This window comes from Enoplosus armatus, chromosome 1 (genome assembly GCF_043641665.1).
Source record: "Enoplosus armatus isolate fEnoArm2 chromosome 1, fEnoArm2.hap1, whole genome shotgun sequence".
Classification (NCBI taxonomy): domain Eukaryota; kingdom Metazoa; phylum Chordata; class Actinopteri; order Centrarchiformes; family Enoplosidae; genus Enoplosus; species Enoplosus armatus.
This window is the reverse complement of record NC_092180.1, coordinates 5473379-5545467: the sequence shown is the minus strand read 5'-3', so window position 1 is coordinate 5545467 and position 72089 is coordinate 5473379. Positions and strand designations below refer to the sequence as shown.

The window sequence follows — 72089 nt, the reverse complement described above, 5'->3', positions numbered from 1 at the left end:
GTTGGCCTGCGACTGTCGCTTGCTCTGGGTCTTCCGCCGGCGGTGGAGGCTCAACTTTAACAGACAACAGCCCACGTGTGCTTCACCTGAGGTTGTGCAAGGAAAAGAGTTCAAGGACTTCCCAGACATCCTCCCTTCTGACTATTTCATCTGCCAGAAATCAAAGATCATGGATTATAAGGTTCAAGAAAGCCATGTAGATGAAGGAACTACGGTTCATTTTGCTTGCCAAGCTGAGGGTGATCCAGTCCCTGTGATAATGTGGCTATCTCCTAAGAAGGAATACATCACTACCAAAACTGTGGGTTCAAGACTTTCTGTGTCTAATGAGGGCACATTGGAGGTGCGTTACTCCCAAATCCAGGATAACGGCACCTACTTGTGCATTGCAAGCAATGCAGCTGGCAATGACACCAAAGCTGCTCACCTTTTTGTGCATAGCTACTCCCCCAATTGGCCCCACCAGCCAAACAAGACATTTGCCTTCATTTCCAACCAGCCCAGCGATGAAGGTGCTAATGTGACCCGGGCCACAGTTCCATTTCCATTCGATGTAAAGACACTTATCATTGCAACCACCATGGGATTTATCTCTTTCCTCGGAGTTGTCCTCTTCTGTCTTGTAATATTATTCCTCTGGAGTAGAGGGAAAGACAATACTAAGTCAAGTATAGAGGTTGAATATGTGCCACGTAAAGAGGAAACAGAAGAGGCCAGTCCAACTGAGGCACCCATACAATTCAACATGAAAATCATGTGAACTTCAAATGGAGGCCATGTAAGCTTACAAACTGCAGTCGGGATGCATACTATCCTCGCTTCAAATATGTACTCAGTTCATGAGCGATAGAAATTGCACAGCAGCAAACGCATCTTGACACTATACCCTAAACTTTTTTTTTACTTCAGGGACTGAATCTTTAAAAGCAAATGTTGAATTTCAAATTTCTGTAAATTTGTATTGGCAATTCTCAATCAGTATGTTAACATGCACTAAACAACTGGATTACTGCGTTTACCCAAATTAAGGTGATGGTTGGAATAAAGCACATGGACCACAGTAGACGGATTTCCCCAATAAACTGAGTTTACATGACAGGTGGGTTACTGTCTGGAAGGATGTGGAGATTAGCCTGCAAGTATCATCTTTCTATCAGCACAAAATAAGAGAAAGATGGATGTACAAAGCACAATAACCCACTATTTGAACCCAAGTTCTGTTACTTGAAATGCTAAGTTGAAAGCAGTTTCTCTGTCCCATCCAAGCAATTGACAAGTACGACATGAGTATTGGGGAGATTTTTAGTTACATTTTTAGTCATATTTTGACAGAATACAGATGTACTTTCAAAAAAGAAGCCGTACAATTACAAAAATAAAGATATATTTTGAGGGGAACAAAATCACAGTATTACAAGATTAAAATGCAAATTTTGAGAACAAGGTCATAATATTCAGAGAAAGAAGTTATAATATTTTGAGAGTTGTAATATTACCAAAAATTCTCGGAAATCAAAATTTTAGTATTAAGAATCAGTTGGTGGGTCAGGAGTCACGTGTCAGTGAGCAGTCGCCTTTAACTATTTTCCAGCACCATTAAATTGTGTTTGGATGTTTTCTCTGGCGCTGCTGAGGAAACCATGTCCAAAATTTCAAACAGTAGCTTTTATCTCCATTACTTACATCACAATTAATTTTGTCAATTGGTCTTCAATTTTACTGTGTCCATCAGTTATAATAACTGGAGTCATTTCCTTAATCTGGTAACAGTCAAATTAGAAGTGGGTATGTTAACACACTGAATAAGAAAAAATAAGCCAGTCCTACAGTATGTGCTCCTTTCTGCCAACAAAGGAAGTTTGTCATTAAATGTATTGACATGTTCAGCTATACATATTTTTTCTGTATTTTATTCTTTCCCTGTACATTATGCTATGGCACAATAGTAATGCTTTTAATGACTGTGGGTTTTGAACATATTACAATCTAAAGAGCAGATTAAATATTCAGTAAACATGTTTTTGATTTAACTGAACAAAAGAGAGTGCATAAGAGTAGCCTTGGAAATAACAAGATTAACAATTTATCATCAAGTGTAACAAAGTTTACCCATTTGGCAGCTCAATAAATGCAAGCACTCCGTCCAAGTCCTGAGGTTATATTGTCACCAGTGCATCTAAAAAATGGTGACATTATTAATTTGCTGCCTTAAGTAACCCATTTTCCAGCTTTCAGCTGAGCAATACCCAATATTCATGTGTAAAATGGAGTTTTATGCCTCATAAGGATTTTATGTTGTCTAATTAATTTCACAGTCAAGGTCTGCTCTGAAGATAATATGTTCATTAACTCTTAAAATACTTGTTTAAAAAGGGATGGGCAGATGGAAATTCTATTAAAATAAATAACATTTTTTATACTACGGGGTGCTTATTTTATGCTAATCTACTGTAAAAAAGTGAAGACACATTTTTCATCTGTAAGAGAGGTGATCTTCTGTGCTGCAAGTAATGTTCACAGAGCTTATTGCTTTACTTAGGGGGCACACAGTGAAGCACACTTTTAGAATAGCCCTTAAATACTCATCTCACTGCAGTCTTTTAATGTTGGTACTTGCCAATGTAGTCATAAAATCATATAGTGCATTCAGACCTGGCGGTAATCTTATAACATACATATGTCCAAATTCCCAGGGTCCTATGCATTTGTGTTCTGTAAACCATATTGTAAGCCTCAGTTGTCATTTGAGCTTAATGCTAATATTAGCATGCTAGCATGATTACGGCGCACAATTTAAAAGTATACACAATGAGTCACTGAGGCTAATGTGTATCTATAGGTCACAAGGAGCACTGGAGGAAAACAAAGTGGCACTGATTTTAACAAGGAACCGCAAAACAACACTTCTGAATACTGAGCACGGTAAGTGTGTTAGCTGTGGTAATTCTCTAATTATAATTAATTCAGCAAATACTCATGTTAGCAGCCATGATAGCGACTAAATGGTTGGTTATAGTGACAACAGAAGCTGAAAACAGAAACAACTGTCACTGACACCGGGAACACAACATTACACTTACAGCCTGAGGGCATGAAGACGCCTGGTCACGTTTTAAAGCAGAAACCGTCCGTCTGATCTAAATCACAAGGACATCAAAGAACATTTTCTTTGCTTTTGGACAGGCTTGCAAAAACATTTCAGTTTTTGTTATGTAAAATAAACATGACATGATGTGACATTGCATGACAGATTTATAGAATCAATGTGCGGGTTTCAATGCTTTCCAAAAAAAAGGAAGAAAAAGTGACTATACATCTTTTCGCTGTGTCCATAGAGCTAAGATAACATTTCTGAGAATAAGCCTTCTGACATGCTCCAGAGAACTCGCCAGGACCTGTTGCATCTGGGTTATACACTTAGATGGATAGAGCAATAAAAAGGTAGCAATAACTACAACACTCATAAAAGCAAGAAAGCATGAAGACAAAAGGAAAATGAGTTTCAAAAAGGCAAAAAGCATCCTAACATAAAATAGTTTTGTTGCTGTGTCTTTCTGTTGTCAATAGAAACAAATCCCTTTTTCCTCTATTTTGGAATTTTTCCTGTATGACTGTTGGACACTGGTTTAAAGCACTATGGTTGCATAGTTTCCGTTAGTTCTGGACTATCCATAACTGGACGGCTACTATGATTGATGAAAATGTATTCCACTCCCACACTCCATTGCAGCTGCACTAGAAGCATGACAGTTACTGGAGGCTCTATAGTACAGTAGCAGGTTTGTAAGAGTGTTTATAGGATAGAATTTTATTTATACCTCAATTTCAAGCAAGAGAAACTTGCATGCCAGACCTATTACAGAATTACAGCTGCACTCTCTGCTTATAAAGAAACAAGCTGAGCCAAGTTATAACCGAAACCTTAAAATCGATTGTGTAATGAAACCAGTGCAGAGAAGCTGAGAAGTACAGGCTGATATGGGTGAATGAAGCGTGTTTATTCTTTATCAATAATAAGCAACTCATTGGCAGCAGAATTACGCACAAGCTGGAGCTGTGCCACAGCTCGTTGAGGACAAACAGCAAATTATTGTAGGAAAGAAAAAAAACTGAAAAGCCTGTATTCTTAAAAAGAAAAAAGAAAAAAAAACGTCTGCTCCATCTATTCAATATTCCAAGTTTGATTAAGTAATGCCCTAGTTTAAAATTGGAGTCATGGCGTCCTGAATTCATTTGGACCAACTTGACCAATTTGTCTACAGATGTATTCTGGCCATCACGAAGGGCTACAGTTGTAAAAAAAAAAGTTGGAATGTTTTCTCCATAGCTTGTAGGAGAGGAGATTAAGATTAATAACACAGAAATAACCTAAGGCTAGAAAACTAAAGGCACTTCACGAATAAATAATGAAGCAGGAGAAATATACACGCCCAACGACTTAACATTTTCTCTTTGACAGGTAAGATGAGAGCTACATCTGCATTATTATGAGCTGTCAACAAACACCCTTAATTTAAAATCAATTCGAAAGAGTTCATTGGTAATATAGACTGCTAAAATAGACCAAGCATCCAAATCTTACTCTTTTGATTAATCCTTTGATCTATTTGATATTTAATTGTATAACTAACTAACTCACTCACTCCGCTCCACACAGATCATTGAATGGTTGCACTGCTCAGGAGTGAGATAAATGCCACATACAACAGCACCTAACTGTCTGTATAACCATAAGCGTTGAAAAGGCTGCGGACACTCTCCCGGTTTGCATATAGATACATAATTTCAGTGTTTACATAATTGCAGTGTCACTATCACTTGCCATTTTTACAAGGCCATGGCCCTAGAAGTGGCTCCTTCCATACACAATTTACTGATGTAGTTACAACTGTGGGAAGGAAAGACTGGAGAGACATCAGACTAGAATGACTCTCAAACCACCTCAGACAGAAATCCATCTCTAATTGTTCTTGGTTGCAGTTATACTGGGCGACACTCAAAAGCAATCAAGGTCCGTCTCAAAAAACGTGACATGACGTGTACATGAGGACTAAAGAAATATTTCATTATTAATTAATTAATTTAATTAATTATAATTTTTCCTATTTTGTACAGGCAAGTAGTACACATAATATACACGACACTATGATGACATAACAAAGACAAAATGAAATTGATTAATAGGATCCCGTCAGTGATTCACATAGTATCCGTACATTAGAAACTTAAAGGAAACTTAGACTTAAATGACAGGTACGATGTAGTTTATATAGTCCCACTCTTCACTGGAGCAAATTTTCATTTATCTTTTTCATACATACTCAGAAATAAAACAGAGTTCGTCATCTATAAGGAAAAGTAGAAGCTTTTTCAACCACTTTTAACATTGCTGTCATTACTATCTATAACCGTCTATGGTGGAATGCTTGTGACAGAATTAGGTCATACAACAAAGTAAAATGATGGCAGTAATTGAAAGTTTCTCTGAGACACAAAAGCACTCATGGAGAGGCATGGAGAAAGCATCACGGTGATAAGTGGAATGTCGAAAAAATTTACCTACAACAAGAGTCTCAACAACATCTCAGTCTCAGATTTTTGCGTCTGAGAGAACACAATGACCTTAACCATTTTTTGTCTTGTTAAAATTTCTAAAAGGAAGAGTGGAGTGACACTTCATTACACTCAACAAGGGTTCTGTTGCATCCACAAGGAGACACCTGCTATTTCACCTGACAGAGTAAGTGGATGTGTAGCTAATGTAAATGGACCTCGCTGTGCGGCAGAGTTTCCTGCTTACAGCTGCCTATAGCTTATCGGCATGCTCATGGAAGACACATTTTTGTATCAGACTACTAATCAGAGTGAATTAGATTACTGGCTTCCCCGAATGGATAATGTTGAGAGAGGCAGTGCAAACTTTGTGTGTTTGTGTGTGTGTGTGTGTGTCTTCCAACATGTGTGGCCATCTGGACTAGTGGGAGTTAGACTGTCCAGCCAGCTCCACACGGGGGTGTGTGCGTGGCAGGCCAACATATTCATTTATCTCATCATTTCGTGATGTTTGTATTCAATAAACGGACTGTGCTGGGCATAAGTCGTTACCTGGATTTTCTATGATGCAAATTCGTTTTATAAAAAGTAGGTCTTGGCAAAACAAACACATGTTGGAAAAATAAATTGATGACAAACAAACTGACCTTGGCAGATTTACTCAAGATAAGGAGAGGCTGGTGTTACCTCTACAGGGAGTACAAGGTGATCTGAGGAGAGTTTACAGGCATCATACAGGGTTAACTTGACAGTACCCTCATTGGTCGGCACTGTATACAGTGGTTAACTGTACAGCTGTAACAGCATGCACCCTGGTCAGCACCATGGGCAGCACTCATAACACACGTCCACCAGCTTAAGCTGTTAGTAACTCCTGAGTTTTCTTAATAACAGACACTGTGCGTACATGAGGAGATAGTCTGCTTTCTGGATATCCTACCCAAAATGTCTCAAATCCATCCATCCGATTATGACTCAACTGCAGAATTGCTGCTAATGCTATGTTTTTAAGTTGTTACTGTCTACAGTCTTCATTCGGGTCTATAAAAATGGAAAAATGCAATGTTTAGCAGAACATTCAGACATATTTCTACCATGTAGAAAATCACAAAGGTGTGCAGGTGTAACTCATCACCTCTGAACACTTACTAAGGCTCAAAGTGTAGTTATGTTGTTTGTAATCATCAGTCAACTCACTTTATTACACAACATTATGTTCTCCACTGAAGTTTGTCTTTACTTATCCTCATCTAAGCACCTTGTGGGTTTAAAATGGAGTTGACATTAGAGTATAGATAATATCATTTGGGACTTTGCCATCAGCTTGTGAATGCAGTGTAATAGTTCTGGCTGTCCTCCAATTTCAGCCAAATGTGATTCCTTTTAATACAGAAGTGAGAAATGTAACACTCTTCTTTGTTGGTGAAGGAAACAAAAGCCATCCCAAAACTGCTTTAACCAGGTCAAATTATTGGCTTTCAGGAAGTCTATTTTTTAGGTTCAGCTTTTGCCACCACATCTTCATGTTTGCTTAAAAGCTAAGAACTCCCAAAGCACAAATCCTCTGGATATAAGAAACCAGGGAATAAAAATTAGATCTGAGAGAAGCAGAGTGTGTGTGGGTGTTTGAGGGGGTTGGGCTGTGTGAGGACTAATCTGTTATGACATGAGAATGGCCGTCTCTGGTTACTTTCCTACACTTCTCTGTGGTCAAAGCATAATATTTTGACATAAGAGTAAAATTTGTTGATGCTTATTGCTGAGATGTTCATCTATTTGCTCACATAAGTGTGGGTAACACTGTTTAAGTTAATTGCTACATGAACAAAAAATGACTAATTTGACAGGACCAATCTTGTACTTGAGTGCAGCACTACTTGCGAGACACTTTCTCCTCATTAACTGACTGTCCTCTTGATGCTCAGACAAAGAATGTGGCATTTGTAGCCATTTGCTAGAAGGGGAAGTTGCCCCCCATTTATTCATTTTTAAGAAACGGTTTAAGTGTTTCCCTTTTTATTTAGCCTAACATCAACATGATGTTTTTTTCGTGCGATCGTGCAGGTTGCAACATGTTGTTCCAAACACAAAGTATAGGAATGAATAAATGGGCATTAGAAAACATGTCAGATAACATTTCAACCAGAAGACTGTAAAAGTTACGGGGAAAAAATCGGAGGAAATAAATTCGACAAATTTGGGTTTGAAAAATAGATCAGTGATGGGCCTTTTCTGTTTGCATGCACGAGTATTTCAGGATTTCCAAGGACAAAACACAAAACACATGCAGATCATCAACTAATTAGCATTCAACTGCAGTGCGATGGTGGCCTTATAACCGTGTCTGACATTTCTGTAGGGCACTGATATTTTACAGTTTTTCAGATTTCCAAACACAGTTTTAAATCACTCGGTGGTTGCTCAATGAGACTGCACTAATCGTGTGTTGCTATCTGTTTAACAAACATATTTACAGCACCGTTTACTTTTTCTTCATCAAATAGTGAAAGCAGTGGCAAATCAGTAAGGCACCATGCTGAAACTGTTCAGCCTTCTTAACATGATGCATCTTCTATGTGACAATACTTGAATGAACAATCAGTTGTTGGCCAATTGTAAGGTACTTTGGATCAAAGTGATCACAATGATATATTGTGTGTTACCCATTACCTGCTGAGTTTGTTAGACAGTGGTGACAGATAGTGGACACACTTTGTACTCAAGATTCAAGACGCTCGTTGTGTTCATTGAGAGTCGACAGTTGCAGTTACTGGCACTAATAATTACATTGAACTTGACTTTGGCCTACTTAATCTGCCATTATGGAGCTATCCAAAGGTCCTCCTATGTATCAACAAGTGCATAGTGAAGCAGATTAAGAGGTGAAGATGGATTGTTATCCACCTGTGTGGGGATTACATGATAGAGTCACAATTTTGCCTTAAAACAACAGTCAGGTGCCCATATAACATTGAAACAGGTTCTGCTTGCAGCAACGATTCATCCTGCTAACACTAAATAATTTCTTCCTAATGAGCTTTCAATGTAAGAGATAGGGAGAAAAATCCACAGTCCTTGTTCTGTGCAAATATGTATTCCATAGTTTTTCTGAAGTTAATATGAGGCTTCAGCAGTCTGAGTTACTCAGATCTGGGTATCTACCAAAATTACTGTCTTTTTAGTATGAAACTCCCTCTGTTTCCCCAGACAGTGCTCTAGTGCTGAGCTACAGAACAGTGGAGGGATAGTTTCAGAACTGGGGAATATGGTACTAAAAGACTAAATTTGGAAGATCCCCACTTGATTTGGATAAGTCAGACTGCCGAAGCCTCATATTACCTTCAAATAAACTTTGGAATACATTTTTGCACAGAACAAGGACTGTGGCTTTTGTGCCCATCTCTTACATTGGAGGTGCACTGTGAGGCGCACTTAATGGCTCGTCTGAACAGGAGGAATGATTATAGCAAGTAAAATATGTTTCAGTGCTCAAATCTTTAAAATCCAACTTAGTATTCCCTGATAGTGCAAATGAACAGAAAAAAAATAAAATACAATTTTAATTCACAACCAGCGTATAGTTATATAACCAAAGCACTGATGCTAAATTTTCAAGAGAATGTGAGATGCACACAGCTCCAGTTTATTTTTATCCCTGTAACGTCGATGAGTGTTCTTCTTCAACATTCAGTATATTTTTTTGCTTTGTAATTTCTTCCTGCATGGAACCTTGAGCATATTTTAAGATGCTTCTGCATCGAGAGGCTGAGGCTGACAGACAGACAGCTTCTGTCTGTGTGACCGTAGTCCCAGAATGACAGTGATAGAATTCATTAATCATTAGCAGCCTGCAGGCATCTGACCCACACCCAATATGCCTGCTGTGAAGCCTGTTAAACTGAGCCAGTCAGCTAGTGCCTTCACACATGGATACCGAGATTATTGGGTTATACAAATATAGATCTGCCAAAAGCAATAAAATGGTGTTATTGGGTTTTTCAGGTTTGCTCATCTCTAACATTTCTCCTCTCTGTCAGACCCACCTATGCTATATCAACATGTCATCCTTCACTTGCCCTTGGCACATGGTAATATGTAGCACGATTCGTACTGTGAGTGGCCAATTTCGGAGCAGCAGAGCGGGGTCCAAGAGGGAGCAAAGGATTTAAAATGGAACTAACTTGCCCTCAAGCAGGCCTCATAATTGAGAATGATAAGAAATGATAAAACTCACACATTAAAGTGAGAAATAATGAATTTCAAATGGGGTATTTTATAAATAAGTGCAAATCCTGTGAGTGCAGCTCACACTTAGATACTAGACTTGACTCTCTGTTGTGTCCTGTGTAAAGGAAACAATAAGTGTTTACAAAGCATTCTGGGTAAGATGCACTGTAGCATGGCAACAAAAAAGGGAGGGGGCCCTTTTTTGTTGCCATGCTACAGTACCTCGGCCATTGAAGAGACGATCTCACAAGAGGTCCCTTGAGTTTTCAGAGTTACAGAAGAGCATTTAAGATGGCAGTAAAGATTCCCAAGAGGAATGCGTGAAATACAATGTTGGTATTTGAAACAACTACAGGTACACAGCGCTAGACTGAGGATTTAAGAAAAATAAATAAATACACTGTTGAGGTACTGTGCAATTTTGGTCTTATGACTATTATAGAGCTGTAGGGGCATGATTGGGTTGTTGATCAATACCAGTGACTCAAAAATTGCTTCACCAGGAATCTGAGGTGCTGAGATTTCTGGCTGAAATAAAAATAAAAATCACTTCTGTCTTGGTGCACTGACCCTTAATCACCAACAAATATCTTAACTTGATCTGAAAATAATTATTTAAACACGAATACCGAGCTGCATTACAAGTAGTTAATAAAAGTAAATAAATATTTATTTTTATCTATTTTTAATGTAAATATTCAAGGTCACAGGGGAGCTTGAGCTACATTTATTTGGACTATGGGAAGAAACTGGAGCAACTGCAGGAAACCCACACAGAGACAAGATCACATAAAAGAAGGGACCACGGCAGAGCCCAAGAAGTTAATGCTGCGAGGTACCAGTGATAAGCGACCATTTAACTTGGGCTGGGCGTCGTTTGACCATTGTTGATAACTAGTGCCGGCCCAATACCTGAGTTTCAGTACAGTGCAAAAAAAAATATTTTTCAATATCTTACTTTTAGAGGTATAAACGTGTTATTCTACAAAACCCTCATACAACAAAAGAAGCTTAACACAACTGGCTGTTCAAGACCATTGCCTTAAAAATGACTTTTGAATTAGCAACTATCCAATAAAAAATTAACTAAACAAGAGTATGAATCTGACTGAATAGAAATACTGCATTACGGGTTTTCCCATTCTCTTCAATGTGATATGTATTGTTTTGGAGCCCAAGATAAGTGGGCATTAGAGGAACAAATCAGATTGAATGGCACTTCTGCTGTGCCATTAGATACTACATTGATTCACATTCAATCATGACATCAACATCTACTATGTCACTGCAGCTTGGTAGGTGGAGTTTCATGGAGCACTCGTCCTTCTCATACAGTTTTTTACACGAGTAAAACCATAAAATACTAACTTCCTCTCAAACAAATCTGTCTTCTTTTCCATTAAAAATACTCCTCTTTATGTCAGGCTGCCAGTCAGTGTTTTCAAGGCTGAGGTTAAGTGCTCTGTTTTTCACCTTCTCCCCACCACAGAAACACACGAGACAAGAAGTAATACAAGGCAGTGAATCCACAGGGGATGTGATGCTTTCTATATAGTCAGTTTGCATAGCCAGGTACTCGAGCTGGGTCAAGGTTTGTAGTAAGATAGGATGCACCAAGAATTGAACCACCCACCTTTTTTCCAGATGTATCCGAGTTCAAGAGCAGATGGTATTGAATACGGAATCACCTTGACATAACAGCTCTTTTTGAGTGAGAACATCTGTCAAACTGCCCCGACGCTGATCCTCCTCTAAATGAGACAACCTCGGCAGCAGCCCACCATGCTGCTGTAAAAAATAACAAATCCTGCTTTTAAAAACAGGGCAAGGCTGCATCAGAAAGTTATTTGCAACCTCTGACTATAAGTCCCTAGGTATTTCATTAAGGGTTTGGCATGAGGCTGTAGGCTAATTAAGCAAATTCATTGAATTAATGGTTTATCCCCAACCTCCAGATTTCTAGACGGTGCCTGGCCGCTTTAGAAAGCTGTAACTGCCAGCAAGAAATACCGCTGAGCGCAAAGAGTCAACATGATAAATCTGCACTCATGCTTCTAAATTCTTACTTGCAGACAATGTGTGCAAAGGATTTATTCAGCAGTATAGCCATTATAACTTCAACAAGACTGCAGTATAGAAATTAATGATGACTGACAGAGTTTTTCTGAGTAACAACTCCGACTCATATATCAGTTTCTATTTTCATGGAAATAGACCCTGTGTGTATTGTTAGCACCAAGGGTGCAGGATGAAAGAATATTCCTCTCCAAACATTTTTCTTCCACACAAACATGCACAAGCTCTGCAAACTTGACTATTGTTTGGCAAAGATTTAATGTCCCCATTGCTTTAATGAATGATAGCCAGCTTTCCACTTTCACAAGAGTTTTTCCAGAAGCTAAAAAACTCAAAGCATTCGAATGTGCTCTCATGCCCACAGAATATCCTCCCAATCACACAGGATCTCTCCACAGTTAGCCCTGAACTTACAGGAAAATATAGTTGTCTTGGTCCAGCTTTCATACTTTTGGACATCATTCTTACAAGTACCGATGAAATTGTATTCATCTAATCATTGTTAAAGTCTGCTTAAAAAAAAAAAAACAACTGCATCTGAAAAACCAACACGACTGGGCAAACCACAGAGTCCTTGTATCTCAGCAATTTATTTATTATGAGCATAAAATGTTATAACCATTATGAATTATGGGCAAACTATGAAAATAAGACACAAGAAAAAGACTCAAAGGGGGGCTGTAACTCAGACGAGCATCCCAATCCCTCTTAATGGAGACTGAATAGGCTAGTCCCTTTTTTAATTTAAAAAGGTTGAGGGGGGCACGGCTTTATTTGATAGATAGTAGAGATCTGGACAGGAAATGTTGGGAGAGAGAAAGAGGGAGGGACAAAAGCCCCCAGCCAGAGTCGAATTGGGGACGTTGTGGCTACGTGGTATGTGTCCCAACACTCAGCTACCGGACGCCGAGATTGGTCACTGTTTTTTTTTTTTGTACTATTAAGGCAAAGTCCTCACGGCCCTTTGCTGAATCTCATCCTGTCTCTCTGTCCCTCTGTCTCACTCTGCAGCTGTCTCTGTCCAATAAAGGCAAAAAATAAGAACATGTTGGTGGTGGACAGAAAGGATGAATTAAGAATTAATAGCCAAATGCAAAACTTGTGCTTAAAGTACTGCGAGTGCGTACTTCATCAAGACTACTGACAGTGGAACACTGTGTTTTGTTTTCTCAAAGCAGCTCAAATACACTGACATGATCACTTGCTGTCTGGGCCATAAAGTACTTCAACTTTCAAAATTCAACTAAATGGTATTCTTTTTCAACCAATTTTCTGCATGTCTTTAAATATTTACTTTGAGTTTCTTTTGAATCTTTTCTTTAAAGTCTTACATACAGCTATCTGAATTGCCTTGTTGTTGAAAGGTGCTTTGCCACTAACCTTGAACTTGGTAGGAAAGAGTTGTTTATTTACACCTGCAGTTACAGAGCCACATTGTCATCCATTTGGTGTCGTGTTTTTGTGTTTCTGGCCGCCTGACGAATGTTAAGTACAATATTCACTCTCTGTTAGCTCTGTTTTTGGTCCCTACCAACTCCTGAGGGAAATATCTGGCTCTTTAGCTGCTAAATGCTTCACTTTCTTGACCAGCTATTCGTTAACTGTGTCTTTCTGCTGCTTGATGCTGAGCAGGTTGAGTACAGTTTTTTGAGCCTTTTCACTGAAAACAGCCGCCTGGTGTGGTCAACAACGATGCTTTGAGAGCGGTGAGAGGAACCAAAACAGTAAAGTTGTGGGTCAGACAGCTAAACAATAGGCTAAAACTCGCTATAAAGCTTCGTAAAGCCGAGGGTTCATCACTATGGGCGGTCTCAAAGCAGTGAGCAGAGCTCTGGTCAAGAGGATGCATCAGATGTATGGATCAGTGGCATGGCTGTGCAAGTTGTGATGAATCTCTGAGCTCAAGAGCACATGGAAGGTGTGACATGCATTAGGTCACTGAATACATTTAAAATGACTACTGAATAAAGCACACATTATACAGTTGCTGAGCTGCATTGAAATGACCAATGCAATGAAATGTCTTGGCCAGTCTGTAGTAAAAATTGTACATTAGGCTGTGCCATTTTATTGTTAAGAGCGTCTCAACAGTAGAGCGCTCAAGCAAGGGTTATCTTCCCTCTGCTGAATGTAATGAGTACCTCACTGCTCATTATTCTCGTTGGGAAATCAAATATTTTATCGAGCAGGGCACTGTTAATGTTCTGTGTGTATGATAATGCACTTACAATAACTACATCTAATGAGGAATAATGAGGTTCTTTGCTTTCACACCCTCTTAAGGTGTAATATTTAATGCATCGTGTGAACTTCTGTTCAAGGTCACCGTTAAGACACACAGATACTAAAATGTTTTTAGTATCTTGAGTAAGTTTTTCAAGCAAAATGCTAAATATTCACTTGTTCCAACTTCTCAACTGTTAAGTTTTGCTGCTTTTCTTTGTCTTATGTGATAATAAACTTAATGTTTCTGGGTTTTGTACTGTTGGCCAGACAAACGAAGCAAAAGATGTCAACTCTGGCTTTAGGAAACTGTGATGAGTATTTTTCACTAAGACAAAATGATTACTTGAAAAAATAATCAGAAGATTAATTGATAATGAAAATAATCGTTATTTGTAGCCCTACTTAGATGCTTTTTGCTTAGCCAACATGTCTTTGCTGTGTGCTGGTGGTGCTAACAGTGGCCCTGTGATGAGTTTCTGCTCAGGGTGCTTCTGCAGTCCCTCAAAAAATGTCACATACATGTCAGGTTCACCTTTAAGCACAAAGTCTCCAATTATCCTGAGCTCTGAAACCCTTACTGCCTTCACCAAATGTGCAGAGGCAGGTCTGACTCCTTTCAGATCACACGCACACCCACACACATTCCTTTTTCCCTTTTCCTTTGGATCAATTAAGAGATGCATATGAAGATGAATATACACCGTGGTGTCCTGATAAGCCATACCACTACTTTAAACAGTAAATCACTGAATCCAATCCAATGTGTTATTTTTGGTGCCAGATGTAGGCTACTGATTTCAGCCCCTGTACAGCCACTTCGCTGTCTAGTTTTTACAGAGAATGGGACAGTACACAAACATACGCTGTCAATGGGCACCTTTGTTAACTTGTCAATGAAAAACTACAATGACGAATGGCCAGACAATTTCAAGTTGGACACACGAAGGCCACAAGAACACAAATTACACATCTCATTACAACAATTGTGGGCAGAAGGGCATCTTTGAATGCACAACTCATTGAACCTTGAAGCAGAGGGGCTACAGCAGAGGACCATGTTGGGTTCCACTCCCGGCAGGCAAGAGCAAGAAGATACAGTGGCCATGTGGTTGCAAAAAAGTGGTGACTTTTTTGACTGATATGGCAAATCTCCATTTCAGATGCAAAGTTAACCTCATAAATCCACGGATCCTGTCTAGCAGTGAGTCTCCAAACACAACAGAGCAACTTTCAGACGAGACGGGAAAATATTTGCATCTTGAATCAGGCAAACAAATCTGCAGGAACTCTGTGATGCTGTCAAGTCAGCAGGGTCCAACATTTCCTGTGTTGTATCCCTGAATTCAGGCAGTCATGAAGGCAACATCGCACCCAGCCCTAGACAGGTGTCCCCAATCAAGTGGAAACTTGACAAGAGTGTCTGCTTAAGAAGTCCTTGAGACAAAAACATTTTGAAATCTCCTTCATAGATTGGTACAAATTGGTAACAGATTGCTCGGAGAGTGCTGCTAGATTTTTAAGATGTTTCTTATTAATGCACAAATTAAGACACAAGACAGAATAATGAAAGGAGGACAAAAAGCCCCACATACCAAAGACAGACAATTCGAAGAAAGAATTGGGCAACATGAGAGGAAATGGTCAAAGTGTCAGTTTTACATTAAACTTATCTTCATCAAGGATAAATAAATTAGATGAAGAGATTTACTTTAGCTTATAATGAAATTCTCAACAATATACTGTATTCAAACCAACAAGCAGAGAAATGTCTAACTTAACATTAAAATGCTGCTGTAATGGGTCAGTCTAGCACCATTAACATACATGGAGTGAGGTGGACAAAATATTAGAAACAACTATCAGTATAACACAGCATAATTCAGTAGCCACAACCTTCAGGCTCAACAATGACCGTAAAGTTGAATCAACACTTCTCTTAAACATTGTAACCTTCATCAAGGTTGGATTTATTGCAGGGTTGCACCATATTAGACTGCATTAGTTTAAGCTAGATGTACCTAATAACAACTGATTGTATATTCATTACCATAACAAAATATGATAAGACAATTAAAAAAACTGACGTGTGATTCTTGCTACATGGCTGTCCACCTTGTTACCACTGTTTTGAGTTTGACATTAAATATATTTTACACATTCGCAAAGGAATAAGTCTATCCAATTTGATCTTTCCTTTAACACCATTGTCAAGATGAGACAACTCTGAAAGTGTTTGCGAGATTGACCATAAACACACATTTACTCGACATATTCATGCTCCAAAGGATCACACTGTTAAGTCTGGTGACCCCGTGACCTTTCTTCTCGTCCCACCATCAGACTATGCACGTATCGCTTCTTTTGTTCACACTCATCAGCCGTGCTGTGAAAAGGAGTCATGTAGAAACCTCTGTATGGGCAACAGCCCTAATGAATTTGTCCTGTTTCTGCTGAGATAAAAGAGGATTCACTGCAGGGAAAATGCTGAACAGCCACTGTGTAAGCCCTCCAGCATGTCATCAACTTGAAATCTAGTCATTGCTCTTTTCATCACACTGTAACAGTAGATTATAATCTGTCAGAGGGAGCAGAGCTGCAGTGTAAGATGTTACACTTGACTGCACATGCAGATGAGTTATGCACACACACAGGAGACAGGAAGAGAGGCGATGATGTAGACTGACGGAAACAAATCAATATTTTACCATTAACATAATTTCTATGAGCTCCACGTTCAGCACCAAAAATGATGATTTACTGTGGGCATGAATCACTGTTATCATACAACGCAGAATAAATGTCCATGTTTTTGTTTACATGTTTCATCTACATTCATTTGATTTGATTTGTAGTGTTAAGACACTTAAAGATCAACAACATATCACTAAAAACAAAATGTATACATGTGATAATTGTCTGGTTCTGTTACGGTCTTTGTGCTTGTGAATCATTATCCTGTGGCCCCTTTAAAGCAGAATTAAGATTAAAATAGTATATGATGTCACTTTAATCATGTGTGCACTTCTCATGCAATGTGTGGCGAGCACTGTGAGAGTCATGTTTTTTTACTTCTCCAGTGCGTTCAACACCATCCGTCTGGCTCCACTGGGTGAGAAGCTGATGGAGATGCAGGTGGAATTGGACTGGGTAAAGAACACTAATGCCCTCTACAAGAAGGGCCAGAGCCATCTCTATTTTCTGAGGCGGCTGAGGTCCTTCAACATCTGCCGGACTATGCTGAGATGTTCTATGAGTCTGTGGTGGCCAGTGCTATCCTCTATGCTGCTGCATGCTGGGGGCAGCAGGCTGAGGGTGGCGGACTCCAACAGACTCAACAAACTGATCCGCAAGGCCAGTGACGTTGTGGGGGGTGGAGCTGGACTCCCTAACGGTGGTGTCAGAGAGGAGGATGCTGTCCAAGCTGCGGGTCATCTTGGACAATGTCTCACATCCTCTCCATGACGCACTGGTCAGACACAAGAGCAGCTTCAGTGGGAGACTCATTCCACCTAAATGCACAACTGAGCGCCACAGGAAATCGTTCCTGCCTGTGGCCGTCAAACTGTTCAACTCCTCCCTCTGAGTGTCGACACTCAGAAGAAACAGACTGATTCTGGACATATTTCACCTACTAGTGCAATACATATGCACATACATACACATATATATACAGTGTTATTATATATATTTTCATTTTTCACGTAAATATTGTAAATGTATATATCTTATTTTTAGTTTTTATATCTTTATTTGTATATACTTCTCATTTCTAAGTGTATGCTACTTTTCTACTCTTGAATGGGAGCACATGTAACTGTGTAATTTCCCCCCAGGGATATTTCTGATTCTGATTCTCATTATCACAAAAGCCCCTTTCGTCTTGTGTGGGTCCTTTTAAAATGACTTGAATGTAAACAGTACCTCACTTTAGGGCTGCAGCTAACAATTATTTTCCCTATGATTACTCTGATGATGATGTTCAGTTAATTGTTTGGTCTATAAAAAGTCAGAAAAATATGAAAGAAAAAGAAAAATGCCTATTACAATTTACTTAAGCCCAAGGTAACATCGTCACGTCCTGTTTTGTCTGATGACAAAATCTTGAAATATTCAGTGAACCATCACAGAAGACAACAAAAGCCGCAAATCATTACAATTGAGACACTGAAACAAGGAAATAATAGGTATTTTTGTAAGTTTTATAAAGCCATTTATTTTTCAGTCCATTTTCAAAATGGTTGCAGGTTATTTTTCTGGGGATTGACTGATCAATTAACCAACCAATTCTTTCAGCTCCACTTCACTGTCCTCCAGTCTTACTCTCGAAAATCTCAATCTTATCCAGTTATTCCTAAAACAACTAAAGTCTGTCAGTGAGACAGAGTTTTATGGAATTATGACTGAGTTTCAATCTGCTTTACGTGTCTTGTTTCAAGCTGCTAACCCTCATTTCTACAAAATTACTGAAACAAGCAAACCTTCACTGTGAAGAAGTGAAATTGCATCACAAAATTGGGAGAATTGCTTTTCTTCTGTCTTTAAGGCTGAATATGAGACTTCGACTCATGGATTTTTACAGTCCTTTTCATAAAAATACTTTACACAAATTGCTGATAAAATTAATAATTCACACTTGGATAGTAATTTCATTTACAACCTCTCTGTGACAACACTCCGCGCTCAGGAGGGATCGCAATGTTACTGAGGTTGCTGTGGCTTCATGATTTCCAGGTGAAAATATGGGGACTTGGCAGCATGAGCTGAGCCTCCTGAAAATAAAGTAGGCTGCACTGTATTTCAAGCCACATTATGCCACTGCCTGGCTTTCAGGCAGGGGGGAATGTCTTTGCTTACTTCGGTCCTGTCCCTGTCAGGGTTTTCATCTCATACGGTATATCATCTTCACATCTCATTTCATGGCACTTGGAAAACTGAAGTCAACTCAGAGGAGCAGGAGCGCAATCCTCAAGTGTGCAGTGAAATTCTCAGATGTAGGTACATGACGTTGTCACATCGGGTTTATCAGAGGAAGGGCACAACACAGCTGAAGGTAGTCAGATTACTGTCCATTGAGAGTGAATTGCCATAGTCATTTTTAATGAGAGGCAAGCGACAGAGATCTTCTGCCCAAAGCATGATTTAATTTAGTTTATCCACACTTATATTCATGCATGTAAATTATGAATGCTGTTAGGGAATCAAAAGAACTGCTGACCAAATAAGTGCGCATCTGTCAGCTATAACCGTTCTACAGATCTACAGTAATTTTCATCCCAGCACAGACAATTTTAAGGGCTACTTTAAAATTATGAGTCTCCTCACTCTTCTGAAAATATGTTTGGGCTACTGGATGTGTGCGCCACATTCTTCAAACAGAATTTAAGATAATGACATTAGGCAAGACATGGGCATCAAAAATTGTTCTTGCCTCAAGTAAACACACTGTCTCTTACAAAATGATGCAAAAACAGACGTTTCTATTATGTACAACAATCTTAATTTCTGGGCTGTTGATAGTGTGTGACGTTACAACAGATTTAATTTTATTAAATGTCTTTATTTTATTCTAGTGTGTTAACTAAACTATGTATGGAATTTAGGAGAATTGTTCTAGTAAGAGGACATAATGTGTTTACAAAGTAGTCTCAGTCGATCAATATAGCATGTACAAATCAATTACAGTGGGAGACTTCATTATGTAATGCTTTAACTATTTACTTTTTGTTTAATGGCCCGTTTGCATGCAATTTTGATCATTATAATAACTGCGGTGATTAATTGCCATTCGACCTCTCACACAGACAGCAGGCAAATCAACAAGCATGCTATATATGTACAGACATGGCTGCTGGTCACTGTACAAGGCAGACATTCAGCCCACTCACACCACCAACATAACCCACTTTCTTCATTCATTTATTCTCCTCCAAAATCCTCATTTCAAGTCAGAATATGTCATGAGGATCTGACATGGCTGACCAATTCCAAAGATTTAGAGAAATTCTGTAGTTTTCAGACTCTTTTAGTTTTTAGAAACAACCATTGCAGCCCTCATTATCCCTGAATTCACCGAAGGACCCCATCTGTGAGGCCAGTAAAGTTTGAGTCACTCCTACTGATTAATAACTCCTTCTCCTTTAGAAATATTAGGAATATTTTGTGCCAGCAAAAACATTTTATTGCCCCTTTAAACTCTTCATCATCATCTGAACCCGTTTTTGTCTGAACACTGATTGCAGTAATTATAAATGTGAATGAAAATCTTCTTTAGAAGTTTTCATGTCGCTCAACATTTACAGCCTCGGCTAAACATTTTCCTGGGGAAACCTGAATGGCCACTTAACTTAGCATTAGTTCAGTCAGCCAACTCTCAGAGCGGGTTTGTTGTGTGAATACAAAATAAGTAGAGTTGATATTTGGCATCCAGTCTGACGTTGTCACCACCCACAAGCAAAATCCAAGCTCAGCAGGGACTGGGAAGTGACGATAATAAACAAAACACATCCAAACATTGCTGGTGATGTACTATCTAGTGAAGTGAGATGGAAACCCACCTGATATGCAGCATCAGGCTAAATACACACCAGCCCTGCAGCAGATAATTATTCACTTAAACATGTCAAAATCACAAGAATCGATAGCTTAGAGCAGACAGCCTCTTCATATGAAATGTTATGTAGTGTCAGTGCATGGATACAGGCTTCAGGTCGACAAAGAGTGCAGCTGAGCGGAGCAAAAGGAGCTCAGCGTTATAGATGTAATTATGATATGAAGAACAGTAAAGCAAGCTGTCACATGAGTTGAAACATTTCTCTAATGTGTAGCCGAACATGAATTGTGTGGAGAAGATGTGAATTACTATCTCGTGTGTGTGTGACAAAAGCAAATATGACAGAGAAATAATTATGTGAATGGGCTCTGTGCAGGTCAACAACCATGTTTACATCCCTAAGGTCAAAGTGTTTTTACCACAACATGAATAAATATCATGAAAGCATCATAGCACACAGGCCATACCACAGACAAAAAAAAATAGTTATAATTCCCAATTAATGTCAATGCAGATACTGCACATACAGTAGAAAGCAAAACAGCAAGCCTCAGTAGAATAGTAACTACCAAACACACAAACACCCACTCACAATATACATTAGCAAAGAGCACCAAAGAGCCTACTTACCTTAGTGTAGTGAAGTTATAGATTAAAGTCTCTGGGAAAAGTCAACTAGACCAAAACTGCCAAAAGCAGGACGGGAAAGCTTCACTTGAGGCTTGAAATGGCCGACAAAGGAAGCAGCAGCCCGGCAGTAGCAGCGGGGAGCAAGCTGCAAGCACATTATTCCTCCACTAATTGTCTTGATGCTGCATGGCTGCTTGTTTGGAGAAGTCTACATGAGCAGCAGGTGTTTCCCGCGGATTTTTCAAAACCCACCGTGACGGAAAGGAGCCCGAGAGTGGGCGGGGCTACTACAGGTTAAATGCGCCGCCTCGTGGGGGATTCACATTGTCGCGGAAAAACATTTGCGCACACCTGGTCATCATTGAGTATGTGGTGCTTTGTTGAACGTCGCTGATTATGTGTTTGTCTCCTACATTGTCAGTAGACTGTGGAATTCCTAATAGCTTCTAGGCAACAGAAGGGGAAATGTAAAAGAACAGGAACATGACTTTAATGGTAAAAGGCGGTGCTAAACCATTTTCCTTGATTACATCCCGTTTGTTACTGTACTTTTGATTTGTTGCTGTACTAATCTGTGGACAAACTGAATACACATTAAAGTAAAATGAGTAACCGCACAGGAAGCCTCTTCTTGGTTAGAAATGTTTTATCACGTATTGCAGTCACAGAGGGGACAGAACGAATTCATATTATAAGCCCTTACCCACACAAATTTTAGCACCAATTTTAATTTCCATTGACTGACCTTTTCAACTCAGAGGCAAGCCACTTCCAAAAGGAACAGTGAATAGTTTCTTAAATGGCCAGTGACAGCTGACAAAGACTGGCTTTAATCTTCACAAAATCCTGCATAGTCGGTTATTTAAATGTTAACTCGTGACCCTTCATTATGTGGACATAATGGCTTTTTTTTTTTAAGGGCACCACAACTCTGCAATTTGGGGACATCTTATGTAGTCAGTGGTGCAGAGCGGTTTCCAATAAAGATTCACAAAATACGATTATTTTGGGCTATTTAAGAGCCAGTTAAGCACACATTTGTTGAATTGTTTATGTTATCACATGTTATATTTGTTCTACGGAGCCAGGAAGGTGTCATGGGGAAACAAATAATTAAATTGTGCACAAGACTTAATAATTCATTCTATTTAGCATAACGCATCTCCTTTTTATCACCTGCTGTTAGTCTGTTAGTGGATATACTTTGGGTTTTGGCTGTTAAAAACAATGTTGTGTTATATCTGAGATCCCTTAAACATATTTTATAGGATAACAGACTGTTTTGCAGTAAAAACTTGATGATACTGCAGATGTCATCCGTTTGATTTTAGGTTTCTGGACCGCTTCATAAATGTCTTCTTCATCATCTTCTTCAAACATCCGGCTGATTGAATGTGCTGTGCCAAAGGCGTCTGCTGCCCTGCACAAGAGGGGATGAGGTCGAGAGCACAAATTACTCAAATGTGTGTACAAATTATTATTTAATTCAAGAGCACAAATTATTAAATCATGCGCGCAAATTAGTTTTGTTTTCTCTACAACATCCGTCAGGCTCCGTAATGTTCCAATATCATTGAAGTTCATACAATAGTCTTACATGTATTTTGAATAGTGAATTATTGGACTATTTGGTTTTATTTTCTTTGGGTGCTAGAATACAAATACCTATATTTTATCACATACGACAGGAGGTAGGTAGGAGTTAATATTCTTGTGTTGTTTCTGGAAGCCACCTGGGAAATATAATGATCCTTGAAGGTTCTTCCAGATTCACATGATCACCCTTATCTTATTGTAGATGTAACTTTGTCTGCATAGTAAATGTGCGAGGAGTGACTAAGGCGCTACTGACATAATAAAGTTCTCCAGTTCTGGAGCCTCTATAACTGAGCTGACTCTAAGCCTTAGTTGAACCTTCTCATGCATGTTTCACCTTTGCTTATCTCCACTTGCCACGTGCTTAGTCTCAATAAGTAAAAGGAACACAACACTACTGTCAAAATATAAATAAGAAAACATTTAAATAAAACATCACATTGAAACCAAAGCAAATGAGTCCATATCATCCCTCCCCGCTTTTTATTTAATTGTATCACGTACTCAAGCTAGTTCAAAATGTCAGGCCTGATTTTGAGTTGGACTGATTTATGTTTTTAGATTGTTGGTCACGTTTAATTGGCAGCATCAAACCCAAACACTGTTATGAGGAATGAATGGTATTGAACAGTTTGATTCCCAGAGGCTTGAAAATATCCAAGACAGTTACAGCAGCCCCTCTGATTATCAAAGATTCGTCAAGGTTTGGCCTGAGATCCATTTATTGATATTGATTTAAATAAAAACAAACAAGCCAGAGTGTTCTTCCCCTATCCAAGAACAACGATGGGCTGAGCCAGACCTTTCTCCAAAGTGCGGAGGTAGGTCTGGCTATGCCAGACAAGTTCTCACCAAAACCAGTCACATGATCCCCTCACTCACCGGCACACCTGTTCCATTCCCTCATTATCTCCCCTGCATGTACTGTGTACTAGCCCTCTCTCCCCAGTCGTTTCTAATGTACTACGCAGTCTTAGCTTTCCAGCCTTCCTTCCTGTTTCTTGCCTGCCTGTTCCTGACCACAGCCTGTTCCTGGTTCTGCCTACCTGCCCCTTGCCTGCTTAGTTTCCCCTTGCTGACTGATTACCTTTGCCAAACCCTGCTTTGAACTTTTACCAAGTAAACGATTGATTGCTTTCAACTGCTTGTGCGTCCACATCTCTGTGTTCAGAGCTGTTACAGTTACTGCAGTTTCTCCCTGTAGCTATCTCATACAAACAATCGCTGCTCTTGCCTTCTCCCTGTCTTCTCTCTTTAAAAAAATTCTCGGTTCATTCTTTTGTTCTGTTTTACACTATTCATTATTCATCACGCTCTCATTTCTTTGTTGTCATCCTGCTCTTCTTCTCTCTGGGTCTCACTTTCCTTTCTGCAGTTGCTCATCTCCCATTCCAGACAGGACAGTGCTGTGTGATGTCAGGATAGGAAGGGACTACTTCTGCTCCACAGCACAAGACAAAGCAAAAACCCACACAATGCACATCTCAGAGTGCTGAGCATGTTGACTGCACTTGCATAGGGCTGAGGCCCAGAGTCTTACAAATTTCTCTGCCAAGAAGTTGAGGCATTGTTTCCCTAATTTTCAGTCTCGCAAACATCCCAATGAAATGTGTCTCACTTAGAGTGGACATGATGCCTGCAAACACATTTTCAGAGAAATATCTTAATTGTTATGGCATATCTGGCATCTCTTACATGTAGAGAATATTAATTTCATATTCGTGTTGACCTCAGTCATCTGGGCAAACAAATTCAATGGCACATAAGTGAAACCACAGTGCATCATTGCCAGGAAATAACTTATAATTACAAGCCAAAGGTATGCCATCTTACTCCTTACAGGTGCTGGAAACTCAATAATGTAATAATGCAATAACGTTCCCAGACCCAACATCATCATAGGATTGCTCATGATGATATCATTGAACTCAGCAGGCCAAGCTCCACTCAATAGACTGAGTAATTTGTTGTGTCTTTGGGATTGCCTAGACCAGCTGTTGTGTTTCAGTCACTGTTTTTTCTTCTGCCTCTCTGGCAAAGAGGGGCATTTATGAAAAAAAAACAGTAATTTATACTGTTAGATAACTGCCAAGTTGATACAGCTGGTTCTCAACCCATCTTGATTAAAGAGCAAGTTAACACCAGCTGAAAATCTTGTCTTTGCTGATCTCCGCAGTACGTCTCACCATGCTGCAGTGATGTAGAAGCGTACTCCAGGGTGTGTCAGTACACTGTGATATCACTGTTGGGTGTGGTTACAGGTGCAACCAGTTAGGACAGTAAAACACTGCTTTTCAGCCCAATATTTAGTTACTCTGTCAGTTGCTTTTTAGCCATGCTCGTGCCACGGCTCAGGGGATAGCAATGTTGAGCAATCCGTCCATCCATCTCTCAGTCCTTCAGTCCAAGACCTTCATCCAGAGTGCTATATCTCCACAACTATTGCCATGAAATTTGGTAGAGACGTGCGGTCCCCAGAGGATATGCATTCCCTAACTTTTCATTTAGAACCACAAACATGTTACAACATTGACATATTATCGCCATATAAAGTTGTTATGAGGAATGTGATAGCAAACACTTGAATTTTTACACACCCAGCAGACATGGAGCAACATTATCATTCATTTAGAGTCACATTTCTGGGCTGATGAATGTTAAGTCCAATATTCACTCTCCTCTCCTAGCTCTGATTTAATCTTCACCAACACAGAAACAGAAAAATATGTGGATCTTTAGCTGCCAAATGCTCCACTATGTTCACAAGCTATACGTTTTTCACATATGTGTTTGATCCACTGTTATTATAAAAAATATTGTTTAGTGCAGCTTTAAAGATACCTTAAAACATTGAGTAAATTTCAGCCTCCGCTTTACATTGAACGTAGGGCTAACATTAGAATACTAATATAGTAAACATGCTAAGTGTTAGGATGCAGCCATCTCCACGGTAGTTTGTCAGCCACAGCTGTATTTACTCCTTAAACAGATGCGAGTCCTCTGCCCATGTTCACACTGGATCCCTTCAGCCACAGTGCTGCTGCACACTGGAAGCTTTTGGCTAAACTCACAGCCCAATACACAATCACATACTCACTGAAAAAGGAAGACTTGAAGCATAAGACGCTTTGGGTTGAAGTTATGTGCATAATGATGTGTGAGTTGTTAACACTGTTAGTGACTTGTGAGTTGTGAACATGCCAGAGTCTGACAAGCTGAATCAGTGAGATGTCCTAAAATGGCCACTGTACAGCCCATAATCTGTTTCAGTAACAACTCTATCAAGCCATCTAACTGTGTTCAGCCCAAATGGTCTAAATGCAACTATTGTAATATTTGTACAGTGATTCACAGACATACAAACCTTCACATTTCCAAGCCCCAGTAGTGCGGTTGTTCATGTTCAAGCTTTGATCAACACACCGACAGGCTGATTCACACACAGATCATTCTACCATCCTGGAAATCTGGCAACAATTAGATTACTTGTGTCTTTTAAAGACACAGACTAATGCTTTTATGTCATTTTGATCGGATTAATCTTGACTCCTCCCCTGTAAGTAGGTAATGCGATACTGGTAATAATACTGATAATAACTGCTTGTTAGGTTTAGATTTGATTTTAATATTTGACTGATCACTTTTAATGCTTGAACCGATGTGGCTTCTATATCCACACAGTTTTCTTTTTGTCTCCTTCTGAACATGAGCTTGTGCACTGCCTGTTCTTTAATTGCCTATGATTTATCGCATACCATAGGTTGATCAAACATTGCGGTATTGTAAGTATTGGATAAATTGCTATCTTGATTAACCCTTGTATGGTGTTCGGGTCTGTGGGACCCGTTTTCAGTTTTTATCAAAAGAAAAATGAAACAATTAATTATTTTTTCAACCTGAAATTCATTGGCTTTGGCTCATTTTCTGTGAAGAACATAAATCAAAACACATTTTCAATGACCGCATACTGTACACCCACCCTACGCATTTATATTACATACAGGGTGTTTGGGTCCACTGGACCCGGGGCTAATAAAAGTGTGGAAAGTGTAGGTCCTGTGTACCTTCACTCTGTCTTCCTTCTTTCTGGGGCTACTGATAGTGTTTTCTGCCCCTCCTGCTCCCGCACAAAGTTGCAACATTATTGAAAATTCAACTACCAACACCGTCTGCTCTTACATTCCCGCACATTTTACCCTCTCTCTTGCGGGAACCAAACTTTATTTTCTCATACCCTATCCCACCTGCAAATTAGGGGCGTAACACTATAAATATGGCTTTGCCAGTGTGGTTCCTTATCACAACTGATCAAGATGGCCAAAAGATTATCTGCTGAGAGGGCCTTGCAATTGATTTTGGAAGAGAGAGAAGCTTCTGATGATGATGTCGAGGAAGAGGTTTCAGAATGTGAAGATCACATTTCTGAAAATTCAGAGTCTGACAGTGACTTTGAAGAAGAGGATGAGGTTGAGCACCAATTAGTACCAAAACGAAGACGAGTAGCCCGTCAGCAGCCAGCTCCGGGACCAGCCCGTCAGCAGCCAGCACCAGGACCAGCCCGTCAGCAGCCAGCTCCAGGACCACAACAAGCCCACCAGATAGCAAGTGAAGAAATATGGATGTCAAAAAATGGTGAAATTGAATGGTCTTCTTGCCCAAGAAATGAGCCACCCCGCAGAGCTGCTAATGTGATAAGGATGCAACCAGGGCCAACACGGCTGGCAGTTACTCGTGTGCAGGACATCAAGTCTTCATTTGAGCTTTTCATCCCAGATTCCATCCAGAAAATTATTCTGGATTGCACTAATCTTGAAGGAAGGCGTGTTTTTGAAGAGAGGTGGAAGGAGATGGACCAAACTGATTTACATGCCTACTTTGGGGTTCTTATCCTTGCTGGAGTTTTCAGGTCCAAAGGGGAATCCACAGAATCCCTGATGTGTTGAGACTGATATTGTTACTGTATGTGTTCAACTTGTGTTATGTAAACTGACCTGAATGAGTTATATGTCTAATGAAGTTCAAATGAATAAAAATCAATAGTTGTGAAACATCTTGCTTCATTTGTAAATGTGTTTTTTTCCACTCACTCCATTTTATTAAAAAAAACGAGTTGCACATTAATTCATAAATGTGATCTAACAAAGGTAAAGGGCAAATATTAACCATGTTTGCTGTTCATATGACTTGTATTTGGGATGAAGTAAACATCTGTTGAGTATTTTAACATAAAATTGTTTGATTGTGTTGTTTTGAAAACCCAAAACTCTAGCGGGTCCACCAGACCCATGAACACTGGCTGAGTAACAAAAATACTAACACCACACAAGGGTTAATACAATAGACACATTATATTCAATATAATTTAACAGTAATGGGTCCATTCCCTTCCCTTATATTGGATAACTACAATACAAACATAATGTTTTGCTGTATAACCCTTTATATTTCCCCGTCAATGTTTTCTTATACAACATTTCTATGGGATTCATATTGCATAAAACTGTATTTCAGAACACAAGGCCCAAGCTAAATATAGAACTTGTTTGAAACAGAGGCAATGGCAGTATTCTCTACTGCAGCTGTATGCTATCATCATTACCGCAGGGTGCCGGTTTTACAATAGAGTCAATCAATGACGACAGAAGAGAAATTCTCAAGCTCTATGCTGAGTTGGCTTTCTCTAAAGGGATGTTCACATATTGAATAATCCATCATAATTGAGTTTTCAACCAAAATCTGACGCCTATCCATTCATCTATTTTTCTGTCAACTAAAGAGAAAACCCAGTTTCGTGATTTTGGTTCTAGATAAGAGGAAGTAAAGAGAAGATGTAGTTGTATCTGAGGGGAAATCTGGTAATTTCAACGATTTTCAGACAGACAAAAGGATTTTTAACAGTTGTTTGATATACATTGGCCGTGTGACTCGGCCTGTGATTACGATTGACAATCTGTATTGCCTTTTAAAGCTTCCTTCTGAGAGATTTGTTTGACAGGTTTTAGGTTTTTAGCCTTTACACTTACAGTTCCTGTATAAATCCACTCCACACTTACAGAAGAACTAGAGATGTGCGTCTTGTAATGGAGATCTTCTGTTGGGGTAAAATGCATTTAGATTTTCATTAAAGGGTCACTTTTTATTATGTTCATTGAATGTGGCATTATTCTGTATTTTTCTTTGTCATTAAATCCATATCTATAGTTTTTTACCAGTGAAGAGTAAATAGTGCATTTGTTAGGGACTATGTTATGTTAGGGGTTTGTGGATTATGAAGTAACATGGCATCCAGTGCAACGGTGTGGCTCATTTATGTGCTTTTCATAGTGTAGTAGAGGATTAAGGTATGACAGGCTTTGTTTACACATGAAATACCTGTTAGTAAAACTGTTTATTGTTGGTTTCGGTCTTTTCATGAGATTTGTTTACAATAAGTAAAACATACAATGACTTTGGGGGCTATATTTTTATGACGTGTCAAAGTAAAATAATTTCCTGGTAGCTGTTTCTCACACAGCATGTGCAGTCTTAAAGAATCAAATCAGCTTTAACAATATGCTTCCACAGCTTCCGTCTCTCTCCTGACAGTGTCATGAACGCAGGCTGCCCTTTCTGCCTCTCTGCAGGCCACACGGTACAGGCGGCATGGGGCGCACTAGCACCCTGAGGACACAACAGCAGCAATTACACTTAACTCTTGGCATCTGAGTGACAAGGAAACTGATTCAGAAATAACCTGTAGCACGGAGTAGTGTTAAGTGGTAAAATCTTTGCCTGAGGGGACTATCAGGGAGCTGGGCCAACACAACAAGCAAGTTGAGTTACTATTTTGAACAGGAGCTGGTCTCCTTTGTGCATTTCAGAGGGCTCAAGAAATACGGTAATCTGCTCCCTGAGACACAGCATGCTAACTAGATGAGACAACATATCAGCATGGACTATGGATTTAACACTTCTAAGTCTCCAGCTGTGGAATAGATACAGGCAGTTTTTCAGATTTCAAGGGCAGAATGTTTAAATCATCCCTTTTGAATTTCACACTCTGCAGCTTAATCAGGTACATGGGGGGGCTCTGGGTAGTGCCAGAGATTGCGTCGATGGTTGTGTTCTTTATTGACACGGTCAATGCTTATACACTTTCAGCCCCTTAAAGGTACGGCTAAAGGGAAGAAATTATCCATATAATGGACTGGAAGGCCAGTAAATCAATATTTATTGTTCCTGTACTGCAAGTTCCTGCCCTTAAAAATATTTTGATGTTTTGTAAGTCAGAGAAAGGTATACATGTTATGTGCTATGTTACAAATGCTTTTCACTTTGCAGAGGAATGAGGTTAATGACCAAACAACATGCACACAAACATGGTTAGAACTATAAACATTACAAGTACCTTTTAAAAAGCTTGATATTACAGAGTTAGTCTGAGAGTCTCTAGAGACTAATATCTATTTTGTTTTGGTTCTGGCTAAAAGTGGCTGTACAGTAAAAAATAAAAATAAGCAGAAACATGCAAAAGTGCTGCACGGGAAAGTGGTGCTATAAAAACATATTGCCCGAAGCCATACGTAAAGCAGTACTGCATTTGTGCATGGCTTTAAATTGATCTTTTAAAGAAAGTCAATCTGTATTTTAGTATTTTAATAAAGTAAAATGTTACTGTGAGCACTAAAGTATTGGCATTGAGAAAACAAATGTCAAACACTGCCCACAATACATGCAGACATGCCAAATGTTTATATGTACACAACCTGGGGTTACAATAATCTCTTTAGTTCCCACAATACAGTTATGTTTTGTGTTCGTCACAGCGTGACTGCATCAGTCTCATCTTCTCTTTGTGTGTGTGTTTATGTCTCTTTTTTCAGATGCTGGCATTTCCCACCTGTCCACCAGTCAGCCTCAGTGTGTGTTCCCTTGTGCCTGACTTCCTGCACAGCTGGTGCTCCTCTCCTCTGCTGTGTCTCAATTCCATATTATATACAAATTCTAAACGTGTTTAGAGTATATAGTGGTTCACACTGGATAAGCTGTCAGAAAAGGTCATTAAAGAGGGTATTATGTGGTTTCTTCTAGTTTTATGACATGAAACTGTGGTTCCTTAATGTTTGCCAATCCTGATATATATAATATGATACAATATATAATATGATATATTTTTTTCTACATATATTTAATTATATTCCTATATTTTAACTTAGTCTGAGAAGTAAGAATTTCCTTGCCAATGACTGCTCCACTGTAATAGCTGTGCATGTGACAATAAAGAACTTGAACTTGAACTTGAACTTGAACTCCTCGTCACCACAGTTTACCCTTTTCCAAGTGGATACTTCTGTGAATAAAATGCATCATGACAGTGACTTACGTTTACTCCAATGGCCTCCACAGTTGCTGGATTTCAGCAGAACCTTCAGATACATGTGAGGCTATCAAGTCAGGATGGACCAAGATATCTGTGTAATACATTTATGGCTCTGTCGTAACTCAAGGGTTGATGAGTGACATTAACATGATGGACAACAAAGGCCACAGCAATGGTAAATATAATATATTATTAAGTTATTGATTGAAGCTAACATGTTCATGTTAGCCCATTTCTTGTTGAAAAGGAGGGCTGTTGTGTTTTGTTTTACCCTCTCCCATCAAAGTGAATAATATAGCTGTTATAAAGTTGCAAAGTTACAAAGTTGTGGTAGCAGTTGCTAGAAGCAGTTAACGTTTTTCACAAGTTCGAGAAAATTGTAAAATTTAAGAGATTAATTTCTGTAAGTCCACCCGGAAAAAGCTCTGCTGCTGTGTCAACGTCATATACACATAGATGTTGCTGCCGAGCCTGCTAGCTATGAAGAAAGATGATGTCAGCCATTAATGGGCTCAACACCAGACCTACTTTTGCTGAACAAATCAGATCACAAATCATCTGTATGCAACACATCTGAATAACTTCCATTTCTCTATAATGTTTCCGGGCTGCCAACAAAGAGCAGCGTTTATGTGTGAATTGCATTATTAACATTTTTCATTCCTTTGATGCATTTTGACCAATGATCACCTGAAATCAAACACCTCACATATAAGCTGTGCTCAACTTTATTGTTCCCAAATTCCCAAATTGACCAGAACCACCAGAAAGTGCAAGTGACGTGGTGTGTAATAGATTTTTGGATAATAGCCATCTCTGCAGACATTTGCAGTTGACACACATCGCTAATCACACGTCAGTGGATTCAAAAATGTGTTTCAGGGTGGAGTGGCTACTCATGGCTGCAACATTATATAAAAGAAAAAACAGGCCACAGTTGAGCCAACACAAGCCAAAGTTGTGCACCAGGAGTATCATTTTCATTTAAAGTGGGAGTCGATGACGGTTGACTCTTTGTTTTGCAGTCTACAGTGTTTTAGCCTCAAGTATCTGCACTTAGAATGAGGGTCACAAAGGATACACCAATTGTGTCCTTCAAATTCAGGAAAAAGCAGGGCTCATTTCTCAGGCTGCGTTCAGAGGAGCCTTTGGAAGGGGACAGCCTTGTCATATTTGGTCTAGAAACGCAGACTTCAAAGGATGCAGCCCCTGAATTGGGCCACCGTGAATATGTGTATAACATCCTAAACTCAGTGACGCACATGCTGGAGACTCTTCATCATTATTAATTGAGTTATATCACAAACGCAAAACCCTCACCCATCTTTACACATTATATGCCGTGGCTTGATTAGCCATGTCTTTACATAAATAGGCTTAGTCACTGATAATTTGTTTATATGGCCATCGAGGGATAGCTCCCCGTCCCTTTATGTGTTTATATTACTCATAAATATGGAAGACAATACAGTCTGAGATCCCATGACTAATTTCTACTGACTGGCCTGAACGCTTGGACAGAGCCTGTTTGGAAAGGCTGTCTGTGGAGTACCCAGCAGAAACATTTCAACCTTATGTAACTGCTTATGAGTTCAAAGCATTTACGACAAGGAAGATGAATCTATTGAAAACTGTTGATATTCCAGTTGCAAATTTTAGGATGATATCTCTGTATCTTCTCTCCTTGTCACTGTTTCTTTTTCTCTCTGGCTTCCATTTTCTTTTATTTGAGATCATTAATTAATGACTGTGGAATGTTATTGTTTGTTTCCCCCCGCAAACTAAATTATGCGTTGCTGCTGCGTCAGCCGAGGCTCGGAGAAAGAATCCCTTAATCACAGCTGGCTCAGTCTGGGTAAATAACAGTTGATAAGAAAGTGCCTGCTTTGTGTGCCCTTGTGTAGGGAGATGAACTTTTACATTTCTTCAACCTTATTGCAATGAATGACACCAGACTCCAATAGCTTCCTGACTGCCCTCTGGTGTCAACTTCAGTAAGAGGCTTTTTCCTCTTAAAGCAAAGTCAGTCTTCCAAATCACTTATTGGACATGGGTTAAAATGCGTAATATTATTCGCTCATGGGAGAATAAGTAAAGGATGATGCAACATGAATGTTGTAAGTGGTGTCTGAAGTCGAGTGTAGAATTGTCAAATAGACATGACCGTAAAATACAGCACATCATTGGTTTGATCAACATTTGAGAAATCTGACCAGAGCAGTTTTCCTCAATACATACAATACTATAAAATGTAATGTAAATGAAGCTGACATATCATTGCTGTCCAAAGAAAACCATGTATCTCCAAATTTGCTGATGATTTAGATTTTTTTAGTCTTACTGATCAAATGTTCCTTTTGAGGATGAGAAAGTTCTCCTACTTCTTTTGCTAAGTAAACCACTTTAAAACCCATTGGATTCGCTGAAATATGCATTGTCACGAAGCTGAAAACAAGGTACTTTTTCTTAGACCGTGAAATGTTGGTGTCCTGGAGATACGGGGTTTTCACAGGACAGTCAAAATATTCAGATTGCTTGTTTTGTCTAACCAATTAATCCAAAACCCAAAGGTATTCAGTTTACCATCATACACGATTTAGAAAACCAACACACGTTTACATTCAAAAAGCTTGTACCAGTGAATATTTGACATTTTTGCTTAAAAGAATGACTTAAACGATGAATCAGTTATCAAGATGGTCGCTCATTACTTTTCTGTCAATTCATCGACTAATCATTTCGTCTGTAAACATCAACACATATGTTTTGAAATTGGACGTGCCCTGAGAAATTAAAAATTGTATTTCCTTCACACAATCAAATATGGGAGCGCGGGTGACCTTCAAGATAACTGCCCTGTCTGCATTAATAACAAAAACAAAATGTAGTGGGAGGCATCTAACAGCAAGAACCTGTTAGAGTTGTGTTTAATAACTACCTGGCAACAGATCCTGTCATCACATGGAAGCCACTCGACTCTTATTAAAATCCGCTGCAGCGGACTTGTTTCCTCCTCCTTGAACTAGCTTGGCCAAGGTCACTGCAAAAACATTCCACATGGTAACCTTGTCAAACTAAGCTGCATGTGTCCACAGAGTTTCCCTGGATCAAACTAACACTGACATTACTTTCAAACTGTAATAGATCACACATAAGTCAGGGGACAGACACAATTTTCTGGAAATTTCAAGCTATAACATGTTGTATTACTCCAGCTCAGGTATGTAATCAATGGTAACATGATCTATATTTGATGATTCATTCGCAAGTGTTTCTTTTTCTTCTTATTTTGAACAGATCAGAGGGGAATGAAGTCAGAGATAGGAAGCGTTTTTAGGTGAAAAACAATGCAGAGCTGCATCTAATAATATACACAGTCTCAGCAGTACTGTTGCATCTGAGTACTGTTGGTGACGGGTATGTAGAAGAGAACTGAGTTTAGCTCCCAGTCCTGCCAGAGACTTTCACACAATCACTGTTACTTCTTATTTACTTCCAACTGACAGTTCAATGAGGGAAAATAACTCACAGTGTCTTCTCAAACAATGGGAGGCCAATCTATACACTTCTGCACAAATGAATTCAGCCAATCAACACTCTTTCCTTAGGGATTCATCATTCTTAAATAATGACTCAATTCATGAACATATAAGTTGTGTAATTAAAGATATGTCACAAATGCATTGCTATTTGCATTCATTTCAGTATAAGCAGGGGATGTGTGAGCATGCATGTGCAACAATACAAATTACTGCACCTGCAGAAGGCCTTTAACACTCAAAACACTGAGGTAACGTCATCACAGGTAATGTCATCAGCAAATGAAAATGTCACATCACATACAATGAAATGACAATATGACGTGATCAACCTTGAATGAATCTTCCATTAGTGGTTATACGCTCACTGTGTATATACATTGCTGTCTTTATAGAACTAATGTCTGTACACAAGTTATTCCAAGTTATACCATATACATATGAAGGCTGCTCACACACATAAAACATTTTGTGTTTCTAACTGCTCATAACTGAAGTTACAGGCTTGTTCTTATGTAAACAAACCTTTTTATCAGCATCCTAAAACTCAAATTTAGTTGAGTTGTGTTGCTATTAAAAGACGGGTTAATCAATTGGGGAATCATAGCTGGTTCCAGTCTAAAATGTTGGTGGCGGGGTCAGCCTTTTGTTTACATGTGGGTTAGTGCTGTGCCTTTAGTTACGTTCAGTGTGTGATCACCTGTGTGTGATGCAAGAGCTGTTTACAGTGTTGTAACACAAGTCACTGGTAACCTTGATGTATAGAGGTGCCTTGTTTGCTGTGAGAGTGACATAATAACTAACGTCAAATCTATTTAGACTTCAATGCTCCATATAGAATGTCGACAGCACAGTTGCATAGTTGTGTGAAAACTAATTATAGGGGGAAAAGGTTAACGGCGGTGTGTTTTTCATACAGATCTGAAGATGGAGTTCATCCGCTGCAGATTGCTTTTAAGCAGTTTTGCAAAACAGTCGAATGTCTGAACAGCTGGCGACTCACAGCGCACCGCCTGGCGCCCACAGCTCTCCAGGCTGATAAGTGCTCCGAAAGAGGTAGGGGACATTCATTCAGGGCAGAGGCTCGCCATCTCCCCCACAGCCCAGAGAGCAGTAAACTTAAATTAAAGAAACAGCATCCTGGTGATCTGGAGCATTAATAACTCACTTTATGTTACAGTTTTATGCGCCCTGGTGCGATCAGGCGCACACCAGAAGGTAAGCGCACATGGGCGAACATTTGTCCGTTTGAGTCAGTGACCGAAAAATAACAGTGGAAAAAGTTCACCCAGCGACAGAGGAATAACGGGAAGGTACAATGTCTTATTCCGCCCCCAATGAGGGGAACAGTCGGAGGTCTTCTGGTGTGGCACGTGGAAAGAGACCACCGGATTTGGAGCTGTCGGAAACCACGTTTAGCGCGCCTGAACCTGGGACACCTGTGGGAAAGGACGCGTTTTCTGAGAGAGACAAAATGCCAGGGGACGGTAACACTCCCACCGAGGTACCCCCTGTTCACCTCCACCCGTACTTATCTCATCCCCGGATGTCTGTGCGGATGTCGGTGTACAGCACCGGGGTCCGTCCAGTCCTCACCCGCGCCTACATCCAAGGACGCGTGTATAACTTTCTGGAAAGGCCGTCTGGCTGGAAGTGCTTCGTGTATCACTTCACAGTGTGAGTGTTTTTATTTTCATAATGATCCAGATCCATGGGGTATTCAAGGGTATAATTGCAACTCTAAGATCCTAATTAAACAGGGAGTTAATTGCGCATGTAGAGCCTTGGAAGCCCTCACTACAAAGAATTGTTAATCCTGTGAATTTTAGAAAGATGCTGCACAGATATCACAGCACAACTGGAGGTCCCTCTAGGAATATTATAGGGATATTTCAGTCTAGGCATAGCAGATTAAAAAATACCATATAATTCATCACAGACAAGAGAATCTCACACAAAATACGTCCTCAAAGGAGCACTAAAGAACTATTATACAGATATTTCATCTGGGAGACTATTTTCCTCAGCACCATTGAACATTTAATTTTCCAGAACGGTTTTAGTGCAGCAACACAGAGGTGTTTCTGGTTTGCATTCAGTGAGTATAAAAAAAACAGGAACTTTTAAACCAATTCAACCCAACAAGGAATGTTTTAGTATTTTTATTTCTTCCTGACAGTATGGCAGGTTTGTGAGACTACCTGCTTTTATGAAAATAACATATAAATAACACAGCTGTGAACATAAACCTTGGAGTGATGCAGTGTGGGGTGGATTTCGATCTGCTAAAGCTCCAATATCATTAAGATGTCACATTAAGATTCACCACCCAAAATTGATGTGACAGTTTTGTCTGGTAGCTTGAAAATCTGCCTTTTGAAAATGAAATGTTGTTTCTAATGACAAAACCTTCTCGGTACAGGGATAAGGATGCATTACAACCCACAGTCCAGTAGATCCAGACTGGAGTGTTCAGGTTTAGGAATGTGGGATATGATCTTCCAGCTCACCCCCATGTGTGCTGTCTGCCCCCACTTGCTGGCACTGATAGCAGGCAGCTAAACTTGGCAGTGTGTGTGTGTGTGTGTGCTGTGGAGTAGGTAGCGGCCCTGTCTGGCGCTGCCACCCTGTGACCCTGCAGTGTCGGAGGGGACGCAGGGGAACGCAGCCTGTCGGAGCAGGTTAAAGTCTCCGTGACTCAAAGGGAGCGTGAGCCAACACAGTGCAAGTCCAACACGTTAGAACATTACCAAGAATAACTCCACCATACACCATAACAGGGAAGCTAGTGGCTGCAGCTCTGACTGCAAAATACAAAATCAATATGTTTTACATAAGCCATGGTGTCAGCAGCAAATTTCACCTCTTCAGGCGCGCATGCTGGTAGTAGAAAAACTGTTTCATTAAGGTGTTAAGGATGACACGAGTGTGTTTTGAGGTTGCCTTTGCCTTGACTGACAGTTCACTGAAGTTTTTCAGTTCACTGTCTGTTCTTTTTTTTTTTTTGTGGTTTCACCAAAGGTACAGTCACATTAGCCTACTGTTAACCTGACTGAAATTGCCCCCCCACTCGGCCCCTAAAAAGGATATAACGTTACCCGTTCCTCCCTTTGTGGTAAATATTAATATGAGTGATCACAAACTGTGAACAGTCTGTGAGACCGACGCCGTCGCTTATAGTCTGATATTGCCTTGGCACCCAGGCTCCAAAAAAACATACATTTAGAAACCTACGACATATTCACAAAAACACTTTTCTCTGAAGTGTAAGTAGGGTGCTCAGAGTTGTTGAATTTCATTATGTAGGTCCAATTAGATATTGTAGTGTATTTTAGACAAAACTCTCTCTCAGTTCTATAATACAACCAGGTGTTTGTTGTAAGAGCACGTTGTTGGGATGTCTAACCATCCAGCAGGCTTTTGGGGTCAGTTCAGTGCCTTGTTTTGAATGGGAGTAAAGCAGTTAAGAACAAGCATGGCCTTATCACTGACCCAGAACTCGAACGTCAGACTGACCCGAGGCCTTATCAGAGGTACCCCTGTGTGTGCGTGTTTGCACATGCATGTGTTTGTCAGTAAGTTTGCGTATGTGCGGTGATACAGTGCGCTTACAAGGACTCAAGCCTGTTTTATCATGGTAAAAAGGAAGCAATAGTTCACTTCTCTGAAAGGAACATGGGATTTATGTATTGCTTTTAGCAATTAATAAACTATAAGTATAACAAATGTCCCATTCTCTTGCTGGGTGTCTATCGGCAGTGTGGTGCAGTCTAACAGTAAATGCAGTATTTTGGTCTGGAGCTGCATGGATCCATCCCACATGCTGGGTATAGATGAGCCAACCAGGGGAGTTTAGAGAAAGCCCTAATCAGAAAGTGTTTTTCAGACTCAGCTCCATTAAAGTGCACCAGATATTCTGTCAGACAGTATCAAGCTGGAGGAAGCAAATTCAGACGCTATTTTTATGATTTAGCAAACAGGCTAAAAGTTCATGCATTGTTATTCTTTTCAATTTGAGAAACTTTTGAGCCGTTTGTATTCTATCTTATATTTAAGTGACTGGGGAAAAGTCGTCTGTGCTTTTATCTTTTCCTCTCTTTGACAAAACACAGGAGCTAAGATTCTTAATGGAGCGCATAGACAAGGTCACTCAGTGGTTACCGCCTTACATCTCTGAGCTATTAACCCCATACTAGTCAAAGTTTGAGGCTCTGACAAAGGCTTTTATTGGCTGTCCAAATAACAGACAAGAGGTGATCAGGCCTGAAACCGTCACTAATACATTTAATAGATGAGACATTATTTTATCTTTTATTGCAGTGTATTCATTTAAACCTGTGTTTTATGTTGCATTGCTTTTGATTGATTTACTTTTTGTCTTTTAGCTCTCTAAAGCACTTCATAACAGTGATAAAAATAAAGTGTGGTTGTTGTTGTTCCAAACAGGATATTTGATGGTAACAGCCAGTGACATTCTCAGCAGCGTCACTACTAACTCTTATCCTGTCCCCTGCTTTGTCTCTACACTGACTGCACAACAGACTGCAAGTGAATCTGTCCATCAATAATAGATAGGAGCCATGCTTTGAGCTTTTGTTTAGAGTTCAGTGCCTATGTAGATGAGCCAATGTATTATTTTGTCTGATGCTACACCAAGCTCACTGGAGGTAAAGGAAGTGAAATATGATGGTGCAGTTAGTAGAGAGGGACTGACGAGTCAGATCGTCTCGGATGGATTCAAAGTGAAGCAGAATGTGTATGCTCAGCATACTGAGTGTGTATGTTTACTGGCATTTCAGATGCTCTGAAATCATTTAAGCAGAGCTTCACTGACAAATTACAACCATTAGCATACCCGAGTGTTTGGTTTGGAAACTTTGATGTTCATTTGTATTTCTTTTGATCCTCTTTGTAACTGCCTCTGTCACATTTCAACATAAGATTTTATAAATTACACTGAGTCCTAACTTGTGAACATTTTTTTGTTTTTGCCCAATGTGCCTTGCTCTTCTTAATAGACACATTTGCTCCCATTTACACAGGTAGCAGACTGTAGATGTCATTTTGCAGAAGACACAGGTACCAAACTACATTTTGCTATGCAGTGTTGCCTCCTTGTTCTTTCAGTCAGGACCTTCTGCTTTGTTAGCTGTTACTCACCAGTCCATCCTCCCTTAGCAGGTCTCCCCTCTGTCTTTTATCTGTGTTGACGTGTGGCGTGCACGTTCAAGCTAGTGTGTGTGTATGTGTGTGTGTTAGTTTGGATTCCTGGCCAGTCTTCAATAAACTCAGGCTGTAGCATGTGGTGATAAGGGCCTCCATGGTGCAAACACTCACTGGAAACTGTAACTCCCTCTACACATAGTTTCCATCAAGTGTGCTCTTATAGGAACAAGACAGTGATGCTTTATGGCTTTTTTTCTGAACAAGAGTTTGAAACAATATCAACTAGATGACAGTAGAGCAAATACTTCCACCAACACAGTGCAGTATTGTCAAGATACGCCAGTTCAATATTGGGTTTCTTCATTCCCCAGTTACCACTGTTTCAGGGTTCAGGTTCAACTGTTCATTACAGTTACACTTTCCACTGTAACTGTAATGTCCCTTGTATGAGTCTGGGTGGCTGTTTGAGTCTGGTTGCATGTTGTACCCACCTCTCTGTCTCCTCTATCCTGTATAACTATATAATAAAAAGTCAAAAGTTAACCAAAAAATATTTCCAATTTCAGCCATTGTCATGCCCACACTGAGCCCATAGTATCACTGATCGTTCCCTTATAGAAAGAACAAATAATGTTGTGTTTTTTGAGATCTTCTCCTCTATATACCTGTCACTTACGAGTTCTCATATGTCTGCATCAACCCTTCCCAGGTGTTTATAATGTATGTATATTTACAAATGTGAGTGCAGTTAGGAAACCAGCTTTCCAGTGCCTCAATGGTTTTTGATTGGGCCAATCTTGGAAGTGTGTTCTGTCAGCTTATGTGGCAAATGAACTCAGATGGCGTCGAGAAGAAGTTCTGCCCTTCACCGCCACATCATTTGCCAACAGAAATGAGAAGTTAATCAGTTTGTCCTTGCCACAATGCCGACCTTTTCACAAAGTCTAATGCACATCTGTTCTTACAGTAATCTTTTAAGGTATCCTGCTCACAGACAAACATAATAAAATCAAAACTTGAACTTAAAAGCAATAACAAAAATAAAAACAGGGACTGAGGCCGTTCCTGGCTCTGCTGGCTGAACAAGGTGTGAACCAGGTTATGGGTCTGAGACTGGCTCATCACCTTTATTGCCTGGGTTCCTACTTCCTCCTCTACCATCAAATTAAACAGGATCTTTCTGACTTTTATGAACAGCTGTGAAAAATGATAACTAACATTTATTTGGTGTTACAAGGTACTATATGTAGGCCTTTGTTGTAAATATAAGCTGCTCTTTTTTCCACATAACAAAAACATGGTCATAAAAATTTGTATTTTCTGTTGAAGAGTTTAAGAGTCAAAACTTCAAGGCCACGTAAGAGTGTGTTTTTGTTATAGTGTCACAGTAGCCTGAAGCCTTATCTCAAAGATATAAAATACCTTTCTCTTAAATAGGTAGAGGAGTTCCAGACGTCTTATTGTTGCTGCAGTTAAAACACTTGTGACCTTGAGGGGGAATAAGGAGAATGTTAAGGAGCAATTGACTGTTTGTTGATACTGCGTGTGGTGTGTGTGTTGTATGTGTGTGCGAAACTGTGTGCTCATTATTTCACAAGTTTATCATGCAATTTGCATTCATATGATGAAGTTAAGGTTCACAGTATTTCCTCCAGAGGGCTGTCCTTGAATGTTTGCTGAAATTCACTCAGATGCTTTTCATGACAAAAATATAAAGTAATGTTATGCTGTCTTGAAAGTTTTTTTTTTTTTGGAAGTTGTTCAGAAGCTCAGAGTCGAACCAAACACCGAATTTGACTGAAGTTTTGCTGTTTAAATCAAAGTCTGAAATGTAGGCATAAATATGAGGTGGAATGTCGAAAAGTGGATTGAGGAGATTCGTGTTTGCATGACTTGATGGATGACAAGTTATGTAAAGCTTTGATTTGAGGTTGAAAATGTTTTTAAATAAGCAAGAGCTGGTTGGACGTCATTACCCAGTTGGACGATATAAGGAAATAAGAATGACCACCAACATAAAGCTTGATAAAATGATGACACTTGAATCAAGAGTAATGTTTGATATGCTTTATTTCCTACAGGTTTCTCATAGTTCTGGCCTGTCTGATCCTCAGCGTTCTGTCTACCATCGACCAGTACCAGGCCCTGGCTCACGTAACACTCTTCTGGGTGGTGAGTGTTACATTTGATTAAATTGAAAAGTAACACCTGGGATTAACCATAAAAAACATTGTTTTGTCCCTTTGTTCCATTGTCAAGTTGAATCTACCTTAAAGAGAGGTTTTAGATTAAAAACTAAAGATCACACTAAATGTTTTTACTAACTCTCAGAGCTGAGAGCAGCGTTTGGGGTCAGATGGGTGAAGATTATGCTGTAGGGAATGTACACTCTAATAGAGACTTTAAAGCCCTGTTCAAACCAGAAAGTGGCTTTGTGATATGAAGTTGTGGTGGTGCTGAAAGCTTAGTGATGTAGTGATTATTTATGGAGCTAGCTAGCTACATCAGGAACAGCACAATAAGCTACTTAGTTCATTTGAGACGTGTTTGTTCCGACTGCTCTGTCAAAACGGATTGCATCTCCATGCAGACTGCAGGCTCATGTCGCATCTCTACTGTGGAGAACTTTATTTCCTTACATTTCACCGGCATAAACAGACGCACAGTGGCGTCGTAGTCACCGCGCTCAGATTCGCCGGCACACGTGTGCAGTGCAGACGCATGGAGCTGTTAGCAACAGCGTTTATAAAACTATATCAGACGGAGGTTATAAAACATCCAATGGCAAGGAGAAGGAGACGAATAGTGACCTCATTGGCTTTCGATACACAACTAAAATGGTAGCGTTCTCCTTTATGGACACCCCAGGACTTTTCCCTGAAAGATCAACACTAACAAGATAGTTTTAGCTCTGCTGCGTCACCTCTGAAGTTGTACTTCGCCAAAAAGCAGATCTGCGGATTTCTGCAATTTCTTTGAAATGAACTGTTTTCACTCACATCTGCTTTAAATGCAGGTGTGACCAGAACCCGACATGACTTCTTCCTGTGTGTTAGATTTTGCCACGCCCAGTCTGCTGCTCATGTAGTGTGAAGCAATCAAAGACTGAGGGACTGATATCTGAGAGTGATCCTAGCAACAGCTAAGGAGTTAAGAAAAGATAAGAATTCCTTTAACGCCAGCTCCAAGACTTGTTGTAAAGTGATGATACTTTCAGTTGATACCCACACACAGTATCTGTTTCTAAAGTTGATGGTTGCTCCGTGAACGGTAGCAATGTGCCATTATAAGAAGATAAAAAAATCAAATAATGAGGTAGAATGCATTCCACGTATTTGTTAGGCCTTAGGGATGCATAGAATGTGTTTGGGTTAGAAACATTGAATGTAAACAAAGTTGTGTTTGTTTACAAGAAAACTCCATGGTGTGTCTTTAATGATCCTGATCAGTGGTCCATGAACCACGTTTGTGACGGAGATTTGAAAGAATCTAAATGTCAAGAGCAAGATGCAGCGTTTCCTTCTAATAACGGCGCTGTTTACATTGCAGATACAGCCTGTAGCCTCTCCCCCTCTGCTGTCGCCTGATCTGATCTTTCCTTTGACTTTCGCCATCTGCTCAGCACTTCTGTTTTGTCTGTTTTTGTTGGCTGGCATCTGCAAACAGGCCTGATTCTGGTATGTTAAGGAGGAGTTGTGTTTCTTTTCCAAGTCAAACAACTCATTTAGATATATTAAAAATCATAATGATGCTCATAAAACAATGCAGATAATAGACATTGAGTCATTTTAAAGTTCTTTGAAATTACCCTTGTGTTGGATAACCTTGTTTAATAAAGCACAGATTAAATTTGAGTGTAAACATATGTTGAATTCATTTCTATCAGTTTTTTGACTGTTTGTATATTTCTAATGTGTTGCTGCAACAATCAACACCATGACAGTGACATTGTTGCTAAAACAAATATCACCCCTCAGTTTCTGTTGTTTGAAAAGCAATTTCATGGGTTGATTGACCTAAACGCTGCCTTCAAAAAACAATTTATGGACATTTTAGTTGGAGCTACATAGGCGTAAGAGGACAAAGGCTCCTCCTCTAAAATCAATAGAAAATGGGATAACTTAACCCCGGGATGCATAGAGAGTGCGAGGGGTGAGTCACTCAAGCTCAGACAAAAGAAAACCCCAAGAAAGGATAAAAAGGACTTTAGGATTTTCTTTAAATAGGACTGGAGCGTGCCACATGTGGCAAGTTCACCTTGGCCTGAGGATAATGGGATGAAATGGTCATGGTTTTCTATGAGCTGGCAAATAAGAATCTCAAATCCTACAGGTTCTTTGTTGGATTCAACGAGATTCAGGCTGCTGCAGAGCCTCCTGTCAGACCTGTAATTAAAAAGAAAAGTGTGAAATTGGCTAATAAATACCACAACATTATGAAATATACATTTTATGGCAAAATGTTTTTCAGCCTGAAGTTCACCCTCTGGAGATATTTAATCTTCTTATTCTTCTCTTCTACACAGATAATGAATAATTAATATTTGCTATGCTGCTAAACCTAGCAAAATCTCAAACATTCATCTTTTCAACCCTCCACCCCAAAGGGACTGTTTTGTACTTTCTGCTTTCTAGTTTAGAGATATGCTCTGACCCTGCCACTCTTTCAGTCCCCCCCCCCCTCCACAGAAGCATCTTCTTTGTCTTGTTTCTTTATTCCTGCACACTCAAGGTTAATGGAGACCACTCTGCTCTTTATGCAGCACTGGCTGACAGTGTTTGTAGTGGTGTGCTTGGCCAGATGTTTGGCAGTTTGCCCAAAGGATTCATATTCTCAAAAGAATGTGTGTGTTTTTTGGATCCAAAAAGACAATGAACTATTCAAAAGTGTTACTACATTTTATTTCACTCTGCAAATAAATCCTGTCAACACTAACAAAGACCATCAAGTCACTTATGAATGCAAATTACTTTATTGGAAAGTGAGGATGAACGAGGGTTGGAGTTGAAATTGAAGGGTGGGATGAAAAGAGTGTCGAGCATGAGGGGATGTACTGAGGGTTGAATGGGGATCGATGATGTGTTTAGGTCGAAAGAAGTTGTGGAGAGAAAGTCAGGGAGTGAGTGAGTGCGAGTGTGTGGGCAATGACTCCATGAGATAACCTAGTTTAATTGTCCCCCTTGTGGTTCCTTTAAAAAACGAGGACCCTGGTTCAGGCCCAACGATAATTAGACTTGATCCAAAATGCAGTCGACCCGAACAGACTCTAACAGAGAGAGAACACCAGTAGCATGACATTCGATCAAAAAAAAACAAGCAGTCGTAATGGAAAAGACCAGCATTATAATAATAATATCCAAAAAACAAACTAACTAATTCAACTAATTCCAGAACTAATTTGTTTTTATGCTTCAAAGACTAGCCAGCTGGGTGATAAATAGACAGAAGATAATAATCTTGGAGCCAATTTAATATATGTGAATTAAATTCCCAAAAAATAATTGTGATTTCATAGCAGACATCTTTTACACGGGCTACTGATTTCTTAAAATGCGTTCTCCTGCAGAGGTTGTGACATACCATGTGATCAGAGTTGGTAGCTATACGCTCAAATTCATTTAGATCTAATCCGATACTAGCCACATGTTAAATAAGACCCTACCTGACCAGAGTAGACTGAGTATAGTTTGGACCCAGACCCACTTGGGTCCCACGTCGGGTCCCATTTCCTCAGGACTCGTAAGGACCACATGATCTTTATCAGCAGACGATGATGATTTACTCAGTTGTCATGCTGTAGGTGTTCAAACAATAGGATTTCTCTTCAATGTTGGCTTAAAAATTGAGCTCGATGGATTATTCTTGACTGTGGAAAATTTAGACTGCGTAGTAACAGTCTAAATTCAGGTGTCACTTTCTTGATTGTTCTGGAGTTTTTCAACTATGTCACTTGGTCTTCTGTTTCTGTTGATGAAGATTGTGTTATACAGTCAAAAGGTCTGGAACATGCGTGTAAGTGGACATTAGGATCTCATGTCAGAATGAACTTTCAAACTCAACTAAAAACAACAGTTTCGATTCTTTCGATTTGTTTTTGCTGCCTTCCTGTTTGTTAATTTACTGCTTTTGGGATAGACCATTTGTTTTTCAACCTTGATGTAGAAATCCTCAATGAATAAATCAAGAAATACAATATTTTACATATTCACTTCCAAGAACACAATTTAACATACTATTAATCCAATTTTTGTTTTACAAGGTGTGCTATTTTATATTCACTGACGTTTTAATCTTTGGCTCTGATGAAGAAAAACACCAAGCTGAAAACGTCTCCTGGTGTTCAACATGGAACACATCTTCTGCCTGATTCTCCCACTTTGTTCCTGCCGCCATTCACTGCAAAAGGATCATGTCACCATTAAAAATCTATGAAAGGCTATTGATTCACTTTCAGCTTCATTTCCAAATGTTTCTCAGTGATTAAGAGACGTGCGGCTCAGCTCGTTAATTTCCACATGTTGGTGTAATTGTGTGCTGTAATTGATTTTTTTAATCCATTTGTCCTCAAGTAGCACTGGAGAAAACTTGCATGGAATTAAAATAGAGCAGCTTTAATTGAGAAGCTCTAATTGTGTGAGCTTCCCGTTTAGAATTGGACACATGCTGGTGTGGCTTGTTTCAGTAATTGTCATGTAAATTAAAATTAAAAGGTTGAATAAAAATGAGATGAAAATCGGGAAGTAATCCGGATGTGGTACGCTGGTTAGCTTAGCTTAGCACAAAGACTGGAAACATGGGGAAACAGATAGCGTGGGTCAAATCAGCTTACCAGCACCTTTGAAATTCACTAATTAACAATCCGTACAAAAATTAAAAATTCCTGTCATCACTGTGAGGTTGCCAGGCAATCAGCAGAGACTTCAGGAGGTTATTGCACTCGGCCAAGAAATAGTCCAGCCTAAAACACAACGTTATTTCGTTGGACAGAGCCAGGCTAGCTGTTTCCCCCTGTTTCCACTCTTTATGCTAAGCTAATCTGACAAGCCACTGGCAGTAGCCTCAAAGTTATTGTAAAGATGTGAGAGTGGTATCTGTCTTGTCTAACTCTGGGCGAGAAAGCAAATAAATGCATGTCCCAAAATGTCAAGCTACTCCTTTAAGGAAACAAACTGAAATTAACAAAATACAGATAAATATTATCAAACTATTTGCCAGGATACATAATCACTGTTTTATCTATCAGGTCCAAGTAGATTTTGCAGCTGAAATGAAGAATGAATCAATGGTATGGTACAAATTAAAGTGTGACAAATGGAGTATTTGCTGAACGAGAATCAATAATCGTTAATGGATTGCTGTGACAGGTTTGTGTGAGAAACTGCACTTAACAACAAAAAGAGTCAGTTTAGTTGTGCAGCCATCAATTCAACATTATCGTTTTTAAGAACACTTAAAGTCTGAGCAGCTGTTCAGGTGTTGCTGCACTAAGTAACCTGCAACAACATCTGATGTTTGATTTTTTTTCCACCTCTGCTTCTCCCTCATTTGTCTGTTCTCTTTCTCCTCATTTCTCTGACAGGAGATCGTCCTTGTGGTGTTCTTCGGTGTGGAATATTTTGTCCGCCTCTGGTCAGCAGGTTGCCGCAGTAAATATGTTGGCATCTGGGGCCGATTACGCTTTGCCAGGAAGCCAATATCTATTATAGGTGGGAACACAACCCCCATACACACACATATCTATACACATGCACACAAACAGACCTATCACTCCCCTCCCACACACAATATTTAAACAATATCTGTAATATATCCTGAGCTTCATCCCAAAATGAGATATCTCAGACAAATTCAGCATGAAATTAAAACTGTCACTGCAATCTTCTTTTTTTTACCTTCAGCTTTTCATTCTTTAAATTGGAACCTCCGGGTGTTTTTTTTAAATATGCAGCAATGAATATTATTTGCAACCCCTCTCACCTCAATTGATTTATAAAATAATTTTGTAATGAAAAGCAATGATCATTTTCCCATCCAGTTTTTAATATCTGCACTTTCTTTGACTTTCCCACATTTCCCTCATATGGAGGACAACTTGCTCTTGTTAAGCTGCACCTCCATATATTGAACATCTGCATGTGTATGCCATACTTATACCTAAAGCCCCCCCCCCCCCCCCCCTTCTCTATCAATACAGATCTGATAGTAGTTGTTGCTTCGGTAATTGTGCTGTCAGTGGGCTCCAAAGGCCAGGTCTTTGCCACCTCTGCTGTAAGGTAAGAGACAGTGTTTGTGCAAGTGGAAACAAAATGACCAAAAGTATGTGCACACTTTTTGTACTTCTTGTCTGGGGCTGTTTTTCATGGTTTGGGTTAGGACCTCTAGTTCCAATTAAGGGAAATCGTAAAAAAAAAACGCCATAGCATATAATGTTATGTTTTGTATTTTGACATGACAATGCCCCCTGCACAAAGCCAGGTCCATAAAGAAATTATTTTCCTAGTTTGTTGTGGAAGAACTTGCCTGACCTGCACAGAGCCCAGACCTCAACCCCATCCAACCCCTTTAGTATGAATTGCTCAGCTGGGAGCCAGGCCTTATTGCCCAACAGCAGTGGCCAACCTCACTAATGCTCTTGTGGCTGTATGGGAGCAAATCTCTGCAGCGAGGAAGAAAGAAATCTTTCCCAGCAGAGTGGAGACTGTTACAGCAGCAGATTAATGGCCAAGGCTTTGGAATGAGATGTTTAACAATCACAGGTGTAATGTTTGAGTGTCCACATACTTTAGGCTGTATAGTGTGCGTGTTTACATATATACGTACTTACATTTGGCCGGAATACAATGTCAACATTTCAATTTGTTGTTTTTCAGAGGAATTCGCTTCCTGCAGATCCTGCGAATGCTCCACGTGGATCGGCAGGGAGGAACCTGGCGTCTCCTAGGCTCTGTTGTCTTCATCCATCGGCAGGTACACAATCACAGCTTTTAAAAGCACATTTGATATCCAAAGCTATCAGGGCTTCTGATTATTATTAGTGAGCGGGAGGCTTTCTGTCAGGGGATTTATAGCCTCTCATCATCATGTATTGTTTTTCACTGCTACACGGTGCAGAGTCTGCACATGGGAATACATATTTTAGCAAAAGGAATATTCAGCAGAGCCAGGAGAAGAGCTACTGTGCAGTATGTAGGGGTCATAAGCTCTTCTGCTGGAGATGACTGTAGCCCCTCCAGAGTATCATTCAACTGAGACACTGAGGTGGCCGTTATTATCCCCCAATGTCTGTGTAAAAACAGAGAGTGATGACAGTGGGCAGAGAGTCGGGTGTTGCTCATCCGGTACCTGCTGTGCTTCCTTGTATTGGCCTTGGCTGATGACCATATTGCTCCTGGCTGAGGCTGGTCATCAACAGCCATTGACCGCGGCTGTAAAGAAAGTGAGTGTCGATGCAGGGAGATATTGGGGCCCTTTCCCAAACCGATTCCTACCAGCTAGCTACGGGGTGTCACTCTTCATGAAATAATACTTGCGGCTATAGAAGGCACTTCAGATTGAGGATATAAAATAACACAGACGCACACAGGAAACGTCTGTCTCCATGGATACTGATAGATCATAATTGCTCTTTAAGCTGTTGCTATGTTTTGTTTCCCTGATACCGTCCCACAAGAGATCACCATGTGCAATTAAATAGATGATGTATTCTTTATAAATTGATTGAAAGGTTCATATGATTCATAATTTAAAAAATATATATATATCTATATATATCTATATATATATATATAGATATATATACATTATTCCATTAATCATCTTGGGAACCCCTCAGATTCTTCGGCCCCAAGGTTGAGAACCTGCAGTTTAGGCCTGCATTTCCCATGCATTCAAGGTAGTGGAGACTACTTGAATGTTTAAGTGGCCCGTTTCACTCCACACTAGCTGGTTTGAGATGAGCCTTAATATGGCGCACAGTTCACACTTCAATGAAGGCAGAGGGGAGATGTGGTAAGTGTGTAGGGGCCAGAATGAGATTGACCTTGGGATCTGCCAGGTTATACTTGGTCCCGATTGGGTTTTAAAGGCATCAGCAGCTGAGATGTGTTATTCAAAGGGAGCTTCTCTGTGAGAGCCTGCTGCTTTCATGATTGTTTTTGTCTCTGTTCCTTTTTGCACTTTTTTGGCTGTAGAATAATGATATACTCTGTTAACGTCGCACACACAACTAACAGCCTTGCACAAGGAAAATGTAATGGGTTATAATAGAACAGTACAGTAGAGGTCAAATTGTCATCAACCAGCTGGACGCTGGTGTGCAGTCCCTCCAATATTTGTTCCTTGGTGATTTTCTAAGTCAACACAAGACCTGAATGTTCTATTCAGCCTTTCTGTTATGTAAACACACGAAACTGCAGCCCTTCTGTGTTAACAGCTGGAGTTTTTAAAGTCAATGGATTTTCATTCACTCCAATCAGTATCCAGTCTTCATGTTACAATAGCATTTAAATACACAATGAGAAGCATTCAAATTTGAAGAGTTACTCCTCGTTGTCAGTTTGGAGGCACATGTCTCCTGAAAGTGTTTGCCAGGTCACAGCAACAGCAGCACATCTGCTGAACCTCTGGTAGTGTCTCAAGGAAGATGTACCCGAACGCATTAAAAGCTGTTATTTCCAAGAATCATGCACTTACCAGTTGCAAGCAGAGATGTTAGTTGCAGGTGATAGAGGCTCCCACATTCACTGCCAAAGGTTTGAGGCCCAGAAATGTCCCAAAGATTCAGAAGAAACTGTGTAGTCATATGAAGACATGCAGACACAGACGTTGAGTACCGATGGACCATAAGTACTGTTTGTATGAGATAATGTAAGGATAGGTTACTGTTATTTCAAGGTAGGTAAACACAGCAATTTCCCGGGTCCCGTTTTTTCCATTAATCTGCTGCTGCTCCTCCGTGACGCTCTCTGAAAAAATCTGGGAGTGACAGTTTTGGGCCGAGACACGAATAAGAATTCCACTCATCAGGAATTCAGTCCGATTTAGTGCAGTGAGCGCTCTGGCCCACTGAGTGGTTAAATGTAGTTTAAATCACGAAGGAGGTGAGTGCAAAGAGAACATTCATTTAAAGAGCTCTTTCACAAAGCAGTAGTCCAAATACAGTCAGGCAGGATAAGAGCCGAGCCCAATTAGACCTCCAGAGCAAATCACAGACAGACCCTTATTGAATCTGCAATAAGATCCTTCATAGTTATTTTAAATACACTGGGGGAGGTCAGCTGTCTGGGTTTCTAACTAATTAATAATGATTTAGTGCCCATCTTCAATCAACACCCCATCTAGTGATTAGTGATAATTATCAAACATTAAGTTCAAACTCAGTGGCACTTATGGTTCCTTCATAGCTGCATAAAGCTAAATGGTACACACACACTTTCACATCAGTTGTAAGGTAAGGAATACATATATATCTAATGAAGTAGTGTTCACTTTGTCAGCTATTTTTAGGGTTTGTCTGAGTCCTGAGATCAAAAGTTCATGTTAGTTTTAGTCATATTTAGTCAACTTCATCCTTTTTATTTCTAGTCATCAAAAGATTAGTTGACAAAAATGCACATTTTATTTTTAGACAAAGTATTTTAATCAAGTTTCAGAAAACTGCTTTCAAATAAGATATCCAATTGATTTTAGGCTGAAAGAACTGATACTGAATATTAGCCAGATGACAGGTTGTATGATTAAGAATGCAGCTTTGCAGAGTGGGTGTCTGTTCTGATGTTATTCATTTAAGCAATACACCCAAACATGAAACATTTTCTGATTTGCATATTTATTTTGAAGAAACACAATTCAACAAATGAAGCCCCCGCATGAGTGGAACATAATGGTCTTTACAATAGCCCCCAATTATAAAGGAAGTCAACAACAACAGACATTCAACGCCTCTCTGACAGAGACAGCGAGGTGTTGATTTTTGTACACACAAGCTAAGTAGTAGACAGTTCGCTATGGTCCTACATGTTTTATTCAAGCCCAAAACCAATTTTCCAAATAAAATGCTGTGCGTCTTAATAACCAGCCAAATTCGCAAATATACTACATTAAGCTGGCATAGAGCCATTCAAGATTGACCAGACCTGATTATTAAATGTGTGTATGCTTTAGCATGGATAGCATGTCTAACCCTCCAAAATAAAGTTGTTCTAAGCAAGAGGTTGTCAAATTTAGCTAACCCACATATGCAAGAAATGTCCTGTTGTTGTGAGAAGCTTATAACACGTAGCGTTACACCACTGCCTTTTGTAACTTAGCTGGCTTAAGTCAATATGGGAAGATGATTCAGAGAGACGTACAGTCTATGTAATCGTCAACGAAACTGTATTGAGATTCATTCAGTTATTGTTTAATGAAGTTGGTTTTGTCTCATCTACATCTCGTCTTCATCATGGAAATAAAGGTTGTTGATGAATCTATTTTTGACAATGAACACTATAATGAAGTGACTTGAGAGCAGCCTGGTAAAGACTATGTTCATAAATCAATCTGTTTTTATGTCATTATGAGGAGAGCATCATTACTTACATGTTAAAGAATAAAGTTGCCTGCCAGTATTCAATATTTTTCTTATTGTCAAGAAAAAAGACCAAAATTAACTGTGAATTGAACCCACTAACAAGTGTTGTCTGAGTAGCCAAAGCCCAACATAACTTATTCTTTTGTGCCATAGAGCTCCATTGTTGTCCAAAACTTGAAAACACATCAATGAGCCACAGTGGTGAACTGGGTGCTTTGTTTCACAGCCTCTGTAGTTGATTTTGAGCCAATCACACATACACTGTTCTGCTAGACTTACTAACATAATGAATGTGTATTAATCTGTGGCTGAAAATAGTTCCTAATACATTTACTCCTAATAAATTGCTAAAACCCACAGTGCTCAGCTGTTTTAGGAAATGTCTGAGCCTTTTAAAAAAAAAATGAAACGATATTTTTGGGACCCATTTTTAAAGATTTATGTCTCCAGTAGGAACAAAGGGGCTTGGGGGCTGAGAGCCACAGACAGGGTGAGGAAGTGGGAAAGCGAAATGGACTAATGCACTATGGGTTTTGGTCTTTTCATGAAATGTGTTAACAGTAGGAAAAAAATATATATAATATATATACTATATAAATACGACATCATTCTACCAAACTGATAAGTAGCTAATGAGCTGAAGTGAGAGTGTGAATCCACCTTCAGTTCCTGAATGACACAAGCCAGCAGAGACAGTGGAAAAATATTTGAATCATCACATTCACAGCACATTTACATGAATATTCACATCCATATGTGGTATTATGAACACACACAGCCACACTAGACTGTAGGCAGTTTTAACTGGAAACTGATAGAACTGATGCACTGTGAAAGAATATATATATTCACACATGTCATATCCTGTAATCTTATTATGTTCTTTAAAATGATCCCTTTGTTGATTATTGAGATTGAAATATGTCATTTGTGCATGTTTATTTCAGGAGCTGATCACCACCTTATACATTGGCTTTCTGAGCCTGATCTTCTCCTCGTACTTTGTCTACCTGGCAGAGAAAGATGCAGTCGACAGCAGCGGCTCCACCGAGTTTGGAAACTACGCTGATGCTCTGTGGTGGGGAGTGGTAAGAATGTGTGTGTGTGTGTGTGTGTGTGTGTGTGTGTGTGCGCGTGTGTTTTACCGTATGATGGTTGTGAGGAGCTTAGTCAAAAGTCAAAAGGGTCTTTTATTCACCACTGTTAAACCAGGACCCCAGTATTTACGTTTAAATCAGACCTGATCCAGCCACCATTGTACATGTCTGACATATGATGGACTTATTTTTTAATAATTTTATTTATTAAAGCAATTGTTTGACATTTTGGGAAATACCCTTGAGATGAGAAGATTGATTCCACTCCCATGTACGATAAATATCAAGCTGTAGCCAGGGGACTGTTAGTTCAGCCTATCATAAAGACTGTAAGCAGGAGGAAACAGCGAGCCTGGCTCTGTCTGTCCGAAGGTAAAAGAAATCTGCCCACCAGCACCTCTAAAGCTCACTAATTAACGTGTTATGTCTTGTTTAGTCTGTACAGAAAAGTAGTGTAAAAACAACAACTCAGGGTTTAATTGTGTCTCACTAGGGGACAGAGCCTGGCTAGCTATTTCCCCCTGCTTCCATTCTTTATGCTAAGCTAACCAACTGCTGGCTGTAGCTTCATAATTAACAGACAGTTATGAAAGTGCTATTCCTTTAATTACCAGTCAATCAAGTCAACTTTAGTGATTAAATTACTTTGCTTAGTTTATTAAATTCCTGTCATTCATTTTAGATTATTGTTATTTGAAATAATTATCAATGAGAAGCCATCAGCCTGAATTGACTACAACATCACATTTTGATCAGACCCACAGAACTATGTGTGACTATTTTATTGACATGAATATTGACATTAATTGTATTTTATTTCAAAGAAAGCCAAACCGACTCTTCTAAATATTGTTTTAGGGACTTTCTTGCCAAAAGTAAGATTTTGCAGGAAGCACTGACTTGTTTTTAACAGTATTTGGCAAGTGAAAGGTCAAATATAGACTCTGTTTTATCTGTACTACTGTTGTTACAGTAGGAGTTCTGTGAAAACCCTTGGGCACATCCAGTGGGCCGCTAATACAAACAGCAAAACAAGTAGTGTAGAGAATACGGGATGAAAATGTATTTTCAGACAATAAGTCACCACCCACTCTGCTTCTTGGAAACTTCAGGGACTCTGATATTGAAAAACACACACACACAGCAGTCAGAGTCATAACAACGTCTCTCATATAAATGAAGGTTAGCTTACAATATTTACGCAAAAGGTCAGTGGGGTTGGAGGGTCAGGGAAACATAGTCCTCATGTGCTGCAGTAAAGACTCAAAGTAGATTGATCACAACCAACCAGAGCTGTTTTTAAGTCTTTTGGGTCAAATAGAACACGCTTACCAGTAAAATGACAAAGCATTTGAACAATTTCCTTATGAAGCTGTGTTAGTAGTGTTCTTACAAAGTCCTTTCAAATGCTTTTTATTAGCCACGCTAGCGACATGGCTCTAGGGCAGTCAGTTCATCATTTTGGTCTAGACTGAAATAACTGTTAGATGGATTACCATCAAATTTGGCATAGACATTTATGCTTCACTCAGGATGAAGTGAAACAACTCTGGCAATCTCTTAATTCTTTTATCAAATGTTTTATTAGTCCAATACTTTGGTTTATGACTAAATACCTGCAATGCCAGTCCCATCAGCCTCAGTTGTACTTTGTGTTTAGTGTTAATTAGCAAATGTTAGCATTTGCAAGACATTAAACTAAGGTAGTGAACGTGTTAAACATTATACTTGCTAAACATCAGCATGTTAGGATTGTCATTGACAGTATGTTAGCATGCCACCCGCCCAGGATATTGTCCTGCACGTTGGTTGTAATGACATTTCCAGTCAGACCTCTGAGATACTCAGATACTTATGGTCTACAGAAAACGGGTCTTTGTCTCCAGTCCCCTCCCAAAATCTTTTCATTTTATCCTGTGCTTCTCTTGTTTTTTCTAATTGTAAATTGTTTTACTTTTATTGTATCTTGTATCCTGTAAAGCACTTTAAATTTTGAATTGAGAGTGAAGCTTCTTGTATTAGTCCCCATGTTTTTTTCAAAGGTGACAGTGACTACCATTGGATATGGAGACAAAGTGCCACAAACCTGGATCGGAAAGACCATTGCATCCTGTTTCTCAGTCTTTGCCATTTCCTTCTTTGCCCTGCCTGCAGTAAGTGGAAAGAGAAAGTGCTGAACCAGGGCATCTTTCAGGCTGAGGTGTCTTGTGCATGCGCTCATAATGTTGTGTGTTGTGTTCAAATCCTGATCATTATCAATCCCTCTCCAATGTTCCCTATCACATGCAAATTTTACCAATCGAAAAACCAATCCCTGATAAAATGGTGGTTTTAAAAACTGTGCTGTTTCCTTCGGATGAATTCCTGCTCAATTGAATTCCTAATCAGTTTGGTCTTTTAAATATGTAATAATAAGAAAACAAAGTGCCTAATTTGGGCTTCAGTGTAGCTATGATTTATTTGTAAACCACAAAGTGACGTGACAAAGCTGGCTCTGACGTGTTTTAACAGCCACTGCAAATACTTAAAAGGATTACAGTTAGATAGTGCTGAGAGCTTTACACATGCATTCATTTCATTGTTCCTTTAAGTGCTGTAAGGACCTTGACAAGGCATACAATGGCTTTGTATCGTGCTTTATGTCTGCTGCCAGGTTATTGATGAAGACAGAATACAGCTCACAGGATTACATTAGATTTGATCATTTCAGTTTCTGAATAAGTGGTTGGTTTAAATTAGACTATAAATCTGTTTACTGGTGAGTGCTGAGTGTTGGCCATCCCCTCGCAACATGCTCAAGACAGTTTTTAGGACCTCTAAGATGAGACATGCATTAAAGATGAACAATAACAGTGACTTTGCTGTGAAACAGTTACAGTCAAATTGTGCGCCCAAAGGAATTAGGATTAGGAAAGTAGAATTTGTTTCCATTATCAATTATTTGATTATTCGTTGGTTCAGTTTTCATAGTGTAGCTTATAAAATGTCTAAAAAAAGGATTTTCAATTTGCAGGGATATAAAATTTAGAAAAGCAAGGAATCCCTCACATTTAAGAGACTTAATTAAATTAGTAAACAAAGTGAATAATGGACTTTGTTGTCAACATTAAACAGCAACAGCTCATTATTCCTTAATTTTTGGTTAACGTAGCGTTTATTTCTGTCTTTTGGATCATTCTGCTGCCTGTAAGTGTGTTGTTAAAACTGAATTAATGAGCAGTAACTCTGCTGCGCTGTTGTTCACAGGGAATCTTAGGCTCAGGCTTCGCCCTGAAGGTGCAGCAGAAGCAAAGACAGAAACACTTCAACAGACAGATCCCTGCAGCTGCCTGTCTCATTCAGGTATTTGCCCAAAAAATACTGAAACAGAAGCACAATACAGCCAGGGGACTGAACCGTCTCGCAGCCCCAGTCTTATTATTGAGACCATCCTTTCATGTAACCCTTACTTTCTTTCTTGCATGGCAGACATGTTGGCATGAAATCAGTCCTGTCCAACCAATATATTGCTATTTTCATGCCCCTCCAGACATCATGGAGATGTTTTGCGGTGGAGAACTTTGATTCCGCCACATTCAAGATGTTTTTGAGAAAGAGATCCAACATCCCAGCCTCCTCTCTATCCACCCCCAAGCCCAAAAAATCGGTTAGTAATCATTTTATACATTTCACTGTAACTGCTTCTTAACTCAGTTTCTAGTTTATTGTGTACAGCAAGGCAAAACCAATGCAGTATGAAGCAACAGCCCTGCAATACTGTAAAACCTACCTTCATGAAGGCTGAAATGTTCAGTTGTTTTATTTCGGAAACAGTTTGGAGTTGATTCAACTTTATGGTCATTTTGAAGGCTGCAGTCTGTTGTGGATTGAAGGTGGTGCTACAGTTGGACTTCTGTAATGTTAGTTCAACTGTAATTTTAGAAATGAAGTAAGTGTAAGTCCAGTGTAAGACCGACTCAAGGGACTAGAACCATTATTTGATATTACTGTAACTGTCATAATTTATTGTTGTGGTGATCTGAATGATTAAAACCCAAACTGGTTGATAAGACTTGAAATTTAAAGTTTTAGAAAATGATCTTCATCATTATGATGATGATGATGATGATGATGTGTATCTATGTTGGTGTCAAATCTGTGTGGGAAAAAATAAAATAAAAAAACAAGACATCACAGCAGAAAAGAAAACAAAAAACAAAAAAGACAACAGCCAGTAGCATTTTAATGTCAATATTGATTATATAGTATTACCGAAACTTGGGTATCAGACCATGCCCACAGTGTTTGTCAAAAGTGTTCCTCTCCGGACATTGCAGGGTCATAATGTCACAATAACAGCAATATAAAATATGTAAAACAATATGTAAAACAAACCATTAGTTTCATGTGTTGCTACACTTAGACCCTCAATCTAATCATCACTCAATGGTCATCCATTAATTTGACAACAAATATAGAAAACTACATCAATGACGACCCCTTTATTGTGTTATTTTCTCGATTAACATATAAAATCAGCGACCACAGACAGTTGGCTTCTTAACAGTGTTGCAAAGCAGAAATATTTTGGCCAAAGTTATGAAGGGCTGATAAGTGGACAAGTATATATGTATGTCTGCATTTTTGAAAATCACATCCATCTTCAAATGTTTCCACAATGTTGCCCGATGTTGAAAACATAGAAAACAACATAGTTTTGCTCTTGTGCCACTTGGGTGTCAAACAAAGACCTATGTTCCTCCACAGGAACACTTTGTTGAGCTGAGATGTTTGCATTTCTTGGGCAGGTGAAGATAAGGAGGAAGTTGAAGAGCACTGACAAGGACAACGGTCCAACTTCTCCTACAATTCCCAGCATCACCTACGACTCCGTATTTGACAGTGGGAGGGAGCTGAGTTCAGACGTTTACAGCACTGTTGGCACAGGTAATAAAAACTGGACAAACTTTACAGTATGCTTATCTCTGATGCACTAGCTTGTGTTCCAGTTCACTTTAATCAGTGCGAAAAACTTTGCTTACAACAGAACATATTTAATGAATACACTTTTCACTGTTTCATGGATGTTACAGTGAACGGGGCTCATACATGTCTTTCCAGGTGTGGTACATTTTAAACCAGTTAATGAGTTTCTGAAGTCATGTACGTGGTTTCAATAAAATCAGAGTGAACACTCACAATGTTACTGAAGAAGCACATAAACATAAAAAAGAAATGACTAATGCTGCACTGGCTGCTTGATTTGAACTTCAGTTGTGGGGATGTAGCCACAGGACGGGGAGAGAACAAAGTCCAAACATTAAAGATGGATGAGCACATTGCAGCAATAAAACGTGAGGTTGCATTGATGAGTATGAACTCCAGTGGCGCACTGCTGAATTTACAAAACTTACTGCTGGATCAATAGTAGAGAGCTGAGAGTGATATACTGTAAAGAAGCAATTCAAATCATATACTGTATCCCTCCAGTGCCATTTATGGCAGCCAGGGTGTTCACTCCACATCTCTATCAATTCATTTTTAATTTGTTGCAGTATTTTTTAGTAAAGCCGAAATAGTAATAAAGTATTGGTTGAGGGAAAATAAAACAAATTCAACCGAATCTCAGTTGACTTTCATTTTGCAAATGTCTTTGCCTTCATTGGTGTAACGGTTCTGCACACAGAGATGTGGACTCGGGCGGAGCAGTCGAAAGCAATCAATCGTTTACTTGGTTAGAAGTTCGAGGCAGGATTCGACAACAGGTAATCAGTCAGCAAACAAAGCAGGCAAAGGGCAGGCAGGCAGAACAGACAGGCCAGAAAAATAAACTATGGCTGGAAAGCAACGAGTGGGTAGTACATTAGACAATCTGGCAAAGACTGAGAAGAGAGGGCTGGGATATATGCAGGGGAGATAATGAGGGAACGGGGAACAGGTCTGCTGGTGAGGGAGAGGATCGGGTGACTGGAAATGATGGGAACACACTGAGGGCAACTACAGGGCAGGTGGGGAACTGCAGGTATCTGAAATGACAGGAGAGGGTTAATGACTGGAGAAACACCAGAGGATCCCTTCACTTTTCCTCTAGTGCCACCATGAGGTTGACATTTGTGGTTTTGAGTGAGATATATTGAAAACTATTGGATGGCTTTCAGTGAAAATTGCTACTGATATTCAAGATACCTAGAGGACGAATTCTCATGACTTTATTGATCCCTGACTTTTCAGGTGTAAATTTTGTACCTGGTATAATATATAATTTTTCAAGTATACATTTTAATATGTCCAGTACGTTACTAAATATGGTGGTATGATGGTGGACAGTAAACATCATACCTGCAGAACTTGTAGCATGCTGATGTTAGCATTTAGCTCAAAGTATAGCCTCACAGAGACGCTAGTGTGGCTGTAGACTTTTGTTACTGTATAAAAGCTGTTTGCACTTTTTCCAAATCTATTTGTCTGGGCAAAGAGCAAAGTGCACTTTTCACTAACCTGTGAAAAGATGTCACAAACCCTTACTTAACCTACTTAATGTCATAAAATTGGAGATGCCTGCCAACAAGGATTAGCAAGGACAAGTATCAAATAAATATAAGATAGATAGATAGATAGATACAAATGTGAGTTAGAGCATAAGTGACCCTCAGCCAGCTCCCCTCCTTCTCACAGACTTGGAATAAAAGCAACTGAGTTGTTTTCATCAAAACGAAACACTGTGCTGGAGTAACAAACTCGCTAATTCAACATCATCTTTGAAAGTGCCTCATTCATTTTCTTTTAATCATTTCATATTCATGTTATCCTTGTCTGTTACTGTTTTCTGCTCATTTAGTATCTTGCATTCATTTTTTGACCCCTACCTTTTGAAAAGATTTATATGGATAAAATGAATCACGGATATTCTGTTCAATGAAGAGGAACAAAACGAGATACTGGGGAGGACAGTCTGTTTGCTTTCTAAAGGAGATAAATGTGGATACTTTTAGCATGTCCATAATATGTAAACATCTAAATGGATCATACTCTTTGTTGTGCGTAGTTATATAACCTTTTTTTCTTTTACACCAGCTGGTTACCTGAAAAGCTGCCCACATGCTTGACTGCACTGCAACATCTTACTGTGCAAATAGTTTTGCTTTGCACTCAGCTGTCAGTGCAACAGCAGAATTGAATTTGCCCTGTTGTAAAGATGTATGCATGTCTGTTCGCTTCGTGTTCAGTGAAAATCAGTGTCATTGATTTGAAGCTAGATAGATTCTACCGGTCGTACTCCACATCTAACATCTACACCATGCAGCTTTTAACTATGAATCATTTAACTAATTTTCCACCTTGCCATCTGGTGTGCGACTGTATTGACTGGATGTGTGTATCCACTGATGGTGGCTCAGCTGCTTACAGAGCTGTCAGCTAACATTATTGTCCTGATTGGATTTTACAACAACAACAAAAAAAGCCTGTCTTTCATAGTCAGATATTTCAGTCCTAATTTAGGTTTGTTGATTTATCTATACTTCATATTATTTAGATTGTTGAGACTGGTAGTTCATAAACATATTGTTAGACTACAAAACATGGATACAATCATAAATAGGTGATTTCCACCACTGCTGAAAACCAGCACGTGATTGACTCAGTACTTACACTGAGTTCTATTTCTATTTTTTCCCCACCCCATTTATATGAATGAGGGTGGGATAACTGACAGGAACAGCTCTCTGTACATACATATGTATGAATGTCTCTTGGGCTTCTGCCCTTTTTTTAATCTGTGTTTCTAAGTCTGCTTATTTCATCATTTAACTGCCTATTTCCTTCCTTGTGTCTTTCCTCTCAATGTTCTGTCCGTGGTTTAGCAGGATCCCACACTTTGGGAGGATGTGGTGAGCTGCTGTTAGTGTCCACGTCCTGCACACGTCCTCAGTACACTTACTGTCCCTTTTAACAGCCTCTTTTTTATCTTCTCAGTTACTCTAACGGCATGTTTTTTTTTTTGTATCAGTGCATGGTCCTGTTACAATATGTTCGTCTGTCTGCTTAATTATATGAGTGACCAATATAAAACAGCTTTCTTAGTGGCGCAGTTTGTTACTAATATTGTTGTTGTTGCATGTGTTTCTCTTCACGGTTGCTTCAGATCACCAGCAGTCCTGGACGTCATTGTCTTCCCTTCAGTTCAGCTCACCGCCTCCAGGTAACGCCATGTGTTGATGTGGGTGTCTCTATGTGAATCGTGAATAGTTGCATCACATGGGTCAGGTGAAGAGTTAACTACAGTTTGAAGTGTTGCTATGGGGAGGACTAAAGGGCTGATGTGTTAAGTTGATCTGTAATGTAATGCTTAAATTGGCATTTTATTCTGTGAAACAAATGTATAATTTTGAGTTTAAAGGTGTCATAGATCCATATCTGTGGTGGAATATCACACAAACCCACCAAGTGGGTGAAACCACTTTCTGTGCTGTTATTGACACGTATCTGTCAGCTTGTCATGACTTGTCGTGTCTCATGCGTCCTGGTCGACAGCACCAATTAAGCCCGCCCATTTCAAGCGGATCACACCATCTTGTTATTTTCACACTTTCACACAAATTCAAGCACAAGACCAGTTGTATCACACTTTTTTAGATGGTGCAGTTTCAAAACCCTGCATTGGTAGTTTCAAATAATTAGCAGGTCTTCCACAACAACTCTGCCATCTTTCACAACTCTGACTGTTCGCTGCTGGAGACGGTGACAACAACAAAGTTATAGATGTCAGGTTATGGTAAAAATCCTGGTTCTCTGTCACCAGGACTTAAAATAGCCCCTTTTCTATAGATATTTTTTTGTTTATTAATTATTTAATTTTATGCTTTTACATGATACTGATAGTGAAAAGAAGCCCTGGCCTTTTGGACGTCCACTCCCCCGGCCCCCTCCAGAGGAACTGCAGCTTTGCAGACGACCTGGAGCTGGAGCCAGAGCGATACAGTGAACTGACTCCCGCCACCTCAGTGTCACAGTGAGTTCACGACCATTGCACTGCAGTGCCATTGCATTGATGCCGTGTTTATGTGCGAGTGTGTTTTAATAAGCATGTTAGAGAACGTTTGCATGTATTTTTTGCTACTTGTAATTAACCCTTGTAATGTGCCAAACCCTAGAGCATTCCTGTCTCAGCTCTGGAATGAGTCTATATTAAGGAAAAGCCCTTGTGCTTGCTGGGGCACTTGCACAGAGGGAGACTGAGATTGATATGAGGAAATTACTGTTAAGTAACTGCAGTGTAATGTAAATGCATAGTAAGTGAAACAAATGGAGCGACAATATTGACCCATGGGACTTCCTTTCTAAACAGTGGGGTAATGATGCAGTGTGAATTGCATGCAGCAGCATTGTTGGTAAAGATCACTCTGAGCTCTGCTAACTCCAAAATATGTAACCAGCTGTTCTCATGGAGCAATGCCACATCAAATCCCATGCTAAATCGAGCAATTATGAGATACTACTGCTTGTTTTATCCATGACGAGAGAACACTAGTTAAAAAAGCTTGAATAATGTGCTTCTTTTTACTGAGTTAATCAAATTTCTGTGGAAAGCCCAGTCAGGTCATTCTTATTGATGTGGAATAGTTCACAGAAGTCATAGTTCTGCTGCTGCCTTGGTATTGACATCACAGCGGAGTATGTTTTGGTAAATTGAGGTATTGAGAGCTCTAACAAAACTGTCACACGTTTGTCACAAACAAACAAAAATGACACCTCTAGTAACACTGCAGACGTATCCTTTAAAGTGAAACTAAAATAGTTTGGGATTGTAGCAGTTAGGTAGGTGGGAGGTAAACGTTTATAGCCTCCATCAAGCATTCTTTCATGTTTCTCACGTTGTATTGTTTGTTTCTATCTCACGAAGCAGTTGAACCGATCACAACAGATTTATGCACTGGTGTGTGTGTGTGTGTGTGTGTGTGTGAGGGGGGGGGGGGGGGGGGCACCGAGCCATGGCAAAATACTGTTTCTTGATTGTGATAGAGGTTTTAATTGAGTACATTGAAGCACAAAAAAAAACATGATTAATGCAATTTTCATCACGCCAGCAACTATTCAGTAATTGCTGAAAAAGTTCGAGCTTACCTTGTTACTGAGACAGTCAAGCGTTACCCCCGAAACTGATCATAAATGCAGCAACTTTCTAAACGCTCAAAGAATGGCAGGAAATGTTGAGCAATGCGGGGAAAAAGATTCATTTTAAACAATGATGGCAACAGAAGAAACGGTCTCTCTGCTCTACAGGGAAACCAACACATTGAGTCACAGTAAGAAAGAAGGTCTGCACCTTCTCAGGAATGTATTTATGCCGTAGGAAGTACTGAACATACTGTATATATATACAGAAGATGCATTTTTAACACCTAGTGTATTTGTATTAAACAACACCCACAGGCATCACTTAACACCTCTAAAAACATGGCCTCCGATCCCTTTAAAGTTATAATCCTTATAATTTCAGTCCTGGTTGTTTGGCGACACATCCCAAAGTTTAGTTTTAAATGACAGAGAGGATTCATCGTGTCGTATTATATTATTTAAAAAAGAAGTAAGGATGGCAGTCAACATGTTTCACAGTAATACTTATTTCATGCTTGAATGTTTGTGCATCCATTCCTCAGCATCTGGGTTTGATAATGATCATAATAATTCCAAAGTGAATGAATCTTAAAGGAATAGTGCAACATTTTGGGAAGTGCACTTACTGGCTTGCTTGCCGAGAGTTAGATCAATACCACTCTCATATCTGACCATTCAATATGAGTGTAGCTCAGCATAAAGTGGACTTAATTATTTCCGGGAGCATTGTCGTCATGAGGTTCAACCAGCAAAGACTAGAGGAAGAAATTGTCCGGCACATAAAACTGCAAGTTGTTGTTTTTACACTTGGTTTTTGTACGAATTTCACAAAATAGATGAAACGTGTTAATTAGTGAGCTTTAGAGGAGCTTTATTTTTTTTAGCTTTGGATAGAGCCAGGCTAGTTGTTGTTGTTGTTTTTAGTCTTTGTGCTAAGCTAAGTTAATCCAATTTCATGAACAGACTCTTTTGTCTAACTCTCTACAAAAAAGTGAATATCTTAATTCCCAAGTGTCCAACAATTTCTTTAAGGATTATAACCTTAAAGTTATCTTAAGATGTACACATGTTCGTTGACATTTGGAGAAGGATAAGAAACTTTCACGATTCAGACTGCACTTCCAGTAGAATTCAAAATCTGTCATTAGTGTTGAAAGAAATTGTGTCCGCCTGTTTGCCTCACAGTCTGTGTCTGGTTATATCACCAGCAATTGTGGTGGAAAATGGATTTCTAAAATAGGTCACAGAGCACAGTATTTACATTTCATTATATAGTGCTAATTTGACAAAATCTTATGAAAGCTGCATTTGAAAATCAGCCCATTACATTGCCTGTGAAAAGTCCATTATGACACACACTGACCTTGATCCTCTTGTCTTTCACATAACTGGACTCAGTACTCAACCCCTCACAGACTCATTCACTGCTTTTCCAGGGAAACGAGCCCCGATGAGTAATAGCTCCTTAATAATCCCCACAACATAGTAATGGAGGCTAAATGCACTACAATCAGTCCAGGCTTTCTTACTAATGATTTTCACCCACACACAGACCCCAAAAAATCACCAATTCTTTGTTCTTACTGCACCTTGATCACATTCAAAGGAAGACAAGTCATCAGGGAGAGGCTTTTGATGTAGACTCAACAGTAATCATGAAACTGTGCTGCACTGAATATTTTCCCCTTCAGTGAGAGTTTGGGACTGAAGGCCATGTCAACCATCTTTTCATAGTTTCACAGTAATACCTGTTTCATCCAAGAAAAATAGAAGAGAGTAGAGAGTCTCAAGTTTTACAGGGTTACTCTTACGCTTTCTCTGATGCGTCTGTTTTCAAAGTAAAATGAACACATTCATATGAAACTCTTTTACACAGGTTGACAGAGTCACACCGAAAAGCCATCCGGGTGATCCAGAGAATGCGTTATTTTGTGGCCAAGAGAAATTTTCAGGTAAGTATGACACTATTCTATAGCAAATCACTTCAAACTTATAATGTCTACTAATTCGCTCTGGAAAAATTATTTTAAAATGTCTTTACACATAAAAAGAGCACTTGATTTTACTCACGGGCAGTTTTTCAATGTTAACATTTCAGTAATCCAACTAACCTGAAATAGATTTATTATTAAGTAAATACACAGTATGTACAGTTGTTATTTAGCATCTACGTTCTGACTTCACACTCCCTACAAGCTGATCACCAATCTCAGCAGCAGACATCGGGGGAGTGATGATATTAACCTTCGCCCCAGGGGAACGTAGAGTCAGACCTACAGGTGGATAGAGGTTTGGTTTCTGATAATAACAGCAGCAGCAGATGTAACAGGAAGTATTAGAAGTTACAGCAGAGTTTGCAAATGAGAAGTTCAGCAGCAGCATAACAGAACAAAAAAGTGGGCGAAGCTTCAACAGCTTAAATTGATTGTATTATTGCAAACAGTTTGTTCCAGGTCTAATCAAACCTTCCTACAGGGTTTGTTCCATTTCAATCAATCTACTAATATAAAAGTGATATATTATTAAGTGAATACAAAGTACTGTATGTACAGATTAATGTTTGGCAGCTGAGCTCTGAACCTCACCACTCCTGCAAGCATACACCAAGCTCAGCTGCAAAGATTAGGGAGTGACAAAACCACAGCCAACATGAAACGTTACCTTTACAATACTTGAAGGTGTCCTGTAACGTTTTCCAAAACAAAGCTCAAATATTTAAGACTAATGCCTAACAACAAGTTTATGATGCAAATATGTTTTTGATGTAACAGTTCCAAACATTTCATTTCCCACTGTAGCAAGCTCGTAAGCCTTATGATGTGCGAGACGTGATTGAGCAATACTCCCAGGGTCACCTCAACCTCATGGTGCGAATCAAGGAGCTGCAGAGAAGGTAAACTGCTTAACTAAGAAGAGCTTCGTATGAATTAGATCCCCTGAGTAATTCGTAGACAAATGGTATGTTGTTTTTGCAAGCATGAAAAATAATGAAAGCAAGAGAGTGAGGGGACGAGAGAGGATGTATTCTTCTGACTTGAGCCTCCCATTGTTTCTGTCAGACTGGACCAGTCTATAGGGAAGATAACTTTGTTCCAGTCGGGCTCAGGTAATGAATCACTCCACCGCTCCCTCAAAATGCAGTACAGTAACTATGGAACAAACCACAGTCCTAATCCTCCTCTTTTATAATTTACTTTGACTATTGTCTCCCTCTGAAGACCGAGCCAAAGACAAAGGCACCAACACTATCGGATCCAGACTCAACAGGATGGAGGACAAGGTGGGATTTGTACAACTTCAGTGGAAAACTGGAGCAATATTCTCTCCAATTTTACTGTTTCAGATCATTTCTTTTGTTTGTGAAAGAGCAAAGTCAAAATTTTAAATTTGCATGTTTGTCTTGTATTCATGATATGAAAATATAAAAAAAAATAAGCAGTGGCAGTTTCACTTATCAAGATAAACTCAAATTGGGAATAGGTTTGGATAATCCAATACAAGTTTAACCGGCTTTGCCTGCTGTAATGTAATATGAAATATCTGTGCATAGATCTGTGCCTTGTTGTTGTTGATTCAAATATAAAACTTTTAACAGCTTGTGCCAGTTCTGCAGCGCAAAAAGAGAAACCATGAAATTGTTTTTCTTTCATTTCTTTTTAAGATGTCAAAACAGAGGAAAAACAAAAAGGTTGAATCGTAACCTCCCCCAGCTCCATCCCCAAGTGTGCCTTTCATTCCTGCTTTGCAACCATGTATAAAGTTATCAAACAAAATCAATTTCTTGTCGTAAAATGAATTTAGCGAATAACAAGGTAATTTTCCTTTTAATTAATCAGGTGTCACACATAGGGCTCACTGTGAAACCTCTGTTCTTCTTTTTAACTTGTAATGATACCTGCTATTTACACATTTCTTTTCTTGAGATGTTATTTTGTAAAATGATATGGCACAGGTTGAAGGTTAACACTATAATGCTTTTCGACATAATCGTAACATTCTGCTCTGTTTGAACTCACAAATGACTCTCAAAAGTACTTAATTTAATTTGAATGAGTAAAAAGCATCTTTAGTAGTGAGTCCAAAGCAGAGCCAGTGTGTTCTTTTGCTTTTATCTATCAATATTTGATTTGACTCTCGTAGATTACAAACATGGACCAGACGCTAAACCGCATTGCAGAGTCCCTTGCTTTTCTGCTGGGCCAGAAGGACGTCGATGGGGTCGAAGGTGGAGGCAGGCCGAGGCCACGGCTCGGACGGACCTCTAATGTTGTCCCCAGCCAGGACAGCCTGCCAAGCTACGACCAGCTATCTTCATCACCTTCGTCCTTCTCCTCCAACGCCGCCAGCACCGTGGCCTGCCCCACCCGTCCCCTGAGCACCACCACCAGTCAGGATGAGAGCTGCTGAAACCTGAAACCAACAAGCCTTAAAGTTTTTCTCTTTTTAGTATAATTCATCAAATGCATTCAGATCTAATGCCGTTTTTAACTCTGTATTCATCTGTATCTGTATCCATCCATCCACACACACACACTCATTTGGTCAAAATTTAGTTAAAGGATCCCCCTTTGAGACCTAATTCGGACTTTTTTACATCTGTTTTAAGTTAAAACAACTACAAAATTAAAGCTAACTAGCTGCTAACGGGTGGCCATGGCTAGCCTTAGCTAAAGCTAAAACAAAATGTACTTGATTCGATTTTTCCTTAGAAAAAAATATTACTTTTGAAGAACGTGTAAGGGCTCAGCAGAGAAACGGGGTTTATCCCAGATGCATGACTCAGAGTCATCATCTCAGCTTAGAATAAAAGGAGTACAATAGACGCAAAATACGTCAAGCCAAATCAATTTTATTCATACAGCCCAATATCACAAATCACAGATTTGCCTAAAGGGGCTTTAACAATCAGCATACCACACCCCTCTATCCTTAGGTATAACTTATGTACCTGTTACACAGTTTGCCAAGCAGCCTAAAAGATTTTAACCCTTTTCTCAACTTTACTGAATGTTGGAATCACGATATTTATGAGAAATATCTCCTCAGAGGATGTGGGGTACATGGGACATCTGTGAAAGAGAAACAACATCAGCAGTGACATTTCACGCTCAATGATTTTTCAGCATATTATATCAGCATTAGTTTTAAAATCTGTGAAGTGCAAAGTCTCTTAGAAACGATCTCCCTGTAGGATTGTTTGTTGCCTTTTTTTAAATATTACTTGACATTTATTCAGGTTAATGCCAAAGACATTGCCACAGCAAAGGCATCATGTACTGTGATTCAATAACCTATATTAAAATTTAATGGCATTCATCTTTTGGAAGAGGCCTTACATTTCTGTATTTCACTCGAAAAGTTTCAGTTCAATCAAATGCTGTTTTCACGGTTTTAATTTTGTTTCACTTTTTATAACTGCTCTGATATTCTTCGATAGCAATACAGTTGTGGTAATTGTCTCTTTGTGATGTTATCTCTGTTATTCAGTTAGTTATTCCACAAAACTAAATGAGGCATTAACTAAATACAGTCATGATGGAGAAACACAACCCCAGCTAAATTCCTGCTAAAGCTTATGCAACTAGCTTAGCAGATCTCAGTAGCCACCATTTCAGCTTTGACGTTCATTTTCTTAAATAAATGAGTTAAAATGGACAATAAATCTAAAAACAACCCACAGTTTGTTGGTAGATACTGCATTACTCCCTTGTATTTGTGAAGAATATTTAAAGGTGGATGGCAAAGATTCTTTTGGGGGATAAATGAATCACACATACATAAATGTATGGGTAATCACTCTCTGCCTTTGTAGTATCTGTCTGTCTGTCTGTCTATCTGCTGCTTTGCCGAATGTTGATGATGATGTTCACGTGAACCATCTCATCAGATCCAAGTGGGATGTATGGGACATATGTGAAAGGAAAACAACATCATTATTGACATGTCAACACAGATTTTTCAGCATATTGTATCAGCATTAGTTTCACAACCTTGAAGTACAAAGCCTCTTATTTCCCTGTAGGATTCATTATTTGCCTTTAAAGTATTATACTTGAAATGTATTCAGGTTAATGCGAAAGAGACTTTCACAGCCACGGCATCATGTGCTGGGGTTCAATATCCCGTATTCTCGTGATACAACAAATGTATCTGTGTTCGTCAAGGACGAGAGCCCTTACAGTTCAATACTTCACTTGAAAAGTTTCAGTTTAATCAAATGCTCTTTTTGCTGTTTTAAATCAACTTTTTTGAAAATGTTTAGAAATGCTCTCCTGTAGAAATAAAATATTGTGGTAGTTATTACCAAGTGCCTATGTGTTGTGTCAGGTGCCTTAAGGGGAATCTCTGACAAAAACAAATGAGCTAAATATTTCAGTTTCAGTGAGATTTTTTTTTCCTTTTGCCGGAGGTGGTTTGATAGAAAGTGAAAAGTTCTGTTTTTAAATTAAGAAGTGAATGTTTTTACATTTTTTCCTCCTCAGACATCAATCAAATGGATGCTTCACTTTTGAGTTTTAGAAATTCATTCAAGTCATTGTTTCCTTAATAATCACTCATATTCACTCGTGTTGGCAGCAGAATGTCCTTTATTGTTGCGAGGCGGCGGTGGCTATGTCGTGTCCTCGCTGACTTATGGAAATAGCCAAAAGCACGGCTAAAACCATGCTCTTTAACCAGGTGACCTTTGGGCAGCAGATGGTGACCTTTTCCCCGCTGGCCAACCATGGGGTGTCCAGGCATTCCTTCACACAAGTGGCCATGTGGAGAAAAGGCCCAAATGACCATCTGCCTCTGGTGTCCACAACAATGGGCCCCTCCCTCCTAAAGTGTGCTGAGGGGTGGTTGGCCTTTGTGCTGACCAGGAGGTGGGTGAGGGGAGAGTTTCATTACAGAGAGGGTGTGGAGGTTTTAAAAAGCCCCCTCACCCCCACACCCCCTGTAATTAGTGTTGTTTGGGGTATTGGGAGAGGAAATCTGTAATAATTTGAGTGTTTATTACCACTATGGTAATAAACACTCAAATAATACAGTGGAGCAATCCATCCAAAAAAACATTCCTTTTATATGAATAATTCTTTGGTTTAATATGTTTGTTTTTTTTAAACTAAGACGCTAAGAAATTACTAAGATACTGTTTGCTGAATCATCTTGCTTAAATGTACAAAGCTACGAATGTACATGAATTCTTAATTATTTTGGGGGGGGTTTCACTTTTTCATAGCTGTGCAGCATCTCTGAATCTATATACAGTACAGTCCTAGATGGCTGATGTATAAAATTAAGGAAATGTAGCTCAGTTTTGGACTTGCAAGTCCTAATGTCTGCCTTCTCTGCAGTTTTCTCATTTAGCTGCTTCTAATTTGGACACTTTGATCAAAGCCTGAACAGAAGAAGCCACAATCATGCAGATTAATACAATTTCCATTCCAGAGAAGGAACATGTACAGCATAGGTTTTCTTTTAATGTGGTTTATATGAGCATAAAAGGCACATTTCTAATACATTCAGCTGCACTGCTGTAATATTAATGGACACAACCAATGCACTGCTGTTAATGAAAGCTTCATTCAGTGATGATGTATTGAGCAGCTTGTAGTGCACATCTTTAAAGGAGTTTAATTAAGGTAGCGGGTGGGGAAATAGGGGACCCATGGGCCCCTTTGGACCCATGGGATAGTTTGATTATTGATTTCTTGACTGGTAATCTAGACATAAATCCATTTGAACAGGATGTAAGATCATCTGTTCCTAATGGAGAAATAACACACTTAACATTGTTTGTCCTTGGCATTGATGCATTCTGAAATGCAAATGTGATGTTTGCTCTTTCTTTTATGCTTAAACGCAGTCCCTTTGCTCATGTAGCATACAAGTAAACATGAGCCAAAGTGAGAATAAACATTAGTAGGATTGGTTTGGGCACATGTCAATGATAATGGCTGCTTTGACTATGAAAAGGGACAGGGAGTGAAAAGAGGAAAGTTGAGGAAAGACCTGGGGGGGTCGAGGAGCTCCAAAGGCTGATTTGCAGGTGAAATAGATGGCACACTCTGCTTTGTGGCCATTGTCCTGCTCTCTGTCCAGATGGCCTCTTGAAATTCTTTAAAGCTGAACCCCCGACACTGTTGGGGGGGTGAACACGCTTCCTCTGGGATTTGGCCTCTCTAATGGGCTAATTTGGCAGTTACTGCTCATATTAACGGATATAATTTTAAGCCTGACAGCACAGTCCTTATGATTGTGATTATGAAACATCTCATAATTCCACCCAGAAAATGCAATTACTCCAAAACCTTTTACTTCTTTCGATTGCCAAACTTGCAACTTGAATTGATTTTTCCACGACTTTAGAGGGACACATTATTAGTTTATTCATCTGTGGCTGCCACAAAGTCAGCACAAA

The 72089-nt window shown here is 39.4% G+C and overlaps 2 protein-coding genes across 2 annotated transcripts in view; both read left to right on the top strand.

The window, feature by feature from the left end:
- Positions 1 to 760, top strand: part of lingo1b (leucine rich repeat and Ig domain containing 1b) — a 1866-nt gene extending 1106 nt beyond the window's left edge. The window contains exon 1 of the mRNA XM_070906987.1: positions 1 to 760. This exon is cut by the window's left edge and continues 1106 nt beyond it. Within this exon, the coding sequence (XP_070763088.1) occupies positions 1 to 760 (760 nt within the window).
- Positions 761 to 36074: 35314 nt separating this feature from the next.
- kcnq1.1 (potassium voltage-gated channel, KQT-like subfamily, member 1.1) lies at positions 36075 to 68092 on the top strand. The gene is made up of 17 exons (XM_070906046.1): positions 36075 to 36433; positions 42004 to 42094; positions 47502 to 47628; positions 48117 to 48195; positions 48793 to 48889; positions 53441 to 53581; positions 55633 to 55743; positions 56837 to 56932; positions 57120 to 57236; positions 58378 to 58516; positions 61713 to 61769; positions 62450 to 62579; positions 65562 to 65637; positions 66484 to 66578; positions 66745 to 66791; positions 66904 to 66965; positions 67826 to 68092. The coding sequence occupies exons 1-17, from the start codon at positions 36075 to 36077 to the stop codon at positions 68090 to 68092; spliced, it is 2091 nt and encodes a 696-aa protein (XP_070762147.1).
- The last annotated feature ends 3997 nt before the right edge of the window (positions 68093 to 72089 follow it).

Coding starts and splice junctions, on each gene's coding strand:
- kcnq1.1 (XM_070906046.1), top strand. CDS start 36,075: ATGTCTTATTCCGCCCCCAATGAGGGGAACAGTCGGAGGTCTTCTGGT. Junction 53,582..55,632: donor ATGCTCTGTGGTGGGGAGTG/GTAAGAATGTGT, acceptor TTTTTTTCAAAG/GTGACAGTGACTACCATTGG. Junction 66,792..66,903: donor TTTGTTCCAGTCGGGCTCAG/GTAATGAATCAC, acceptor CTCCCTCTGAAG/ACCGAGCCAAAGACAAAGGC.